Genomic DNA, 72089 nt, shown 5'->3' on the forward strand with positions numbered 1-72089 from the left:
ATGATGTCTGTCATTATTCTTCTCACTGCAAGTATCAGAAACTCTGGCTCAATGTAGTTTAGACAAAATGAACATCTATTATCTCACTTAAAAGGAAGTCCAGAGGTTGGGCAGGCCTGAGGGTTAGTGATACTGTGTCTCAAGCATGGCACTGAGAATGTGGAGCCTTCCTGGTGGACTTTATCCTCAGGCTAAAAGTGGCTGCAGAAGCTTCAGTTTGCAACCCGAGAACACCCAAGGGGAAGAGACAATAGATCTTCCTGTGTCTCTGAAAAGTGAGGGCCTCTTTCCTATAGGTCTCCCATGGACTTCTCTCAATGGAGAACAGGTCACAATTCTGTTCCTACAGCCAGTCCTGGCAAAGGGTATAGAGCCCCACAAGTGGATGGGATCATGCAGGTGACTGCCCTGAGCTGGTGATGGGAGGGTGGATACTGGGTCAAAAGGGTTCTGCCCATGGGTTAAATGACAGACTGGGAGAGATGCTTGCAAGGTCTAAAATTGACTAATACCTACAACACACAAGGAACACCTCCAAATAGGAAAAAGACATCAACCCCAAGGACGAAATGGGTAAAAGATATGAACATGCCATTAAAAGAAGAATTAACTCTAAATTCTAACAAACGGCTGGATGCGGTGGTGTGTGCCTGTAATCCCAGTGATTCAGGAGGCTCAGGCAGAAAGATAGACTTTTTTGGGCCAACCTGGGCAACTTAGGAACACCCTGTTTCAATATAAAAATAAAAAAATCCTGGAGATGTAGCTCGGTTGTAGAGAGTCTCTGGGTTCATTCCTTAATACTGCAAAAAAATAAAATAAAATAAAATAAAAAAAACTAGCAGACATGACAAAATACTCAAATCATTGTAAATCACCAAAGAAATACGAATTTCAATAGAAATCTACATCCACCAGGTTGACAACAACTAGAAAGCTGGGTACTTCAAGTGTTTGGCAGTATATGGGGACTTAGGAACCCTGGTGCAGCCATGCTGAAGGGCAGTCTGGTCCTTTGGGTCAGGTTATGTACAGGCATGTTCCATGTGACCCACCATTCTGCCTCCAGGGAAGTTCCCACCGAGCCACGAGGAGCCATGTGTGAGGGTGTTCGCTCAGCTTTCCTGGCAGTGGAGGGGAACAGCTCGCCACCTGGGTGGCCATGACTTAGAAGAGGTCAAATGTGGTGGATGCACTCAGTCAGGAGTACTCAGCAGTTAGAAGCAGTGGATGAGGAGTGCCCAGAGCAACCCAGATGGATCTTAAGAACAAGATGTTTCTTTTAAGAAAAGTGGCGGAGGTGGAGGAAGAATCTACTTGATGGTTATGAGTTTTTTAAAAGTCATTTTCTGTGGGAGATGGAAGGGTTATAGGTGAAATGACGTGTGGGATAGGTCTTAAAATATTCCACAGCAAGCAGTGGGGATGGAAGGCAGTGAAGAGATGGGACAAAACTGACGAAATGTTGGCACTGTTCAAGTTGGGCGATGGCTACACACAGGTTTGCTACATTATCATCTCTACTTTTGGGTCCCCTTCATGTCCCTTTTTAACTTTCATGTTAAAAGTTAAAAAGCATGTGTGCAAGCATACACGCGTGTGCGCACAGACACACACACACACACACACACACACACACACACACAATTCCCAGATTATAAAAACACATTGAAATTAAAAGATGAACACTAAAATGGTTACCTGTGAGGCAGAAGAAAGTCATGGAGGTTGGGCATAGCTGAGAAAAGGGAAAAGAAAGTAGAGATAAGATTCGGTGTTCCATCAGGAAGGCCCAGAAAAATCAGAATACCCCCAGTGGAGCACAGGAAGGTCTGCCCAGCACACACTTTCAATTTCTCAAGGAGCCTCCTCCCAATCCCCAAGCCTCCTCCTGTGAGTGTTACAATACTGGAACATTTTTCCTTTTCAGGCACTTACCACACTTCTTCTTAAGCCCTAATCATTGCACTGTCTTCCAGACTGTGAGTAGCAGGGACTGAGCCTTTGTGTTGTGTTTGCTTAACACAAAGCAAAGCTAATACAAAGCAAAGACAGAGCCAGACTCTGTCCCCAGCTTGTGGTGCAGAGTCCATCACACCGATTGTACCCTGTAAAATCTGTTTAGTGAAAAACAATAGCCAATATTTGTTGAGTATTTTCTCATTTTATTTTCAACTCTTCAAAATATAAAATGGTGCTTTCTCCATTTGGTCAACAAGGACATGGAGGCTCAGAGGTCTAGATATTGGCTTAAACCAGACCTGTGGCGCATGCCTATAATCCCAGCAGCTCAGGAGGCTGAGGTAGGAGAATTGAAAGTTCAAAGCCAGACTCAGCAACTGAGTGAGGCCCTAAGAAACTTAGAGAGACCCTGTCTCTGAGTAAAATGTTTAAAAAGGTCAGGGATGTTGTTCAGTGGTTAAGTACCCCTGGTTTAAAAAATAAAATTGCTTAATGTCACACAACTGAAGTGTGGTAGAGCCAGGATCCATCAGACAAGACAGCATTTGAACAGTTTTCTTAGTAATTGCATCATACTTTCTTGAAGGAGGAATGAAGGCCAGTAGTGTCGAAGGAGAAGCCTACACACCTGGAGCATTTGGGAGCACCACTGGATATTTCCAATCTAAAAACTAAATGCAGTGATATAATCTCTAGGAACTGTGTGGTAAGAAAGGGAATGGAGTGATCAGACAGGGAACAAAGGAGACAAGATTGATTGAGGTCTGCAAGAGACTTTGGTTGAACCCAAGAATCTTCTTCCCTAAATTGTAATGGGTCTGGCTCTCTCGCATGAGGCTGTCTCTTCCTATCTACATAATACTTTGAGGGGAGGTACTAGAAATTGAATCCAGGGGTACTTTATAACTGAGCTGCATCCCAATTCTTTTTATTTTTTTATTTTGAGACACGGTCTCTCTGAGTAGCCGAGACCAACCTTGAACTTACTATCCTCCTGCCTCAGCCTTCTGAGTGGCTAGGATTACAGGTGTGTACCAGGATCCCTGGCTCCATCTAAATTGTTCTTTTTAAAAAATTTTTTTTATTTGTTCTTTTTAGATATACATGACAATAGAACTTATTTTGACATATTATACAAACATGGAGTATAACTTATTCTAATCAGGATCCCATTCTTGTGGTTGTACATGGTGTGGAGTTACACAGGTCGTGTATTCATATATGAACATAGGAAGGTTCTGTCCCATTCATTCCACTGTCTTTCCAGTTCCCATTCCCCTCCCTTCCCTTCATTCCCCTTTGTCTAATCCTATGAGCTTCTATTCCTACCCCCTTATTGTGTGTTAGCATCCATATATCAGCTCCATCTAAATAGTTCTTAACCAGTGGCTCTCAACTAGGGGTGATTTTGCCCTCCTACAGACATTTAGAAATGCCCAAAGATACTTTTTTGTGTCACAGCTTGGAGGAAAAAGATGGCTAGGGGCATCTCGCGGGTAAAGGGCAGGGATACTGCTAAACATGCTACAGTATGCAAGAGGATCACCCACGACAAAGAGTTATCTGACTCAGGGTGTTTACAGCCCCAAGGTTAAGAAACCCACCTAAAGCTGCTCATGATTCTTAACCTGCAAGGTTCTTCTAAGGGTTTAACCACTCTGCTTCCAATAGTCTTCCTCTCTCAGCTTCCAGAAGCTCTAAATACAAGGACTTGGCACCCACAGGGTGTGGTTGAGAGCCGCCCAAGAGCTGGCTGGGGCTCAGAGCCTCACGTCATGGCGTTTCCGTTGATAGTTCATTTCCGTGCAGGGCCCTTGCGCCATTCTGCCATTCTGACGCTTACTCTAGTGGTGTGCTGGTTAATGTTCAACACCCAGCTCCCAGGAAAGAAGCCCTGGTTTTTGGCATTTGACGATTTCCATGGTGTGCCTATTCCAGCCTTGGTCAACTTTGTGTTGCCAATGTGCTTAGCAGGCTCGCTACATTCCTGAACATTGAACCTGAGCGTGTCAGAGCCGCTGCACACCACCGCTTGCTCCCCACCTCCTGATCTTCATATTCTCTCTGAAGCCACAGGGCTGCTTTACCTATCGAATCACAATGAGTTTATTTCCCACCCACACGATAGTCCAACATGAGTGTTGGTGATATGGTGGCCGTCCCACGGGGCCTTACTCCAAGCAGCAGTGCAGGATCCAGGCCCCTTCCTCCAGGGCAGTGATCAGTGCACATCAAAATCACCTGGAGAGTTTAACGCAACTCCCCAGATTCTGTAGGCCTGGAATGGGGCCTAAGAATGTCCATTTTTCTAGCAAGTTCCTAGGCGTTGCTTCTATTGCTGGACTGGGCATACACTTTGGTTGCTCTCAGCAGTGGTTCTTAATCTTGGATGCACTTCAGAGTCACCTGGAGAGTTTTAATAGATCCTCACACCTGGGTTCTGCTTCCAGAGATTCAGACTTCGTTGGTCTAGAATGCAGCTTGGGTATGGAGAGGTTTAAAATTCCCCGTGTGATTCTAGCGTGCAGCCAAGGAGGGCCTTACTATTTCTTCCACCATTCAGCTGGTGGATGTATAAAGAGAATGATCTTCTCTGCAAGGGTTTATGGATCAGCCCTGGAAGTGATGCATATATCAGGTCAGCTTGCATTCCATTGTCTAGAATGGTCAGGTGTTCACAACTCCCACAAGGGAGGTTGGAAAATGTGGCCGAGAAGAAAAGGTACAGGGCTTATTGAACAGTCAGGGAGCTCCTGCCCTCACTGCTACTTTGGGATAAGCATACCTAGCTAGATGCATGCCCAAGTGTGTGGACCCACAGATATTTGCGAGCGCACATTTATATGTGTGAGATTATGTCAGGTCTCAGCTTTAGGGTGAGAATGTCAAAGTAAAAACTACCAATGGCAACATGGGGGACTTTTATACCTACTAGAGGGAGGCTGCTTAGTGTGGTAGAAAGACCCCAGACTTACCGATCTGTGCTTAAACGCTTTCTCAATCACTCTGTACAAGTTTCTAAACTCTCTGCATTTCCCTCTCTGCACAGTGGCAATACTGTCTGTCTACTGTCTGTGTCATAGGATTAAATAACAAAGTGCCAAAGACAGTGCTGCAGGCAGTAGTACATGTTCAGTCAATGTGGTTCCCCTCTCCTTAGAAAACATTGCCTCTTGGTCCCAGTGACAAGGGCCCTAGAATGGGTGGCCTGCAGGGACTCTGGGCTTCTCTCCTGGCACAAACATATGGGAGGAAGAGGTGGCTTGGAGTACTTTTGCTGTCTGTTTTTCTGAGAGAGAACACACATGGAAGACTCTCATTATAGTAAAGGGAGAGAGTACATCTCTGGGACAAATTAGTTGGCATCAATGCCCTTGTATGTCTGTCATTTTAGGAAAAATGTAAAAGCTTGCAACTAGTTTCAAGTGGAGCAATTATTCATACTACAAAAGGATTCTTCGCATTACTGAACTACGTCTTTAAAGAGTTCTGCTTTCCTACGCACAGATGAACTGTTCTGAGTCAGAGCTTGATGCGTGAAGGGAAGGGAGAGGAAGGGGAGAGGAGGAAGAGCAGGGAAAGGGAGGGAAGGGACCCTGCTTTTTATAGAAGGCGGATCCGGGAAAGAGGGTGTTAAAAACTCTGAGTACTGGAAAACAATCATTAACACAGAGGGGCGTTTCTGCAGCCTGTGGGAGGTAAGGGACCTGCCACCCTTCAGCTGGAAGCTCTGTCCCTAGGTGGCCACAGCCTGGGAAGCAGGTCGCCCATTAGCCTGATGGGCGAGGCAGGCTGAAGCTGCCCAGGATTAGCGCCACTGCCCTCTCACCTTCCCCTTGCGCAAGTTGCAGCTTGATCACCGGCAGCTCCTGGGGGCAAATTCATTTGAGTAACTGTTCAACAGCGTGTGTTTCATTTCCAAGAAAGTTTCCATGATCTTGTGTTTTCACACCAACTCTAGCCTTCCCTGTTCTTTATTTTTCATTAAAACACTGCCCTTCTCAGCTTCTTGGCCCCGGCTGAAGCTCTTTACCACCACAGTCCACTCCCGCAGCATGCACAGGTTCAGGTACAAAGTATTAGGATCCCAGATTCCATGCCTGACTGTCTGGGTTGGAGGCAGACTTGCCCACCTCTGCCACTTATTAGCTGTGTGACTTCTGACAAGTTACTTCACCTCTCTGAGCTTCAGTTTTCTCATTTGTAAAATGGTTAAAATGCGAGACATGGCTCGGCACATGACGATCGCTATATAGTTAAGTAGCTAGTTCCATTACATGGGAAATCAAACTTCTCCCCTAGGTTTATCTTCCGGGGACTCCTGGAGCACAGTCAGAGTGGAGATGTGCTGGGGGTTGGGGTAATGTTTTCTGAAACTTTATGGAGGATCAGGCACTGTGCCAAGCTCTTTCCACATTGTACTTCATTTAATCTCCACAGCAGCCTGGTGAGGTAGGCTGTGGAAGTCTCCACTTCATAGACAGAGAGGCTTGGAGGCTGTAAGTGACGTGCTCACCTTGCCCACCTGAAAAGCTGAGTGAGCCTTCTGGAACCACGGCAGAGACCACTTCTCTCCAGGCACGCAGGTGACAGGAAGCAGGTGACAAAGAGACCCAGTGCTCAAGACTGTGCACCCACATCCCATATGGACCCCAGCCAGCCTGAACCCCCCTGGGAGACCCCACACCTGTGAGAACTCAACACCTGCATGGCAGGTTTGCATCAGAGGTGGCCCACGGTCACCGTGGGACAGGTTCCATGTGGGCCGTCAGTCTCAATCTTTCCTTCGCCGCTGGACTATGTGGTGACAGACAAGCTCTTTGCCCCTTGGCCCTTCTCTTTGAGTCCAGAATGTGGGCCACTGTCCTAATGTGGTGTTTTCTGTGTGACGCACTGACCTGAGCATTAGGGCTAAAATAGAAAAGAACAGTCAGGTTCTCTGACCTCACGGACCCTAGAGGTTAGAGGGGAAAAAAGAATGGTTACATACCTGAGAAATGCAGTTAGAATGCGGTGCAGGGGACTCGTCAACACTCTAAAGAGCAGACCAGCTGAGGCCCAGGAGGAGAATTGAGAAGCTCTAGGGCTCAGGCAAGTCCAGGGACCAGTGTCCCCGTGGTGTCCCTGTGTCTCTTTTTGAGCTCACATTTTTACTGAACACCTTTGTTGGCCATGGTCCCCCACTCAACTCCGCAACTGCCAGTTCCATGCATGACTCCTTCTTAAACTCTCTGTTTTCAAACTGCAGCCTCAAGAGAGAAGAGGCCCTAACTTACAGCAGACTGGTGGCAAGCCTGGGCACGGATTTCCCTTGGGCGAAGTGTCAGCTCTGAGCCAAGAAACAGACTCCAGGTGAGAGGACAATGTTCGAATTATGGCTGCTTGGGCAACAGCCAAACAAGAAAAAAAAAAAAAAATTCTGGGAATAAACATTCATTCACTCAGCAAACACTGATTGTGCTTGATGTTGGGGAGGGTACAATCTGGTCTATGGCATTATGGAACTCACAGTCCATCTGGGAACACAAACAGGGGTGTAGTGGCACAGCAAGGTATTCGAAAACTAGGACCCACTGAGGGCTTCCCCGAGAGGAAAGACCTAAATGGTATCCAGGTGAGTGGAAGCAGGGTGTGGTGGCGCACACCTGTAATCTCAGGTACTCAGGAGACTGAGGCAGGTGGATCACAAGTTCAAGGCCAGCCTGAGCAACTTGATGAGACTGGGTCTCGAAATAAAAAATGAAAAGGGCTGGAGATGCAGCTTAGTGGTAAAGTGCCTCTGGGTTCAATCCTACTATTAAATAAAAAACAGTAACAACACAAAAAATCCTCCCAAAAAAATCTCCCCCCCAAAAAAGATAGGCCAGTGGATTAGCCAGGGGAGTGAAGGTTGGTGAAGGAGGATGGGAGGGGAGGCTGCCAAGGGGACATGCAGGATGGCAGAGGAAAGGGGGTGCAGCACATTAAGACAGTGTGCAGAAGTTCCACGGAGCAGAGAGGATTTATGTGCTGGGCTCCAGGGTGAGGACACACAGGTGCCAGAGAGGAGCAACCCACTGGAGGGCCGGTCAGAACAATGGCTCTCGGAGTCTGGTGTGCATCAGAATCTCCTGGAAGGCTTATGAAAACATATTCCTGGGGTTCCTGCCCCAGTGTCTGATTCAGTGGGTCTGCATGAGAACTCGCAGTTCTAACAAGTTCCCCGGCGATGGGACTGCAGCTGCTAGTCCAGAGACACCTCTTGGAGAACTACTGATTTAGAGGAAGGGAGAAAGTAAGGGGACCCACCAGGAGGCTGATGCAGAGGTACAGATGCAAAGAGCAGTGGCAATGGAGAAAATGACCTGGGGTGTGCCAGCCACAGTCGGAATCCCTTCACGTATCGTCTCAATCCGACAACTCTGAAGCATCATCCTTACTCTAGAGTAAATGAAGCACGGAGGCTAAGTCACACGCCCACCATCATTTAGTAAGCCAGAGGGCGGATACCTGTGTCAAGGCTGCCAAGACCCAAAGCCTGTGCTCCCCAGTGTTTGGGGTTGACTGGGTGGTGGGGGGTGGTCTCAGCAACTTCCAGGATTTTGGCTTGAGTAACAGAACCAGGGATGGCACCTCTTCACTGTTCAAAGCACGCTCGTGTTTTCAGGCCCTCACACAGGGTTGTCATTAGGGGTTAAGACTCAAGTGCGCAGACAGCCAGGACATTGCTGGGTCATGAGTCGGGGCCTCAGGAGAGAGGACCAGATGAGAGCCAGAAAGCATCATCCCAGGAAGGATATGAAGCAGGGAGAGGAAGGGTATCCTCCATGAAGAACCCGAAAGGTCGAGGAGGAGGTGGAGGAGGCTGAGAGTGAAGCTGAGCAGAGACGATGACAGAGGACAGTCATTTCAGGAAGAATACGATGGATGGTACAGGTGCTGCAGAGGCCAAAAAGGACCAAGAAGTCCCTATGGGTCAACAACAGGAGGTCAGCTGGACAATTTTGGTGGACTGGTATTGGGGGAGATGAAGAGGTGGAGGGGTGATGGAGGTGAGCAGGTAAAGGGAGGATGCGCTGACTTCCTGGCATCTTGTCTGCGAAGGGAGGTAGGTGATAGCTAGAGGTAGAGGTGCAGGTCAGGGATGTAAGAGACGGAGGGGAGCCAATGTCGATGCTGAGGAAGGACCGGGAGGGAGGACAAGGGCTTGTTTGTGGAGTGGCCTAAGGGTTTGCAGTCCAAGGCCTGCCAAGAGCATTGCAAAGGCTTGGGTTCAGAGGCAGATCCTAGGTAGAGCATAGACAGTTGCTGAGGGTCATCCTCAGGACCCATTTCTGTACTGGAAATATTTCTGGATACCAGTGACAGGGCTAGCCCGGGAACTTGCATGTGAACAAGTAGAGAAGAGAACCATACACTCTCACTTAGAATGCTTGGAAAGTTCCAGACTGTTAGGAGGCCTGGTTTTGGTACCAGCTTTACTCCCAAATTACAGGTTATTTAATCTCCTTTTTCTAGATCAAACATTTGGGCCATAATCTTTTTCAAAGGATTGTCAAATAGAAAAGGGCAGAAATAAGGGATCAGGAGAAAAGAAGGGGTGTGAAGTAGAAATACTGGGGAACAATATTGAGAAAATTACATTATGTCACATGCATGTGTGAATATGTAACAAATCCCATTATTATGAATAATTGTAATGCAGCAAAATACACGGGGCAGAAAGGTCCTGGTGGAAAAGGGGGTAAGGGTACAGAGCCTCCCTTTCACCTCTGCACCCTCTCCTAGGTGTTTCCTAGACTAGGCTTCTTAGAGAAGTTGGAGGAGCACTGGTTTGGGGACTCCCTGGGGGCCTCTTCCTGGGACTGTTTCAATCCTTGAATCAGGAAATATCCAGGACTTTCATCAGGACAGTGTGTGCTCACTGGTGAACTCTCCAGGGGTGCCAGAGAGCAGACATATGGGGCCTGGGGTGGGGATAAGTCAGAGGCCAGTGCCAGTCTAGGCACACAGAATGGCCTCTCTCCTGCCTACACAGCTGAGTCCCTGCAGTACAAGACAACCTCAAGGAGAACCTAGTTACCACTGGTCTCCAGCCTTCTATTCCTGAGGTCTGTTTCCTCATGTTGGTCTGAACCATGGCTCATTAAGGATGACTTGCCTGCAAGCGTAGAGATGTCCCAGATGAAGGGACAGCCCTGCCCCTTCCCAGGTCCTGCAGCTGGAGTGGGAGCAGCAGCAGTGGGTAGGGGTCACCCTCATCCCTTCCCTCCCATCAGAGCTGCACAGAAGCCTGAGGAATGAACTAAACTTTTCAGAAGAAAAAAATACGATGATCTTCTGGCAGACCACCACTGTTTGGTGCCACAGGTGAGTACTTCCTGTTATACTTGCTCCTTGCTCAAAGGGGGCAACCGGTGATAACATCTACCGGAAGTGCTTGGCAGTTACCAGTCCTCAGAGAGACGAGAGACAGCCTGAGGAACCTTGCAGGACCCCTAAAAGCAGGTGTTTTCAGCTGCAACCCTGAAGCAGCTGAATCCCCTTCATCTTTTTATCAGGGTCTCTGGCACATGACCACTTCCTGCAGTGGTTCTGTTGGTGCCAACTTTGGAAGAGTCAGATGGGGAGAAGCACTTGATGATCACACAGGTCTGACATGGTACGTGAAGATTCCTGCTTCAGACAAACCTGAGCCTGGGGCACTGGAGGCTGTGGTGGTCTTCAGGGAGCCAGTGGGGAAGGCCTGAGGGGCTGTGACCAAGACTGCACATGAAGGCCTGAGCTAGGGCTTATTACACTGCAGGTCTGGAAGTCCCTCAGCTGAAGTTTCCTGTCAAGAAACCAGTAGCACAGGCAGCGGGTGGAGTCATAGCGCAGCACCCGAGGCAGTGCCCGGAAAAATGGGTCAGGGAGGCTCACCTACTACAAATAAGCACAGGCAGAGGGTTTCCTCTTAAGCCTGCGTCTCAAACTTGAACATGAACCAGGCACCTGGAAAGCACATTAAGCACACTGCTGATTGGACTCTGTGGGTCTGGGCTGGCCTTCCTAACAAGCCCCCAGGGGAAGCTGCTGGCCTGGGGACCCACAGATGATCTCTCTCTCTCTCTCTCTCACACACACACACACACAGACACACACACACACACACACGAAGTGACAAGGACACAAGACAAAGTCCATTATAATAGCCATCTTTATTTGTAAAAATCCAGATATAAAATGTATTCTTTCAGTCTTTCCAGGTTTTCCTTTTTTACAAAAACAAAAAGGCACATAAAAACCTTCCCCGATGTCATTCCGTAGATGGATGTTTTTCAGGCAGCCCTCCCCCCACCCCCCGTTATAGCTACATGCTTCATTCCAGGACGTCTGGCTTCCCCCACATGCTTCGGTGCTTTCCTACCAGGGTAGAGTTCCGAGTTCCAAGACTGAAGTACACAGAGAGGGGGTGGGTGATGGATGCAGAGTATGTGGCATGATGCTCCACGGCGTGCAGGACAGGGGACTAGTAGTAGGTTTCCTTCTCCACCCAGCCTGTGAGTGACAGAGAAAAAGATACTAAAGTGAGCCCTTGCTCCAGCATTCTAGAGGAATGAGAATTGACCTGAGGGTAACAGAGGTAGGGTGGGATGTTATAACCCCAATTCGACATGGGACCTCAACTGTATGTATATATGCATGTTAGGTATATATTTATTTATTGCAGTATCTGGAATTGAACCCAAGGTGCTTTACCACTAAGCTGCATCCCTAGACCTTTTTTATTTTGGGGACAGTGTCCCTAAGTTGCTGAGTCTGGCCTTGAATTCATGATCCTCCTGCCTCAGCTGGGATTACAGATGTGTGCTACCATGCCTGGCTAAGTGTATTTATTGAACTCTTGAGAAATACTGTTATCTGGAAAGGTTGTTTGGGCTTCTGACAAGTATTATCTGCATTATATGTGTTTTGCAGTTTCATGATCTATTCTCAAACCCTAAGAAGATTCAGGGGCTGCAGACGTGAATGCAGTCAGTTCAGTCTGCTGGTGTAAAGGCCTCAGCAATCAGGATGCAAACTGACCAAAGCCAAGAAAATCACAGGCCAGCCTCCTCCCCCTCCAACCAAAGTTAAAAAGCTGAAATTACCGCCAGGGCGTCGCCGGATGATGAGCTTCCTGACTTCATCATACACAAAGATGAGAAGGGAGTAGGGGAAGGCACAGAACCACCAGGTAGGCCTGGAAGTAGAACCAGGTTCCAGTTACACGCACGCAAACCCAGTTCGAAGGTAGAGACTCTCACCACCACGATGACCAGGCAACGGTCAGTCAAAGAGCAGTCGCAGGTAATTACTGAGTCATCACAGAACAAACAGAACTCCTCAAGAGCAGATTGCTGCTGCATGTGCCCAGGGCCTAGAGATGCAGAAGCCAGCCTGTGGGCTTCCTAAAGGAAGCCCTGTCCATCTTCAGTTTAGTTTCCATAAGAACTGGTTGACTGGGTAAGTCAAATACATTTTCTGTTGATGATCTGGAGCAACTGGATATCTTCTTTCTTCTTTTTCTAAAGTGCTTAAGCTTAAGCTTTTGAACACATTTGTCTCAAGTCTTGGCATCTAAAGACAAAAGACCTGCCACTGTGGATCAAACCCAGTTTATTCATCCCCTAAATTAGGTCCCTGACAATGGAATTTGAGATAGCCAGTTGTGTGTTCTGAGTCCTATTCCTGGGGATCAAGAAAAGCTGAGCCTTAACAGATGACAAAGGCCTTCAAGGGCCCTGGAGGCTGCTACCACATGGTCTCCAACCTGGAGACAGGTTCCAGGCAGCCTCCGGTTGCTCTCTTGAGCTCCCATGTGAGGAAGGCTGGCTCTGGCAGAGCCCTGGCCGTCACCTCCTCTTCCTGTGTGTCCTCCACAGCAGGGAAAAGGTGACCACACTTGACTCAACTACCAGAGGAACCAAACCATTTTCCACAACTGGACAGAGCCTGTCAGGAACAAGTTCTCTAGGGGGTCACAAAGGATTGAAGGGCCTAGAAAATGTCCTGAGGCATGGCTATCTTTTAGTGTGATTTTCCATTTCATTCTTTTAGAAAGCTCGGTGACCTTTCCTGGCTCCTCCTGATAAAACATTGGCCCAAGCTGACAGAATTCAACTTAGGCAAGTCTTGCCTCTCTGTGCGCCAACTCTATTCAGGGCACTGGGGAAGCAAAGACAAAACAGACACTGCAGGTAATGCCTTCAAGATTATGCCAAAGAAAGGGGTATACTGTCCAGGACCAAGAGGGCAATCAGCCCTGAAGGACTATCATGGTTGATGGGGTGAGAGGGAACAGAAGGGAGCAATCTTATCAAACACAGGTGGAGGAGAGGGGAATATTGAACTCACCCCCCCACAGGCTTGTATAGGTACAAGATAAGGCTAAAGAACAGGTTGGGATGGCAAGACATTCCCTGGATGCCTGTCTCACCTTGCACCATAGACGGGTGCCTCCTGGACACACGCAACAGGCAACAAATGAGCCCAGTGGGTTTTGATTAGTTTAAGGATGAGATTGGTGAATGGTAGTGCTGGCAATAGGCTGGCTGAGAGATGGTCCGGATGAGTCTGAGCAAAAATGGGGTAAGTGGGAACTCCTAGGAGACTGATGCTTTCAATCAAAGGCTTTCTCAAAGGTTCATCATTCTATGGCTTAACATATTTTAATCAAGTTGTAGCTGCTTACCCTTGACCAGCTACCAAACACACTCAATGTTTCAAACAGCTACCAGAATTGATGGTCAACTCTGAGTGTGAAAATTTAAGTTTAAACAGAAGTGCAAAATCAATGTGTTTTAAGGCCAGCCTGGTTCTGACCAAAGACTTGGAGTCAGACTGATTGCTCTAATCAGATCTACTATGATAGATCAAAAACTTAAAAGGGGCCTCAGATCTGCTTCTTCAACCATCTTCCTTTGGGAGCGGAGACCCAGAAAGGAGGAGGGCGTGTGAGGGATGACACAGCAACTAGGGTAAGCAAATCAGGATTTGAGCCTGGGTCCCCAAACTCCAGGACAGCTCTGGGTGGTCTTTAAAGACAGCTGGACTAGAGCTGTGCAGGACCTGAAGGCCTAACAGTTAGCTACTGAGCAACTGCAAGGAACCAGAGCCTGTCTATTCTCACTTCGTGCCAAATCCTAAGCACGAGCTGCAGTCATACATGTCGAGGTTAGCTAGCCTGATGTACTGCTCAGTCAAGCTTTCCTAACTTTTCAATCCATAGGAATTCTCATACACACCATCTAAAGTCTGAGAAGAATAGGTACTATGCACATCACTCATGCTATTTCCACACTTTTAGGAATGTGAGAGGCTCAACTTACTTGAGGGGATACATCCTAAGGGCGACACCCATTCCAGGGCAGTAGGAAAGGAAAGCAGCCAGGGCTGTCTCTTCGAAGAGGCCAAATATTAAGATCTTGTTCCTAAATTCAAGGGGAGAAAACAAAAGCTTGAAAGAGGGGAACAAAGAGGTTAATCTTCTAATGCCATGCATTAAGTGGTCTTTATATGTGTTAGCTGTAATTAGCACTGAGAGGTCAGATGAAAACAACTAGAAAATTCCATTTTGCTTCCTAAATTTGCTCCAAAGGCTAGAGGTTCCGGAAATTTGGTCATGTGTGCCAGATGATGGACTTTTTGCTGAGGGCTGAAAAATCACCAGAGCCCTTCTTTGAGCCGACCCCTTGATGTGCCCTTTATCACTCACTTCATCCCCTGCTGGAACACGGAATTCCTCCTAGTCTTACAGATGACCAAGTCGGCCCACTGCACCACCACAATACTGACGAAGAAGGCTGTGTGGCAGGTGAACTCCACTATCTTCCTCTGCTCGTATGTCTGAAATGCAAAGGGCAGAAGCGTAAGCCTTGGCACTTCATCAGCATGGCTGGTGGTGGTGTGGGCTTGAGGAGCGACGACGCTGGTCAGGTAAGAGGCCCTCACTCACCCACTGTTGCCCGTAGCTGTCTTCCACATCATTGATCCAGCGGTCATCCCAGTCCACTCGGATGCCCAGCAGGTGAATCGGGAGGAAGCCATTCTCAGCCAGAATCACGAAGTAAGTGAAGAAGCCCCCCAGGGCCTGGATCATACCTAAGGAGTTGGGAAAACCACCTTTAGGCCAGAAGCTCATCTCCACAACCTTCATCTAATCATGGTGGTTGCCTGAGGGAGCACACAGGGAGGTCCTTGTTGCTGGCTGATGAAGGCTTAGGAGAGAGATGCCTCGTCACTTGTGGGCTAGGAGTGATGGACTTGAGAACTCCAGGGTGCATGGAGCTGCAGCCCTCTCTGCTTTATGAGTCTCTTTTTAGAGTTTAAAAGAGTTATGGATGGTCCTTGCTCTTAAATCAGCCACTTCCCTTACTTGATTATCTTCCTGTATCAGGGCATAACTCCAAGGGGAAATTGACTTCCCCCTTTTTAATCTGAAAAACGATGACTTCTTTTCTACCTCAAGACTTTTACACATTGTCATTTTGCCTGCCACTGTAGTACCTTCTGACACAACTCTTACCTTCACAGTGTCAGGACCCTTCTTCCTGTCATCCAATTCAACCACCACCACACCCCAAGTTCCTCAGGACAGGACTCATGCTATGCATCCAGAGGCCTGGCCATCTGCCTCTCAAATTTAAGTCGTCCTGGAGGTTGGCATGGGCTATCAGCCAATTACGCTACTGCCAGCAGCTGTCTAATGAGATTCTGTCATAATTTGCATAAAGTGCTAATCTGTTCTACTTCACCTTAGTTTTCACAGCAAGGTAACCCATTAATCTAGACTAAGATGCTCATGGTATCTTCACTAGGTTTCCTTGAAGGAAACCAAACAAAGGATTTAAAAATGAAAGCATCTAACTGCACACTACCTAGACTACCTGTCAGTTGGTTACACTCAAATGGTGGTGTCTACTGGCCACACTGTTAAACCCATAAATTCCTAAAGTGCTTAACTCTCCATCCAAATTAGTGACAGTTAAGTGTGCATCCATCCCCAGGGAAGGCTATCTTTGAGTTCATGACACACGTAGTTCCTTAGCATGTAGCCTGGTGTTCTGCAGGGCTCAGTGAGGAAGGACATCCTCCGTTCTCAGGCAGAGTCAAGCCCAATTACAGGGTGCTCAGACTAAAGAACCAGAGTTTCCACAAAAGTCACTGGGCAGACAGCCAGAGATTTCTCTTCACATAGAAGAAAATGTTTAAAAACTCCAGTCTAAACCCTAAATTATGTGGCTCAACCTGGATTTAAAATCTCAGAAATCCACCTTGATCTGAGGCAGATAGACCACTACAGATCCTTTCCATGTGTCAGCTTCCTGCTCAGTGATGTGGCTCACCAATCTGTCCGTAGGCCATGCTGATCAGCCGCTCATTCACAAGTTTGTCGGTTTTGGGGTTTCTGGGCTGTCTCTTCATGATGTCACTCTCAGCTTGCTCATATGCCAAGGAGATGGCAGGAACCTGCAGAGGGTGAGAAAGGACTTACAGTTACCAAAAACAGGGAAGATGGTTTTATGAGTTCTTGTTATAAAATTCTTACTTTCCCTTTTTAAAAATCTTTTTTTGAATCCCATGAAATAATATTATAGAATACCTCTATTTAAAAAAGGGCAAAACCATACAAAAGGGAAGATTCCTATCTGATAAGTGTGACTGAAGAATGCTCGTGCTGATTTTTTGATGCTGAGGTTGGGACACAACCTGGCTAATGCTCCTAAGAACTCTTTCACTAACAACAGTCTCGTGGGTCCCAGGGACAAGGAATGAATGCTACTTCTGGTGTTGGAGGAGCTATTACTACTATCCGATGTGTTGTCGTGACATTCACTTACCATGTCAGTGCCCAAGTCAATGCAGAGGATGGTGACGGTCCCCAGTGGGAGTGGAATGTTTGCAATAATAAATATCAGGAAGGGGGTGATCTCTGGAATGTTACTGGTTAGGGTATAAGCAATGGATTTCTTCAAGTTGTCAAAGATCAGACGACCTAGGAAAGCAAGACTTTTTTACTGTATGTGTAAAGAGGCAGGCAGACTAGAAACTGAACATATCCACTAAGGGCAGAAATGGATGTCAATCGCAGAATCTGGTTCATGAACATCCTTAAGTATGACCCTCACCTTCCTCTACTCCAGTCACAATTGAGGCAAAGTTATCATCCAAAAGAATCATGTCAGCAGCTTGCTTAGACACGTCTGAGCCGGCGATCCCCATAGCAACCCCAATGTCTGCTTTCTTCAGAGCTGGAGAGTCATTAACACCATCACCAGTGACAGCCACAATAGCACCCTACCCAGAACAAGAAGGGAGTTGGGTTAATAAAACTCACCTCTTCCAGGGATGGAAAGAAAGGTGATGCGGGCCTCCACTCAGCACTTACCGTCACTGCTCCCCTCCCACCGAGACTGGACAAGACCAGTCCAGAAGTGACCACAAACTATTGTCCCCATATTAACTAGGGTTACTCAGGAATGGCTTTGGTGAATGGAACTCTTGGAAGTCTCATTCCTATAGGGACATATACCCTCTAGACTTTTCCAGGTTGGAAACCAGAGCCTCCTAGCCGTCCCCATGTATACTAAGACTAGTTTCTAAGGCTTCATACTGCTAATGTAGATGACTCCAGAGATCAGATTCTCAGCCATAGTGGGGACCTGTACTGCTACACTGGCAAGTACTTCTGTCACCACTTAACAGTTAATACCCGCCCCCCAACCCTTATCTGGGAGCTGCTGACAGGCAGGAATACACTGAGTCTGGTGAAGCTTGCAGGCTCCCACCACCATTGCTCGGCTATCACTGGATCTACTCACTGAGTCCAACAGAGCCTGATGCAGCCCCACCTTTGCAGCCCACTGACCTGTCTCTGGCAGCCTTCCACAATGATAAGCTTCTGCTGAGGGGAAGTCCTGGCAAACACAATCTCAGTGTGGTACTTCAAAATGTCATCCAGCTGCTCAGCAGTCATGTCCTTCAAATCACTGCCATGCACTACACAGGCCTTGGCATCTCTAGAATCAGAACCAAAAAGAAATAAAAATGGTCACCCATCACTTCACCAGCACGCTGCCTAGCACCTCCAGAGGGGATGTGTTAAACTATGCGGAACACTTTATGCACAGAAGGAACTTTCCTCATGATCTACGAGCATTTCTTATGCAGTACTTTACAGGTTACAGGGCATTTTCATATATATTATCACATTCAAAGCTCACAAGCACCAATGCGGAGGTCTGTCTACCATATTTCTTTCCCCATTTCCCAATTCCCTTTTACAATAAAGTAACACGTCCAAGTTTTAGAAAGTGGAAGAGCTGATGAAAGACCAAACCTTACTCTAACCCCCAAATTCAGTAAGGACTCCTTAAACCTTACTAAAACAAAACATATTTGTCCCATTATCTATTTTACTTTGTTACCAACTATTTCCCCCTTTTTGGCCTTAATTACTTAGGCAATTGGCCCTTTCTCATTTTTTTGTGTTGGTATGGATCTGGAAATTGACAAGGTACCAGATTTGAGACAGTACTGCTCTGTCGTTAAGTGAATGAAATTGGGACTATAGAGATTTACTGTATGACTACCAGTTTTGAGGTGCTATGAATCTTCCTAAGCTTTAGCTTCCCAGTGGGAATCATACCTATCTCAATGTCACTAAAAACAGCACTCAGAACAGGAAGCAGTACCTCACTGTTGGCTATTGTGATGAGCTCTCTGGCAGTGCAAGTGGGTTCCCAACCAGGGCCAGCCCAAGGGCAAACCATTACAGAACCAGGCTTCCCACCTTACCTGGGGTTCACCTGGTTCACTGGGATATTGAGGCGGGCAGCAATGTCTTCCACAGTCTCATTACCTTCAGAGATGATGCCCACACCTTTGGCAATGGCTTTGGCTGTGATTGGATGGTCACCTGTGACCATGATGACCTGTGATAAGAGACAGGATAATTTACTGAATGCAGCTGCCAAGCAAATGACCTTAAAAAAGTCTTACATGTAGGTAGGCAAGAGGAAATTAGGATAATTCAGTCTGGAATACCAAAAGGAAAAGAATGCAAACATGGAGCTGATAAACATCAACTTGCTGAAACACAGTATTCACAGAAACAAAAAGCCAATGCCCAGATTTTATCTTGGTACATGATCACATCACAATGCACACACAGTATCTATATTTCCTTTTATACAGTCACATAAAAATATCAAACTTACCTAACCCAGCAAGAAAAAGATAAAAATCAGATGCTGGTAGGACTGTAAAGGTACTATATATTGCTAGTTGGCTTCCAGGAACTTGCCCAATTTTGAAGGAGAACAACTTGTAACAAGGATTCAAAACTGTTGTTATTCTGAGGTGATAATGCTTAGACTATTGATGTAGAGTAATTCAAATATTTCCAAATTCAAAGCTCCACATCTTTTGTTTTTTACTTAGCTCATATTTATTTTATTTAAAAGCAGGTCCCCCTTTTAATCTTTCATCTGCATTTACACCAACATTTTATAATATGTGACCTTTCTGGTTCCAACTAAAGCTTTGGAGGTGGGAAATTAATAGTACAGGTGGGAGAAGCAGCTGACTGCCTGCACCAGAGGTGACATTCACAAGGTGGGCATCCTGAAGTCCCAACAGATGAGGCCAAGGAAGTGGCTGGGCACTACCTTAATTCCAGCACTTCGACATTTGCCCACAGCATCAGGAACAGCAGCCCGTGGAGGGTCAATCATGGAGATGAGCCCAACAAAGCAGAGATTATCCACAGGGAAATTCACTTCATCAGTGTCGAACTGGAAGCCTTCGGGAAACTGTTCATCTGGCAGGAGGAGGTGGCAGAAACCTGCGAGGAAGGTCGGGACCCCATGAGGACTTGCGGTACTGTACGAAGGACAACTATAGCCTGTTGTCCACTAGGCCCATCTCCTGCTGTGTTTAGTTTGGAATGCTTCTTAAAACTCAAGTTTTATAACAGAGTAATGATTTTACTTGACATTAGGAATAAGAATTGTTGAAAAAAGAAACACCACCCAAAAGACAGAACCCATTACCAAGCATTATCTGAAATAGTATCTGTTTAATGTGGAAAAGACTGAATTGCTAACACTAATTTTGAGCACCAGCCTATCTGAGTTCTAGACCTGCCACCCCACCAATAGTAAAATGTTTAGATTTGGTAAACCATTTAATTATCTCTCTCAGCTGCTTCCTGTGGGAGTCACATCTCTGCTCACTTGTTCACTTATCCAAAATATTATTACTGAGCACAAAAGTGGGGACTCATGCTAGCTACTTAGAGATTAAATGCAGATCAGAGATGTTCTGCCAAGGGGTTTACTGCTAATATTGTCATTACTTCAACAACCAAGATGTCCAAGACCTTCCTTTGAATACCATAAGAAGGTCACAATGGTCTTTCAAGGGGTATAAAAGGTGGCATGTGGACGCAAGGCAGAGAGGCTGCTGCTACTTTGGGGTGAGGAAGGAGGGGAAGCACAACAATGACTTCAGAGAAAACCGTGATCTTTGGATTGGACAGCAGGAAGGCATATGCACCAGAGAATGAGACCAGCTAATCAGTTCTAAGTTAGCCACGCTCAGGAGAATGGGAAGAATCACATAATGAACTTCCAAGCCCCAGCAGCTGTCAGGGTAGAAAGCACAGGGCGTGGCCTCGCCTGAATGGTCACTGCTAGTCCAGTTTACGAGCGGGTGCACCAGCTCCCCTGGAGCTGCACAACTGTCCTACAGCAGTCAGGAAAGGCTTCACCCTAGGTGCACTAAGAATTAATTAATTTTAATTTAATTAAACTTGCAGACCATGGCCATAGCAACAAGGGTTAGATAATAAAGTTCCCTCTCCTATCTTCAGTAGAACTGACCAGCATGAGCCCACAGGTCTAAGTACAAGTCAGAAGCAAACCATCAGGACTCCTCTTCCCACAGCCCAATACACTGATCCTTTCTCCAGCACTTACTGTTTTCAAAGCAAGAGGGAGCAAATCAAGAAGTAGGACTGCTCCAGAATGACTCGAAGGAAGGTCAACAGAACACCAAGGCTGAGGTGAATATGGTCATCTGTGACTGTCTGAGACTAGAGCACTGGACAGAGTCCTGCCTGGGTGCTTCGGGCAGCCTAGCTGCTTACCTAGCACACGCTCCCCGAGGCCTCCTAGCTCCAGGTAGGCATTCTGAAAGGCATCTTTCAGCTCCTCGTCCAGGGGTTGCTCCTTGCCATGGAGGAGGATAGAGCTGCAGCGGTCCAGGATCCTTTCTGGAGCGCCCTTCATCACCAAAAGGTGTCGGGGCTCACCGGTGTTGAGGTTCTTGTGAATGGACAACTGTGAAGGAATATTCAGATGGAAACATGGGTGCTGCGTGTGGCCATCCGTGAGGAAAACAGGCTTCACTCACAACTTAGTATTTGTTAGAAAATGAACCAAGACTTCTCTTCTGTACTCTGAAGTACATGCATTGTGACATACTTTGAATGCTATAGAAAAACTAACACTATAGGTGTATTCACAAGTTTATACGTGAACAAGTGCAACTTTGTGTGTGTATGTTAATAAAATTTACCTGAAGGAAATCTGGGAACGAGGGGACTGGCACAGGCACTCAGATCCCTCCCTTCACCACCAACCCACAAACAAGTATTTTGCAAGAGATGTCATTTATCCTACTGATACTCAATAAATGTCTTCTGGCTCATGTTCCTCCCTTGCTTTTCTCCAGCCTGCCCTTGCCCACTGCATGCTCCCCTGGATCTCCAGACCTGGTACTTGTTGGTGGAGTTGAAGGGTATCTCGACGATTTTGGCGTATCTCTCTCTCATCTCCTTCACAGAGCCGCAGCAGAGCTCGATACATTTTAAGAGTGCCGACTCAGAGGCGTCTCCTGCAACTGCCCGCTGCCAACAGAAACATCATTAATTAACCCCCAAAGCCTTGCTTCACTGAGCCATCACTGGAAAATAGGAAAGAGAATTGTGGGCATATTCTAATCCTGTCAGGTAAGACCAGACAGGTGAGGAGGAAGCAGCATCACTGGAAGTGATAGGAACCCAGACTCCTGGGTTCCCAGCCTGCAGAGTCCAACTCCATCCTCCCTTCCCACCCCATACCAGCTCTGGCACCAGGCTATGTGAAGGTGTCACCTACCCTGAAGAAGCAAAACACCCTCCCAACCTGCTTCACCTATTTTTATCTTCCCCTGGTCTGCTGAAGAGTCACAAAGCCAATGCTATTTCCTAACTACATATTTCTGGTTATGAATCTGAAAATACCAAATAAGAAAGTAAATATTTGTAGCATCCCTCATTGCCCTAGAACTTTTAAAAAATGGAATGGGAGGGAGGGGGTAGTCTCAGAATTGGGAACAAACTGCTAAGGGCACAGCAAAGGAATTTATATTCTAAACATAATTCGACTATGCAAAATTACCTGGGCCTGAAGGTTGTAAACTGCAGGCTGTCGTTGGCAATGTAATCAGCCAGCACTTTTGTTATAGCCTCCACTTAAGTTTGTGTGATACGCTTATTGGTGAAACACTTGTACTGTGTCTTACTAACAATACTCCTAGTTAGCTGTAAATAACTTTTATACAGGTAAGCATTTTAGAACTCTGACCTTTAAGGCTGCACATGCAGATGAACAAATTAATGCTTACCAATACAGTAGCCCTGCAGAAGGAAGGTGGATGGGTTTGGTAAGAAACAAAATAAGTGGGGGTCATTCAGAAAAGTCAGTTATTAAGCAGAGTGAAGCCACTGCCCCTCCTCTACAAGTTTATGGTAATAACGCCACTAACATGGACCAATTCCACAAACGTTTAGAATATATCTCCTGTTATCTTTCTGGGGTTTTTAAATCAGGAAAGATTTGATACTTCAGCATCAATTCAATGCTGGGATTACAGGCATACACACCTGGCAGGAAAATATCTTTTAAAGAATAAGCAAGCACTATCTTCACAACAGAAGTCAGCTCAGTTACAGTTAGGCCATAGTTGTTTTGGCAACTCTGTTCATAAGGAGAATTAGCACAGTGGACAGAGGGGCCCAGGGAGCCTTGCATGGCACGCTGAACTCAAGGACTCTATGCAACTCATGGTTCTTCTGACCCTGTGTCTTTGCTTGGGCAACACAATAAAATCTCAGTCATTCCACACTGCATGAGAATTCCATGAGCTTATTTTTGTCTTGATCTTATTTTTGCATCATTAGTTAACAAGCTAAGAACAAATAAGATAAGAGAAATAGCTGAGCTATTTTAAGAAAATAAATGGCTTAAGGGATTTACTGGAATCTAGTGTATCCTAATATGAAAATACGATTATCCAGTCACTAAAGTAGCCCTTGCTGTCCTCTAGGTTAGGTGATATCATATGAAGTCAAGAAGAGTAAAACTGGATTATTATATCTTCACCAAGAAAGACTCTCTCCCACCTCCCCTTCATCCCATTTGGGTCAGATTTTTACTACATTTTCCCTTTTTTCCAAACAACATGGATCCTGGTGCATTAAAGTCCTTCAGACCTGTAGGCAACACACTCTGGGCTATACACTGTGAAGCCTCATACAGACAGCTGAAGCCCTCTACAGTGAAGTGATTGTGCACACACAAAGGTAGTATGCCATTTAACAGGACTGTTCTGAGGGTGGTTCTTGTGTGGTGTCCACAGCACCACACCAAAGCAACTGCAAGGCCAACCTGAACCTCCAGAGCATACCTTGAGAATAGGTAGGTTTTCCTGGTTAGCCTGAAACACTGCCCTGTTACAAAGACCTGCAATTCTGGACAGAGCAAGCCAGGTGGCAGAAGTCTTGTCAAAGGAGACACCTGACAAAGGCAAGAAAACACATGGGAAAATGACACATTAACTTTGAATGCTACATTCTCAGTGTCCCAGAAAAGACCCATAAAAGTCTGAAATGATGTGTCTCACTCCCTAATGAATGAAACCAGGTTTTAGGCATTTTTCAGGAGTGTGCAGGGTACATTAACTTTTCTATTGACATGCAAAAAAAAAAAAAAAAAAACCAAAAAACAAAAAAACAAAAAAAACCCTTCATTCTTTATAAATGATAAAAATCAAACAAACTGAAAAACTGTCATGAGCCCAAGAACCAGAAAAAAATCAAAAAACAAAAAGGAAGCTTAACACGGGCAGGTAGCTACAGCGCAAAGCAGCCTCGGTTCTTACCACTTTGATTCTCCGTCGTATCAGCTTCATGGATTTGATTGTCAAACCACATGTGGGCCACTGTCATCCGATTCTGAGTCAGAGTTCCAGTTTTATCAGAGCAAATAGTGGATGTGGACCCCAAGGTCTCCACAGCCTCCAGGTTCTTCACTAAGCAGTTTTTCCTTGCCATGCGCTTGGCAGTAAGTGTCAGACATACCTAGGGTGACATGAGGAAAAACATGACTTCACTGAACCAGGCTAGAATTCCACACACAAAGGTAGGATGCTATACCCTAATATGGAAGAAATTTGCCTAAAATACTTTCCAGCCTTCTTCTGAACTCTAAAGACTATATATTTATGGGGCTTCCTCCCCATCCCCCTCAAAAGGGCAATATAATAAGAAAAATAATAACGGCCAGAATTTACCACATTCTATGCCCCCAACCCCGCCACTAATTCCCAAGTTCTTCTTTCTCCATTATACTATTCTAGATCATATGATAATTTAAAAACAAAATGTATATTTTTGGGTTCTGAATAAACACATGCTGAGGTTTTCTCACTGTCAAAGCTTACTGTGTGACATGGTGCTGCAGAAAAACTACATACAAACATGAGGAATAAAACCTAAGTGGTAACCCCTTAGAAGAGGCCAGCACATGTATCTTGCACCCATGCAAGATGCTGAGTGAGGGTGACCACACCTTCCCCAAGCTTCTCACCGTGACAGTGGCGAGTAAACCTTCGGGCACGTTGGCTACAATGATACCGATGAGGAAGATGACAGCCTCAAGCCAGGTGTATTCAAGGATCAGAGAAAGGATGAAGAAAGACACACCCAGGAACACGGCCACACCCGTGATGAGGTGGATAAAATGTTCAATTTCTGCAGCAATGGGTGTCTGGCCCCCTTCTAGCCCAGAAGCAAGAGTGGCAATTCTTCCCATCACAGTGCGATCCCCGGTGTACACAACAATACCACGTGCAGTGCCTGAAAAAAGAAAGCAAGAGAGAGCTGAACCAATTTGTACAGAACAGGAACGACACCACGGAATTTGCACAATCACATAGGCTGGTTTCAAAAAGGGGCAAAACACACATTTTTAAAGGACCAGCTTTTTGGTTGTTTTTGCTGTGTGTTTTAAACATAAGTTTGGCAAAGGGATTTCTACCCACTGCCAGGACAGCAGTTTCAATATCCATACTGGGACTACTGCTGTCAATACGAGAGGTATGGAGGAGGCAGAGGGAAGAGGAAAACTGCCACCAGGCTGCCTAGGTTTCCCTGACAGCAAGGGACCACCACTGGTAGAAGAGAAATTGTACGCAGTGTTCTTCTGTTTTGTTAGTGCCCGTGATAAATGCCACGTCATGCCAAATAGTGCCTTAAAATAGTTTACCTTCCACACAGTTAGTTGAAAAAAAGGCAATGTTCCTCGTCTCCAGGGGGTTCTCATTTGTGAAATCTGGAGACCTAGTCTGGGGCTCTGATTCACCAGTAAGTGATGAGTTATCCACCTGTATGTGAAAACAATGAAGAGTCATGTGAATACACTGGCCTCATCAGGGGCTTCTGCTCCCCAATTTGATCTGCCCAAGCAACAGATCTGGCTATGAGAGGTTTTGCTTAGAAAAATCTACCTTGCAGCCATTGGCAGATATGATCCTGAGATCAGCAGGGATTCGGTCTCCTCCTTTTACTTCCACCAGATCCCCAACTACAACTTCTTCTGCATTTATGCTCATTTTCTCACCATTTCGAATCACGAGAGCTTGCTTTGGAAGGGGAAAACAGTTTATACTGTGAAATGAATACCGACCAGAAAAGGGTAGTGTCCAAAACAAGAAAATGAAATTACAAATGACCCATACTTCTAATTACCTAAGAGATATTACTCTTAGACACTATGCGTGATTTCAGTTTATGTTTGGATGGAGTCACTTAATAGTTGAAAAACCTTAACTTGACATTAGTTCACATTTTAGGGGCTATTTCACCCAAGGGAAAAGGACAAAGCATTAGGTACCTGAGGGACCATATTTTTGAAGGATTCCATGATCTTTGAACTTTTAGCTTCTTGATAATAGGAGAAACAACCAGTTATGATGACGACAGCTGACAGCACCACACCAAGGTAGAGCTGAGAAGGAACAGACAAGTTAGGACTGTGGCTCTTAGGAAAGAACCGGGGGCATTCAGGTTCTTTTTGGCTGAATAAAAAGCAAACACTTAACAGAGAGATCAAGGCTTCAGAAATACAGAACTCATTTCTTCTACTTCTCTCTCTAGATCCTACATACGGATGGTTCAGAATTTCACAGACACCTGTTCACTAATATTGGACTTTTGGAAATACTCTACATGAATTCACTTCTCCTGCTTTACTAAAATAGAGGTTTTCAAACAACTTGTGATTATCCAAGAACAGCTACCAAATATTTCTGGACAGGTGTCATGTGCCAACAAAAAAGTTGTTCTCTGTCATCTAATGAGTGACAGCCAGACCTGGGTCATGATCTGAGCAGAGACGCCTGCTCATAGCAGCTGCATAGGATGGACATCTTGTAGGAGTACCCAGAGTGCAAGGTGGAGGGAGAAAAATGAATGAACCAGGAAGAACGTATGCTTAAACCCATCAAGTAACTAGTGGCAACTTGAAAAAAAAAGGGGGTGGGGAGGGGAGATGGAGACTCTCTACCTACTAACCCACATGCACAATTAGAGAACTCACATTATCGTTTTGAGGTTCCTCTTCTGTGGCAGCTTGGATGCCATAAGCCAAGAAACAAAGAATTGCTCCAATCCACAGCAACATTGAGAATCCCCCAAAGAGTTGCCGACAGAACTTGACCCATTCAGGAGTCGTGGGAGGGGGTGTGAGCGCATTGGGACCATCTCGGGCCAGGATCTCAGCAGCTCGTGCAGTTGTCAAGCCCTGAGGAGAAGAGGAATATAAGACAAGGCAGGCACCAGCCCTGCAAACTAAGGTGCTCACCTGGTAGCTGGGAGGCTGCAACAAAAGATGTAGGGAGGAAACAGCTTCTCCAGCTGCTGAGCCAAGGTAGGACCTGGTCAATGCCCCTGTGACTAACTCTGATGCTGATTCCCCCTCAGGGTTTGGGAAAATGAATGAACCAAAGTTTCGTGACAAACCCAAAACACCTCAATTAAAACTTTTAAAAACGATTCAAGGATACGTGTGAATCCAACCTGTTTTTCCCCTAAGTTTTAGATCAAAGGTTTCATACTAAATTGCATTTTTACCAAAAAGATAAATATTTTAACTACTCAATTCAGTTCTGCAAATTAAAAACTTTAAGTTTTCTGTGGATTGATTCTGTCAGAAAAGGAGAAAAACCCTCTGCAAACTTCAGGATGTAAATTTTCTGTAGGAATCTAACCTCTTACTGGGTTAACAGTCAAGTTTTAAGTATAGAACTTTATTCTTGGGATGGCAATTAAGATAGTCATAAATGTGCATACTTTAGCAAACTCCCAGTAAACCTGTCAGTTGAGAAGTGTCAGTGGGAAAGTCCACTGTACAGATGCCCTGCTATCTGCTGATGGGTCTAAAGCCAGAGTTCACTGACAATACAGATATATGACTCCTATCAAGAGGGGAAAATAAGATTATTTGTTCTTATCAAAATACTAAAAAACAACAAAAAAATAATAAAACGGATATAAAACACATTTTTGCCTAAAGTGACTGATTTTATATTCTGGGTCAGAGTTATGTTTATTATTAGAATCCACTCAGGAGTTTGGGGAAAGCCGGAAGAAAAGTGCAGCAGTAAGAGAAAAAAAACAGGGAACTCTTCAAGAGCCTCTCTGCCTCTAGTCCATGCTGGATTAGTCCTTGGTAGAATAATCAAAACAGCAATCAAACATCTAAGCACTATCTACTCACCAGGTACTGAGTGTCATGCTTTAAATTAATCAACCTGTTCTTTTAATGACAGTTCTTTTTAAGCTATTATAAGCCCCTTTTAGAAGTAAGGGAATAGCTGGTTCTGGTGTGGTGGCTCACACCTATAATCCCAGCAACTTAGGAGGCTAAGGCAGGAAGATTGAGAGTTCAAAGCCAGCCACAGCAACTTAGCAAGATCCTGTCCCTAAATCAAATGTAAAAGGGGCTGGGGATGTGGCTCAGTGGTTAAGTGCCTCTGGGTTCAATCCGGGTACAAAAAAAAAAAAGTAAGGAAATAGAGCATTTCAGTAATTGACTCAGGTCACAGAACACTTCAGAAGACTGATTGAGACCCCTCTCAGAACTCGGGGTGGCCAGGGAGTCTACACTGAAACAGTGACTACTTATCTTTATCTGTTTGGCATTCAACACATTCTCTAACTTTTTACAAACCGTCTACAAAAAGAATTAAGGCTTTCTCCCATTCTCCTGAGAGCCCCCAAGGTCAGACCTATGACACGAGGCAAAATGTGACAGGGGAAACTAGGGTCCTGCACAAGTCTCAAACGAGAACATACTCGGCTCAAGTCTGTTCCGTATTTACGATGAAGTTCATCAAGGCTGAGTTTATGGTCATCCTAAGGGAAAACAAAAACAAAGAAAAGAATTAAATATGTAGCATAAGAGAACATCATGGCTCATTCCTATCATTAAGCTTATAAACGAGTTTCTCTTCTGTTGGTATACCCTCACCAGTGCCCAACAGCATGGTAACTACACAGCTATTGACAGAGTCTTCTTCACCAGAGCTGGTCAGTACCAGCTGACGGAGGCCCATTACTGACTGGTCCATTACAGACCCAGCAGCTCTGAGAGATGTAGTAAGACTTGTTTGACTTCTCTAGAGTCTAGACAGGGTATGTCTGTGGAAGTCTGTCCAAAATAAGCCAGAGAAAAGCAAAGACCCTGAGATCAGCCTCAGTCCCTTCTGTGGACTTTTGACTGTGCCTGAATGGGTGAATAAATATTTGGATACTCAAAAAGTTTTTAAAATGTAAATTTTAAGTATTGATCTCTATAACTGGGTAAGAGTTATACAGATGCTATGACCTCTTCCAAAATAAAACAATTCTCTGACTGAAGGATTGGGGCAGGGGTGTGTGTGCTTACAAGACAGAAAGCAAACTTCCTCCAGTACTTACCATAGAAACTTCTTTTTTCAGTTCATCCATATCCCTCTCCTTCTTGGCCTTTTTGCCCTTTTTGTCGCCATGTTCTGAAACGGCTGCAGGTTCATATTTATCACGTCCAACCTACAGGGCAATGTGGGAAAGGGGTGGTTGTGAACTAAGGACAGCACCTGGAGACTGAAGGTCTGCAGCAGGGCATGTTGGGAGTTTTAAGGTGGGCCTCATCATTTGGAATGGTCACTGGGATACCATTCATAAAAATGCATGCAGTGATACAGTATACTACACAAACCATCTACCACCATCATACAAGACACTCCTTCTCCACTCAAGGGCATGAGTAGTGGGGAAGTTACAGCAGGCCTCAGAATGGCCTTGCCAGAGCAACTTCCATTTGGGGTGAATAGGAAGAATAGTGCCACTGCCAAAATTCCTCTTCAGCAGCCTTCCATCTTCCCCTCAGAAAGAACGGAACCATTTTTACACTATTAATTTAAAGTGCATTCTAGGATTCCAGAGTTTGCTTCTGAACGGGACAGACCTGAGATCAAGTTCTGGGCTCTAGCAGTCCAGTTGTGTGTGTGCTTGGGTAAGTCACTAGTGCTCAAGTTTCAATTGCCTCCTCTACTGCATGGAGATAAGAATAGTGCCAGCCTCATTTAGGGTTTCTGAGAAGACTAAATGATATACCTAAATGCTGGCTACTTTTACATTGTGTTTAAATTCTTCGCATTGCAAAGACATTATGTGTTGACTTTAAATATCTTTACTACTCACATAAGACCTTTTCATATTAAAAAAGTCAGCCAAAAAGTCCCCAAAATTCTTCGAGACCCCCCCAAAAAGGAGTCCCCACCTCATTCTGTAACCTAAAAATAAAATCCCCCAAATCAAAGTCACTGGAAATGTTTTGACATAAGCAGGATGTAGGAAAAACGTGTGTATTATCACATAATTCACAGGATCCACCTACGCCTCTAGAAAACTGGAAGAATTTTTTTTTAAATGTTGATTCTATAGTTTAAATTTAGATTGTTCCACTCCCCCACCGATTTAAAACGCCTGAGCTTATCTACATGAAGCCGCAACTTCATGCTCTAAAGTCAGTTCCTGGGCCAAAAGAGGCCCCTCATTCCAGACACCCACCCCTCCACAAGACTGCCTCCCACAACTACAAATTAGGGGGCAAGGTAAGTATTAGCAATTTTCTTAAAATAGATCAGTGGAGTTACTACTATTATTTTATGGCTTACCCTTACTCATTTCTAACTTTCAGAAATATACCAAAGCAATACTTAGGAACTCATGTGTCTACAATTTTATTGTGCTGAAATGAAAGAAAGTATGTTTCAGTCATAATTCAACAAGCTGCAAATAAAATACAATATTCCCACTTGAATTTAAGACTCCAAAGAGAAATCCTGTTCTAAATTAGTGGGTGTGGGAGATATTTATATCAGTTACATTGTTCAACTTCTGTGGTCCTTGGCAGTGTGACTTGACAAATAACTTCTTCCAAGAGAGAGTGGGGTACTTTAGTTTTCATCTTATCTGTTCAGAATGGAGCAGGTCTAAAGATAGTCAACATTCTTGACATTCTCTCCACTGTGCAGCAACCACATTTGTGAGTGCCTCTTTGAGTATAGCTCTTGGTGCCAGAGTTAAAATGAAAAATAATCACACACATTGGAAGCAGAAAGGCAAATTAAACAAAAGGGAGGAAAAGAGAGGGCTTCTACTAGTGAGGAGTCCACAGTCTGAAGTGCCATTACCTTCACATACTTCATGGGAAAGCACAACACTTAAAAAATCATTTTAAAGACACTGACCAGGGATTTCTAAGATCTTTTATGTGGCCAGTCTGTACTGATTTTAAAAATCCAGTTCACAAATTTTTAAGCAAGCTGAGTACCATTAAAACGTATTTAAATAAATGGAAATAAGAGTTAAAACCCCTCAGCCTCACCAACTGTATGCTTTGATTACTCTCGGTCTTACAATATTTTCCATTCCAAAAGAAGGGAGAGAGAATTATTGGAGCAGCGAGGCCTTGGATAGATTCCAAAGTCTTATCACCGTTCACAAAATAGATGTCTTGCTTGCAGCTCCACAGCTATCAATGGTGAGCTAGATGGGAACCTCGATTCTCTAAAAACTCCCCTTTCTTCATCAATTCATGCCACATAAGGCATAGTTTTAAATGAAGTCATTTGTGAAAGGCACATGAAAAGTATCAACAGAAGAAATTGCATTTTCTTCAAAATTTTAATTTTTTTTCCACCAGGCAGTGTTTGTCCAAAACTAAGCAGCTTATTCAATTTAGTTCTTCTCCACAAGTAAAATAATTTAATACTAGCTTATCCTCCTAGAAAAAATACTTAAGTTCCTATCAGTTTTAATTTCTATAATTTCAAAACGGAAAGGCCTCGAGTGTGTGTATGTTTGGGGTGCTGGGTGAGACAGGGAACATTGGTAAAAATGGATAAAACAGGATTTTATTTATTATTTCTTTTAAAAGTATTTGGGGAAAACAAAGGTCAGTGTATGGGGGAAGGACAAATTGCATTTCTTCAATCAACTTCAGCAACCTCCCACTCATTTGGGTACTGGGCACGCAGATCCTCCTTTTCCAATTAGGAAGTCCAGATCACTTCCCCACTCTCACAGAGCATGGAAGTAATAAGTCCTCATTCCCATCATGCACCATGGTTATAAGGAAAAGTACAAGAGACACTCAACAGGCCACACCATTCTCATAAGGGCCACTGGTTAAACTACAGTTGGTTGTGGTTTTTTGCTGTTGTTGCTTTTCCATTCTAATTTAAGAACTGGGAAGTCACAGAAAGGGCAGGGGCTCACCCAGTGTGACACAGTTTCAGCCAGTGTCATTATTTCATTCTGTGCTTTCCATTATTTTATTCTGTCTTCTCAAAGATACACTAGGAAATTTGCTATTTGATTCATGTACAGGGAATGGTAGATAGACCTAGGAAGAGAAAATTCTTGACAAGAACCAAAGTTAAAACATGTAACAAGATTCAGTCATTTAAAAATATATGCTGAATCCTCACAATGAGTGAGGGAGATTGCCCCAAAACCTTTAGAGCGGAAGATGCTCCTTCCTCTTCTTCAGTAATTAATCACTTAAAGGGGGAAGGGTGGGGAACAGATATGACAGCTACAGAGAATATCCAAAAATAAGCAGTGTGGAGGTGGGGGAAAGGCCGCACACAGAAGTGCAACACAGTTAGGAAGAGATTCCATCCAGGAGCATATCCCTTAAGGTCTGCCTAAGCTTAGTGACCACCAATAGCACCCAGCCCCAGCCTCTAACAGGCAGCCTTCAACACCTCATCCACCATGCATTAAGGACAGTCCCACTATGTCAGCACAAGTCCTGTGGCCAGCAGGGATCCTGAAATTTTTAGATTTCTGAAATTTTTGCTGAAAATGATTAGAGGGAAATAGGAAGCCTGAGGTTCCCACTCCCTTTAGACAGCTCTGCTGATGGTGCTTCGAACTCAGCCTCCAGTCATTCTAGTGCTGCCTCCTGCCAGCTACCTGACCTTGAACAGTCAACCTCAATCTCCTCCTCCCCAAAATGAGAACAGCACTTGGCATAACTATTAGAACCTTCAGAAGGCATTTTGATAGTTTGATTAGTCAAGGAACTGCCATCAAATCTGAAAATGACACACTTAAAAACCTGAGACAAACATCATTACCCTATGTACATATATGATTATACAAATGGTGTGACTCTACTTCGCGTACAACCAGAGAAATGAAAAGTTGTACCCCATTTGTGTACAATGAATCAAAAGGAAAAAAAAAAAAAAAAAAAAAAACACAAAACAAACAAACAAAAAACCCAGTTTCCAAAATCTACAAACAGTAGCTTTTGACTAGCAAGAGAGGACACAAGAAGGGTAAAAGTAACTGCCCCACATGCAGCCCACTTCAAAGTTGGCTGAGTTATAGAAATGGCACCTTTGAACTCAATTTGGCAAATTCCACCTTGGCATAGAAGCCAGGGGATAGGCTCTGATCCTGCCAGTTCCCTAGCGGCACTGCCTATTTGGGGTTAATATAAAAGAAAGGTGTGTGTGTGTGTGGGGGGGGGTTTCCAAATTTTCCTGGGTAATATATTATTAAATCATCACCAAATGCACTTATGTATGTAAAGGCCCTCTGCACACTGTCACACACAGGTTATGATGTTAACTTGGTTCCAATTAACATATTACTGGTATTCCTCACTTTCTAAGAAAACTCTTTAAACCTTTAAAGAAAAACAACTTACTTTGGGCATTTTAAAATTTCATCTTGTCAATTAAAACTTTTAAAGAAAATATCAATCAATGAATATGAGTCCAGTTTATTTCATCTCCTTTTGCTCCGAAAACTAAGTGGTTTAGTTATACAAGATATATCCTAGCCAGGGACCTGAGGGCTGTGAGATGGCCTGGTCTTAGGGGGAAAGGGCATGCACTGTCATGGTACAGTGGCTGCTCTCCAGTCCCAGCAATGACACTTCACCGCAGGAGCTAGTACCAAGGGACTACCATGCCTTACTCTTCCTCCTCTCAAGTACCCAGACACACGTGCTGGAGAAACCAACTCCAGTATGGCCAAAGTTGCAGGTCCCTTTGTAAGACCAGCTCACTATCTATCTCTAAACCTGGACTGCAGCCCATCAATCAGCAGGGGACAAAAAAGAACAAGGGGGGGGGGGTGTTCCCTCATCTCAAAAGTAATATGACCTAACCTTTCTCCCCTTTCTCCACCTGCATGTACATTTTAATGAGCCTACCAGCCTACCTAACTGCAATAGCATATACCTATGATGGCTTAAAAAATGAAAATTCAAAAAATATTAAACAGTGTAGAGTTGCTATCTCCAAGAAACATGTTTTTCTATTTATTAAAAACAAATGAACAACAACAAAAAATGAATACGCACACATACCTCTTACGTTTCTCAATGGGATACTTACTCTAACTCTACATTAGGCACCTACGAGTTAAAACTTTCAGCTTATTTCTTAGCATCCTTTACTTGCTATCCTCTTTACATCTCACCCCACCTTTTTTTTTTTGCCAGATCAATCTGGTTCATAACTCACAGAAGTGTTACCATGGGGGCCAAATCAATTCCAAGTTATTTGGGGGGGGGGGCACAGGGGGATTCTGGGGATCAAACCCAGAGTCTTGTCCATGTTAGGAAAGTGGTCTACCACTGAGCTCCACCCTCCATTGTACCCTGCATCCTCGACTGATACCCTGAAGCCCAGACTAGGAAGTAAAGTGACTGCCAGGCTGAGGAGGGTGAAGGCATCCAAAGACTAAAGAAATAAAAGAAAAATGGTGTTATGAAAACATCACATGGAGAAGAAAAACATGAGAATAAGCCCCAAAGTGCCCTAGGGCCCCGGATAACATCATGATTACAGGCTAGAAAGATAAACACGGAGGTCCACTGATCACAAAACCTTAGGCTGATTATCAGGCCCCCAAACAATGCAAGTCCCAAAGATAAAGCAAAAGCCACTGGGAATCAACTTTTCAGATCACCAACAGAGAATATCAGATCATTGTTACTAAATAGGGTTTGAATAAAACCAGATAAAGAGATAAAGTCCAGATATATTTCATTGTAAACTCACAAAGAAACTAGGGAATGAGGCCTATTAGATAAAAATCCCTTGGCTCCAGATCCAAATGAAACCAGAGACAAAGTATAAGGTGGTGGGCACCTCTTTTCTCACCAACAGAACCTGCTCTTCCAAACATCAGTCAGATAAATGTGAGGAACTTCTTGTGGATTCCTAACAACGGATTTCAGCACAATTAATGAGGTGAGTCATATGCAAAGAACAGTCTCTCTCTGACTCCGGCCAAAGAACACACTTCCCCTTCATACACTCAATTCAAAGCAATGGGAGAAAGTTCGGACCTGACTTGGTTAACGTTTCCTTTCCCAAAAACACATTCACAAAGGAGAGTTTTAAAAAGGAGAAGACTTTAAAGTTCTCTTTATTCTGTGTTATCACTTACTGGACACCTTATTTTCAGAGCAATCTAGATTTGGACAGCGCTGGCAGTGATGGGGAAACATTTTGCCCAGTATTTTGCTGTCCAAACCCAGCCACTCTGATTACCATGAGCCCATCTGATCTGACACTCGTGTTTCTCCTTCTGGCCTGCTGGCTGGCAGAAGGCCCTGGGCAGCTAGAAGAAAGCAGTACAGACCTGTATCCAGGCTCCCTAGCATCACAAAGCTGACGAGTTCAATTCACTTTACAAGACTTAAAAAATGTAAAAATGATAACCAATTGTGAGGAAAGTCCTTTACTTGAAAAATGAAAGTAGATGAATACTCTAAGATGCTATTCAACAGATTTTCCTTCTGGGTAAAGATAACAGTTCTCAGCAGCATCAATGGACAATTCTACTTATTTTTCCTTTGAAGAGCAACTAACAGTTTTTCCCAACATTTTGAACTTTTAATGTTTTTCAGGGGAAAGGAAAACTGTTCTCTAGCTTTGAAAGGGCTCCCAACTAACTGAGGAACAGCAAACTCAGTTTAAGATCTGATGTCCTCTCAATTCCAATTACTTTGTAAGCCCCAGCAACAACAAACAGCGCACACTGGCCCTGCGCTCACCATACACACAACACAGATGACTCCACTTGATCCTTGGGGTGAGTACCCTGGGGCCAGATCAGAAACTGAAACTTCAGGACTTTTTCTTTCTTATTCTTAAACACCTATTTGTTTTCAAAGGAAGCAACTATTTCACTTATTCTTCCATACAGAATCTTTCAAAGCTATTTAAAGCCTCCTTTTCATTCAGTTTAGATTTATTTAAAAGAGCACAGCCTGATCTGAAGACAAAGTCACTTCTTGGTGGAGTTTTTGCTAAAATAATAAGCAGACAATGATTCTGAAGGGTTCTGGGATAGAACATAGGTGAGTGCCAGGTCTACTGTGCTTTAAGATGTTGAATTCACTTCTTATATTTAAATGTGATTTATGAATAACACTCCCAGCAGTCTATATTTTTAAAGTTCAGTCCTCACCTGGATAAACACCTTACTGGATTTTCTGAAGCAGCTTCTTAGTTTTTTATTTTTTAGGCTTGCTTTTTGGCTGCTTCCCATCTTTTCAGGTTTATGATGCAGGCCTCCCCCTTTCCTTCCCTCCCACCCAAAGGTGAGTCACCATAGTGCTACAAACTTACTGGCAGAGAACACTACAAATTAACAAACAGAAAGTTACCAAAAGAGGATACAACTTGATAAGAGGGTACAGAAAGAACCCAAGAGGCAAGGAACTGCTACACTTGCATATACTCAACAACTGACAGAAGGAGGGCGGTAGGTAACCTCAAAACTCCTCTCAACCCCTCAGGGCAGCTCCTCCTGTTACCCCTCCACCTGCTCCTGGACTGGCCAGCCAACTTTCCATTCAGAGGACTCTGTCTTACAATGTTTTGAGTCTAAAGTACTAGCTTTATAGCAGCCAAAGGATTTTAGTCACACTTTCAAGTTGAGCTTCAAAAGGGCAGCTGATAATGTCACCATGCAACCAGGATTTCTGCTGACATGTGTACCCCTGTGCAGCCTTCACCTGATCCTTTTCCTTGCCCCTCTTTAAATCACTACCCATAAACTATGATTTATTTTCCAGGTGACTAAGTTAATATTCAAACCAAATCTAGAACTACAGTGAAAGTATAGTGAGAACTCCCTCCCCCATCTTTAATAAACTTGAGAGAACAGAGTTCTTGCAGTTCTAAACAGTTATGGTGTGTACCTTTGGTGAGCTAAACAGTTGTGGGTGGTAGGCCTAGCTGAGGACTTAAGCCAGTCACTGGCAAAAACACCCAAAATCCTATTTCATCCAGGAATGATTCAGCAAGAGCCATTCTTTTGTTTTCTTACCAAATGCTTAGAAACTAGATTTTTAAGGACATAAAAATCACCTGAAATATCATCAAGACCTAAACTCTAAACGGCACTTGAGAAGAGGAGGGGAAGAAATTAACAATGACCTTAAAAATTAACTGCCGGCACAAGCTTCCTGGTTAACCAGTCATCCGCAGGGCTTTAGTCACCACTCCAGCCACATTCTAATCCCCATGTGGAAAAATCCCAACATTTCAGCATGAAATATCCTTCTGAACACCTAGATCATCACAATTCACCACTGGGACAAGCACACGCGTGGACAGGCGGGCAGGCATACAGATGGACGGATGCACACACCTACCCACCCCCAATGATCAGTTTCAGGGCACTTCAAATACTAAATACTACACAGCAGACAGGCAGCGTTCCATCCAATGTTAACCTGTTTGCTCACCAGCAGACAAGATCATGTCTACATTTGAATAGTGCCTTCATCATAAGACATGTAGATTGAACCTCCACTAACTACTAAGGTGTATCACTACTGTACCACTACTGTGCATGAGTGTGGATATATGGGCATTAACTTACTTACCTAAACATCTGCCTGGCCTAGAATTCAATATCACAAATACCTCAGTTTCATCTGAAGAATAACTTTAGAGGCATGCCTATAGGGCAAGGGTGAAGGTGTAAGTGTATGTTTAGGCTTGAGATCACTTGCTGTTCAGGAAACTCAGGACTTCTGTTCTTTCACTGACCAACCATTTGACCTTGAGCAAGTCACTTCACCTTCCTAGGCCTCAGTAAACATCCGTGATCTCCATACTCCTTAAAATCAGTAATGTCTCCACTTGGGAAAGAAACTTTTTTTAAGGGAAGAAAAAATTAAAGAATGAGCTTTAAAGCAGGAAATATTTACAGGAACGACAAAAGGTTTGCTGGTGTGGTACAACACAGGCCACTAACCAGTTTCCATTGCGGGGAGGGGGAAAAGAAGCCTGGCATTCAGCTGTTTGCTCTGATGCTACCTGACCAGGACCAGACCTCCACATTTTATGCTTTTAAAAACAACACATGTCGTGCATTCCCAATTAATTCTATTCTCCATCCCAGGCCCAAGCCTTTCAATTACCTTCTTCAAAATCCATTTAGAGTCACTGAAGAATGGGCCCTCCCTCTGCCCCCATCACTCTGTCCACACCCAGGCGCCTTAGAGCCAGCAAAGATCTACTGGGCATTGCGCGCTAAGCCCTGGAGACGACTGAGTGAATTCTCTCCCACCTGTATTCTCATGACCTGGTGCTTTCTCATCCCACAAATAATTTTCAGGGTCGCTTTGCGTAATTTTTTTCTCAATTAGACGTGGGCTCTTTTGGGGTCCTAAACTCAGCGTTCTGCAGTGGCTACAGCGCATTACAGAAAGCAATGTTTTTCCCGCTTGGTGTCACTTACTCTCCTGGACTCCTGATGCCTCTTGGGTGCTGGAAACCCGCAAGCCATTCCTACCCTCACGTACTGCCCAAGTCGTTTTTCGGGTTTATTGTACCCAGACGCCCTGGTTGGTTAGCCTGTCCTCCTTCAAGGCCCCTCCCTCGAATAAATTCGCACACCTCTCCCCACTGTCAAGGCAACTCCGATTACCACGGGCGCATCCTGTTATGGAAAGTGGCCCATTAAAGCTCTCAAAAGTATACCTTAAAGGCCATCTTAGGGCGGTGAAGACACACCCTTTCTGGCACCAGCACGCCCGACTGGCTCCGCAGTAAGGGGAAGCCAGTTTTTTCCTTTGGGGGAGGGCGGCCGCCTCTGCGGGGAGCTGGCTAAGCCCCAGCGCCTCCAGTAGAAGGAGCCTCGACCCGGAGGCTGCCCCCGCCGGCGCCGGGCCGCGGCGGGAACGGCAGCCGGGGAGGGGGCCCCGGCGGAGCGCCCCAGGGGAAGGGGAGGGGCGCGCCTTTCCTCCGGGCACGGAGGGAGGAGGGAGGGACGGGAGGTGCGGGCGGGGGGAGGGAGCCGGGCTTGGGGATGCCACCGGCGGCCCGCTCCGTCCCGGGGCGGCCTCGCTACCTCCGTCCCTCCTCCCGGCGCCACTTCCCGAGCGCGATCCCCAGTACCTCCCCCGCCGCCGCGCGCATGGCCTCGGAGGCCGGCAGCTTCTGCCCGCGGTTTGTGCACCGCCCTGCGCTGCCGCGCGTCCCCTCGGCGCTCCCTCCATTTCCAAAGTGCGTCGTCTTTTAAGCCGCGCCGCGCCGCGCCGCTTCCTCCTCCGCGGCCTCCCGCTGGCCGCGGTGGCCCTCCAGACTTCCTCCTCTTCCCCTCCAGGGATCCCCGCGCCCCTCCCCGGGATCACCAGACACTCACCCCCTTCCCCATGTTGGCGGTGCTCTGTGCCTGGCGCCCGGTCCTGTCGCTTGAGAATAGAGAGAAAAGAAGAGAGCAGCTCCCGGCCGAGCGAGCGGGGCCGGGGGAGCCCAGAGGGAGCTAGGGCTGCCGCGGGGCGGGAGGGAGGGAGGGCGGCAGGCGGCTCCGGCCGATGCCGCCGCCGCTGCTGCTGCCGCCGCCGCCGGGGCTGCTACCGCTGCTGCTGCCACGTGTCCGCCTCCTCCCGCCGTTGCTCTGCGCCCCAGACCCCGCCGCAGCTCAAGCCCGCGCCTCCTCCTCACTTCCTAAAATATGCAACCTGCGTGCTGGCCCCGCCCACGCCTCACACGTCACCGTTACCGGAGCAACCTGACACCGGCCTCGGGCCTGGCTCCGCCCCCGCCCCAAGTCCCACCCCCGGGCCGGGACCGCGCCGGCTGCGGCCAGTCCCGGCTCCCGGCAGGAGGGCGCCGGGGCCCTGGGTGCGCGTGCCCAAGTCCCGAGAGGGTTGTGGGGAGCGCTTCCTCGCTGGGCAGCAAAGACTTAGAGTCTGTGGTACTCCCGCGCCCTTCCTTCCGTGGCACTGCCCCAGCGTGACCTACCTGCTGTGTAGGGCACTGAAAGTTCACAGTGGATGCGGTATGGTCTCGGTACTGGCTCACCCTGTTGCCGGAGACTAGGTACAGAAGCTCGCACGGAATGACTTTTCCAGTTTGTCAGTCTGGGACTAAGGAATGTACCAGGGACCTCGGTTGTGACGGTAGCTGGCATGCGTCTGAGGTACTCTGCTTCTCTGTAGAATCCAGGACCCACGCCCACTGCGGTGGCATCCCTAGGTTCTAAGTGCCTTTCCGGATTCCTCCTCTGACCTGGGATCCTGGTATTCACTTCCTACTCCGCCACCAGAAAATGAGACTGCACTGGCCTCACCAGAGGTCCTGAGCACACCACCTCCCACAGCAACTCACATCTCACTCCATTCAAGACCCCAAAATGACAATTCAAAGGACATCCAGTGAATTCGTTTTCACTACTGTGTAAATGAAACCTAGTTGTCCATTTTGGAGACTCTCTTTTCAGGGAAAAAAACCTGAAACCCCAAGGAACACATTCTTTAGCAAAAAAGGGTGACTCAAAGGGGAAGTGTTTGAAGTCTTGTCTCCTTCTCCATGCTGCCCACCTGCACAGTATAACTTCTCCAAGGCGGTTTTGGATTTTCGAGGGGCCCAGACTGCACCCCACCTGCAACCCTGGGTGCTTCATAACAGAGGCCTTATTGACTGAAGTTCTCCAACATAAAAAAAAAGTATTATCAACAATTGTCAGGAAGTCAAGTACACTGGGGAACCACAGGATTCACAGGAGAAAGTCACTCCACATGTCTGGGAAATGTCTATGAAAAACAAGGAAAATGTTAACTTCCTAAGCAAATCAAAGCAACCCTATCAACTTCAAGAACTAATTCAACATGAACAAACAAGGATATGAAGTTTGAAAAAAATGGGGAAGGAAAATAGGAAAAACACCTAGCAACTGTGTTATCAGTTACATAGTTAGTAAAATCTCATCCCTTTATGAAAGAAACTGTTGCTTTATAAGAGTCCCCTTCCTCTTGCCCAAAGATACACGGTTAAGGGCTATTGTGTCCTCAGATTTTGATTTAATCATTCCAGGACGTGGAAAGCAGAATAGAAAACAATTCAAGTCATGACTGCAGAAGGAACAGCCCCCAAATTCATAACAGAGTTCCCAACACTGTTAATTCAACAAAAGGTTACAGTGTTATCAAAGTTCTAAAAAAAATCCTTCAGTTATCCTACATTTTTATGCCTGACTGCCCCCTTTACTGTTACTCTGTAGCAGACTTTTACTTGGTAAAGATCTCTTAGCTTGTATAAAATTAATTACCCCTTGGGCCCTGCTCTAAATGCAGCAACAACTCAATGTAGAAAGCAGTCTGAACAATGTAACTTTCTCCTGCCTGCTGATTCCTTATTCTCCCTCCGTAAGTTATCACTCATTTATTTAACAAAATAACACTGATAGATCAAGGTATTTCCCTTCCTACTTTTATTTGGTAGCTACAGGTTATTTAAGTCCTCTCAGGAGGACCCCAAAGATCTAGTGCTCTTTGGGTGGGTGGAGAAAAGGTGAAAATAGAGGGAATGTTAACTAAAGTATGGATTTTAATTTTGGTTTCATGTGGTAGTTTTATATATATGAGGTCCTTGAATTCTCCCAAATTTGCAAGGCAGAGTGGGAAACTAGAGGCTCAGGGGCTCTCATGAGGTCACTTGTTATTGAGGAAGTCTGGTCTACAAATTGCAAAATGGGGACCATCTTCCTACTTCTAATGTTAGTTATCTGAGCGTAGAACTAATTTTCAATGGGAAAGAATGATGGAAAGAAACCCTGCCTGGTTGAAATATGGATCTCTTGTCATGTCTATGGAACCAAGAAAAGGGAAGACCTGGTCAGAACTGAGTTGCAGAATCCTCAGTGTGAAAGGGACACTTTGAAACTTAAGTGGTCAAAGGTAGAAAAGTCATTTTCTTGGAAAAACCTTCTTTTCCACTCTTAGAATAAAACCTTTGAAATAAAACCTTCTGAATAAAACCTTAGAGATCCAAAATGTAATGCTCTCCTTATTTTATGATGAAGAAACAGACTCAGGGAGTGACTAACACTGGATATTCCAAGCACAGTGACAGGACTTTCAGGTACATTTTCTAACTCCCAGACAGTACAGGGGACAAATGTGGATTCTAGAAGAGACAGAGGGCGAGGAAAGTAAGGTTTCTCTATTCTATGGGCTTCTTATCCTATCAGCTCTTTTTATGCTCCTCGCTTGGGGTACAATTAAACAGATTGGCCCAGAGAACCAGCATTTATAGACCTAAAGGCTGCCAAGCCTGGATAGCTTTAAGGAGGATTTGATCACAACCGTGGAGGGTTGACCCAGTCATTGTGAATAGAGTCAGCAGATGTATGAAAAATATGATGCAAGTCGGTATTTTGAGCCAAGAATGTTAGCACTTTGGGTAAGTACTTGCTGGATTGAATAAACACACCACTGCAATTAAGGATTTTAGAATATGAGTTGGAGCCCACCCCAAGTTAGCATTTTCCACAGGGGGAAAAAAAAGTGGGAAATCAATGAGCTAGGAATCTGGAATGACAGGATTTTCTTTGGCTTAGCTTGCCCTACAGTTAGCATGAAAACAATCATTAATTAGCAGGCATCTACCCTTTACCCATTTCCCAGGTTCCCCCAGAAAACCACTCTCCCTGCTTTAAAGTTAGCTCTGCTCATCATTCCCAAATTCTTCCTAGCCCATTCTACACCTCCTGTGCAAATTTATTTCCCTTCTCCTGTTCAGAAGCAGATCTATTGCCTCTTGCTTTCAAAGCACAGTTCTAGGCACATTCCTAACCATTACAATCTGCCAGTTAAATAATTCTGACTCCCATTAACTTTCCTCCCAAACCCTATTTTCTGTACAGTTTTTAATTCCTTTCGGAAGACTTCACCACGTTTTGTCTCTGGAAATTTTAGAAGTGTCAGCATTTATTTGGCAACCATCATAACTTCTAGATACGATCAATCAGAATGGAATTAAGTTCCATTTCTTTTACTCAGTCTCCCCTTAACACAACTGTCACTTAAATAAAGTGCTCTTATGAACAGCAGTTCTTATGCATAAACAGTAATAAAGGATTCTTTAGTTGTTTCCCATGTGTTTTACATTGGATTTTGAAATTAAGAACTAGGATTCTGTGTTCTAGCACTTTTGCCCCAGACACAGGGACACACACACACACACACACACACACACACACAAACACACATACACACACACACACACCACTTTCCCTCATTTCAACTCAAAACACTATAAAATGTTATGATATTCTGGCATTTAAAAACTCACTAATTGTTTTCTACAAATCAGCAACTATGCAAACGAAAATCAAATAACAAAGAAGAGATTTGAACTGAAAAACTATTCTGCTACCAGTGTTCTATCTTTATTCATCCAGGGAGATGGCTTGGAACATGCTTACAACCTAGTATGGGCAAGCTGGAAACAGAGAAGTGGTGGCAGGAGGTGACTGTCATCCAACTCTGCCTGCTTCAGAAGATGTATAGACAAGGGCATTAAAGAAATAAGTGCCATCACTGGCGCATATGGATTTGCTATTCTTGGCCTTAAAATCTTCTATGGGAAAACAATGGAGAATGTTCTGTGGAAGTTGGTCCTTTTGAGAGCAATTCCCTTCCTATCGATGCCTTTGCACTAAAACGGGGTGTCAGAGAATGTTTCTTCTCAGTAAAGAACCACCATTAACAGCAGTGAATACTGAGGCCATCAAAAAGTGGTTTGGTTCATTTATAAAATTCTGGAGGTTTTTGTAACAGCTGTAGAAGTGACTAAAAAGTAGGTCAGGTACAAAAATAGTAACCAGCTCAATTCATTTTTAACAGCTTATGTTTTACTCAGGGTGCTGCCATTTAAGTGATGGATAACCTCCACATAGGAACTCTTACAAATAAACCTCTAGGAAGGACTCCCCCTTTTCTTCCCCTGTCATAAAGAACCTTCTCCAACCCATAACTCTGGTACTTTTACACTGTTTAACAAAATTAAGAGTTGATTCATGAAAAAAAAAAAAAAAAAAAAAAAAAAACAACCCTGGAAAAACCATTATTTGTTATCTACTTTGAGCCTAGCCCCGTGTTTGGTACTGGTGTATAAAGATGATTAAAATGTATTCTCTACCCTCATAAAGCTCACAGTCTGACATAAAAGAAAAGCATATAATGAGATGTTAGTAACATAGTGAGAGGAGCTGTATCTATACTGGTATCTCAGACATGTGAAGGAGGAAGTGGCCAGTTCTGCCTGCAATGGGAAGCCTTCCCTAGCTGGACCTTGAAAGATGGATTGGAGGCACTAAGTGGCTGTGTGTTTGCGGGGGCAGGGGGACACTGTCAAACACAGTACATGGGCAAAAGTTTTGGGATATAAGCAGTCTGTCAGAGGACTGGCCAGCAATTCAAAATGGCTCAGCCTATGTTGGAGAGGGAGAGCTGCAGGGCTGGGGAGACGAGCAGAGGACAGTCCGTGGGGGACTTAGAAGCCATAGTAAGACTTGGATTTTATCAAGTGGGCCACAGGGCCTCACAGCAGGGTTTTAAGCAGGGTTGTGGCATGATCAGATTTGTGCTTCAGAAAGATTTCTCTGGCAGTACCAGAACGCTGGGATAGGACTCCACAACCAACCCATTAATCAAAGCTCCTCTGATCATAGTATTGAATCCAGAATCTCGAGACATCTCTACCTTCTTGAATATTTTGGTGACAGCATACTCAATTTATTTTCCTCTTTTTTTTGTGTGTGGCACAAATGCAGCATGCCTTAATTCCCATTACTATCCCCTACATTACCCTAAACAGAGGCTTTCAAATAGCTGGATATGATGAGAAACTGTAATTGAGACATAATTTTAACCATCAGTTAACATACAATTCCCTAACCCTGAAAGATAGTTTGATTTTTTTGGGAAAGATTCAGGGATTTTATCTGGTTCCCTGTGTTTTGTTTTGTTTTTTTCTAAACAAAATTCCAAATAGACCAAGGACATTTATTGGCTTCTGTTTCTCTCAGAGACTAGAGCTTATTGCAATTCCACTGACTAAAGAAATTTTAAGCCACTTGGAAATGGATCTCATATATAAAGATTAGAATTATAGAGGATAAAGAAAAAGGAGGAAGAGGCCAAATTAATGAATAATTTAGCTTCAATTGTCCAAATAGCTCATGTTAAAGATGTCTGTGTGCCAATGAATCTCAGCTTTTTGCTTTTTTGATAAGTCCCTGCCCAACTTGACATTTGACACCAGATTATGAATGTGGTGGTAGAGGCCATGGTGAGTTGGTGATGGTGATGATGGTAGTGGTGATGGAGGTAATAGTAGAGCGTGGTGGTAATAGTGAAGATGATGCTGTTGGTGGTAGTAGTGGACCCCAAACTGTTGATCAAATAACAGTATCCCAACCGAATATTTTCTTCAAACAATACTATTTTCCTTACTCACATGAAACTTTTTATCTATAAAAACTATATAGTAACTATATCACTATGCTGCTATCAGGATCAGTTGATACGATGCACATGAAGAACTAGAACATTGTCCACCATGTAGTAACTGTTCAGAAAAAGTAAGGAATGATCTTTTCTTGATACCAAATCCCTACTAAGCCTGGGAAACACAAAGGCCAAGGAAGGATGTAGGCATTCACAAAAATCAGTCTAGAGGAGGGGTAAGAACAGAATCTACTTTATGCCAGTTCTCCTCTTTCCCCACAATCTCTAGTCCAACAAAGAAATCTGTCTACTGAAACGCAGCCTGCTGGGTCTACCCAGTTGGATGGTAGAGGTCAGTGAACACTCCACCTCTCTGAACTGGTTCTGTGATTACCAAACCCTTGGGGAGAACCAGGGAAATAAGATCACTGAAACATGGCAGCTCTGTGTTCAGAGGCTGTTGCTGAACAACCTCCTCAGGAAAAAGAAAGTATTGTCTCCAAATGCAATTTAAACCTTTTAAGATCTTTTCTCATTTTTCCTTTTCACTTAAAAAAAAAAAATACCATCTGCTAATGCAATCGCTAATTAGAGAGGGAGAGTTATTCTAGCTTCCGAAGAACAGACCCAAGAGGAGGCTGAATTTCAGGCCCGTCACTTCTGTTCCAGGAATAAGACAGGCATCCAGGCAGGCATTGTGCTTAGGACTGGAACTGCAGGGAGCTGGGGGAGGCCAGGGACATGCTTTCCTCCCATGGCTCTAATCTCATAAACCAGAAGTGCTCAAACTCAGTGTATTCTCTTCTCTCTCTCTCATTTTTCATAATAGAAAAAAAAAGTGCTGTTAAAGTTTTGAATTAAGAAACAGTTGCCATCTGGATAATTGAATTCTACTTGAAGCAGGCCACCTGGTTCACATCAGTGGCTCTTGGCAGGTATGGAAGTGTCAGCTAAGGTCCTGCATTGACTTCTAAACACAGGCTCACATTCCATGAGCAGAGGAGAAACCTTAATTTCTAAGTAGTGAAAACCACTTTGTATCAGGTTACCTCAATACATGCTAGATTTCTCAGGCTGTAGAAACTGAGAATTGCAGCAGGAATTGTTGGTCTTGTTCATTCCTAGTCACATGTCTTAAAAACACAAAATCTGAAAGGCCAATTCCCTTTGACTTCCTGTTTAGACATGCATGTCACAGAAATATGTGTGACTTAAATCACCTTGCTCTCTTAGAGGATGCAGGAGGCTGTTTCCAGTTACTCAAATAATGGAGACAGGGCTGGGCGGCCTGACCGGATTTTCTACTGCTATTGATACTGTCTGTCACTCCAGTTCCCCAAAGGGAATCATGCTCATGCAGCATAAACAGCATGTGAGGATTGCACCTCAGACCCCTGCATGCCAAGATAACAGGAATCAGGAGCTCTGCATGCAGCTCTCCAGCCAGACCTGTCTGGGCCAAGTGCATCTTTTACTTACCTTCACAGAGCTGATGTCAAGAGCTGATGTTCTATTGCCTAGGACATGATAGAGCAAGAAACAGCTGCTTTGAACTTGGGTGGTCTTGAACAAGTTCTCATGCTTCCCTTGAATCCATTTCTTTCATATCTGAAATATCTACAATACAACTGAGTGCAATTAGGAGATTTGTGCAGGCAGCATTTGATTCTTGAATTGGGAGGGCAGCTGAGCTTTGGATAAAACTCTAGCTTACAGGCAAGGCACTTTGGGTTTTAGAACGGACACTGAGCTTATGGAGTGAGAATTCTGCAACAGAAATAACCCGTCCCAACCTCTTCTTACAGGATGGGATTGAGACTGAGAGGATACAAGTGCTTTCTAAGGTCACAAGGCTGCTGCTTAACATCAAAGCAAGAGCCACAACTCCTTCTCTTTCCTCAGCACCATGATGTTTTCTTAGCTTTAGGCAACTAGAAAAGAGTCAACTTCAAGAATTGAAATGTTTTGCATCTTAAAAAGGGGCAGGAGGGGTAATCTAAAACATGTAATTTAAAGGACCAATTCTTTTAAAATATAATTTTGCATGATATCCTGAACTCTTATATAATTCCATAAAAATCCCACTTTACTCATTTCTCAAGAGAGCTATACCTCAAAACACACACACACACACACACACACACACACACACACACACTACTGTTTTCAACATAAGAGAATTCAAGGAAGCACCTTACTTTTTTCAAAATGATGTCAAGGTGAAATTAAGTTAAAAATATTTTTCAGGGTTCTTGAACTCTGGTGAATCCCCACTTTCTGGGAAGACTCTTTTCTCTCCAAGGACAGTTCCCTGGCACCCACATCACATCTGCATGGGGGCTCCTCAGGGTATTGGATGACATCACTTAGCTCCACTTCAAGGCCATCTTGGCTCCAAAAAGAGTCAGGGAGAACAAGAGGAACCAACAGGAAGAGAATTTTGAAGAGAAGACGGAGGGCAGTAGTTTAGACAGGGTCTGAATATGGAACTGGGGTAAGGCTTAGCACATGTAAGGAGCAGAAAGTAAGAAGTTAGATATAGTCAGCGATCCTCACGTGGCCCATACTAACTCCTAGCAGGTTCCCTTATGTTCCCTCTGCCTCATGATCTGTTTTATTAATCCAATAAAGGGGCACTTGCTTAAGTTTGAAAAGATGTCATATTATTTTACCCACAATATCCTGTCCTCAAACATTCAAGCTCATGAATTTGTTTCTCAAAACTAATTTCTGTCCAATAGAACTCTTTGGATATTGATCTAGAATCAGTCACATTTTAGGCCCATGAAACATTATTGCCTCTTTACTCTCCTCTCTCTTGCCAAATGGACAGTGTCTCAAAGTCTCCCTGTTCCTTTGCCTACTCCTGTTTCTCTCTCTGCTGCAGTATCTGGCTAACCACATCACTGCCTTTATTCAAAATGTTTTCTTCTCTGGGCTCTGATCAGATAGGACCTCATCTTCCCATACTGGAATTCATACTTAGTGTGCATAAAATCAGAAAATCAGGTCCTTATGCTTTGGAATAGGGTTGGGATCAAGGGCAGGTGGGGACAGAGTAGTGATTCTAGATCCAGTTCCTGGACAGGGATGCAGGAAGACTGAAGGGGCCAGTGTGTCCCATACCCTGGTGACAAGGGCTATTGACTTACCAGCAAAACATCCTTTTCCAACACAGGCATCAGAGATTCTCTGGTAGCCTCATTTGCTTTTTTAAGCCCTTCTCACAGAATCCCATGAAGAACAAAAGGTTGGGTTTTTGTAGAAGACCCATATTGTGATTTTCTGTGGGGGCTGTTCACAGCCTCTGCAGACATCTAGAAAACAGGTTTATCTTAGGTACTTCTTTTGAGGGCATTTGGACATTGGAAAAGTATAAAATATCCAACAATACTTGATTCTCACTGTAGTACATTTCTGGAAACCACATGGAAAATCCTAAAACTGATCTTACCCGTGGGATCTGTGTTATAATTGGATGTTGCATTCTTGACCAAAGACTTGGCATCGGATAAGTCACAGATACTAAATATGTCATAGAGGCAAAGATGCACAGTTTAAATCAGTAGTTCTCAAACCTAGCAGAGCATTAGAATTGTCAAAAGAGATTAAAAAAAATTACTGATGCCTGGGTTCTTCTTGGTACCAGTTAAAGTCAAATCTATATGTGTACAAACCAGGTAACCAAATTTTTGGTTGTCAAGAGTCAGGAACAAAAGAAAGAAATAGTTGTCATTTGAAAAAATTTAAACAATCACTTTCAAGTAAGTTACAATTTTTTTTTTTTATTCTCTAAATGAAAATTTAGAAATCCCCCATTTGATGAACAAGTCATTTTACCTGGTAGTGAAATGTTTCTTTTTGTATACACTGTGGACCAAGTCTGGATTTGAACTAGTAGCCTCAAAGCACAATGTTCTGAGGCTATTGATTAGTAAGTTAATGAGTGTTGATGAAGAGTCCATGACAAATATTAAGTCTTTGTACTGAGAATTTGTTTAAGAATCTTTGGAAAAGAATGGACATAGTCCTTGTTCTCAAGAAGTGCTCAAGGAGAGAATAGCATGCTGGTTCTGATGTTAGGCTTCTAGCAATTTAGAAACATGTTAATGGTGCTCTTTGAAACAACAGCATTTGTACCTGAAATGATCTCAACTACAAAGATTCAATTATTTGAAACTTGTAATAATCCAGAGATACATTTTGGGAATCTTAGCCTTAGACTCAGGCTCTGGGCCTCCTCCAGAAGCAGCAGTGCAAAGAGGAAAGCAATCATTAGGGAGAGCCAGTCATCAGGGGACCAGGGCAGAGATCAGCTCTGCAAGTCTCTCCCAGGTGCACCTAAGTGGGGTGAGGAAGAGGCCCTGTCAATCTAAGAGTTTGGTTTCTCTTTCAGATTCCAATTCTTTGCCATGAGTTATGTGATTATATTCAGGATCTCATTATTTTGACCTTAAAAGAGAAGAACAATGTTGATTCCCCTATCTACCTCAAGAAGATACCTTAAAGACAAATTAAATTCTATTGAACAGATAGCTGGACATTTTTATAAATTTTCCCCTGATTATAAGAGTAACATTTATTGAAAAGGATTCAGAAATTACAAAGGAACTTTTACAAGACATAAGGAAGGAAATAAAACTCACCCATTATTACACTCATAATTCCGTAATCATTATTTTAAACATAATGAAACAAATGGAGAACTTCCTCTTTGTGAAGCTTTATATCCTGTTTTTTATATAAGATTATATAATGAATATTTCTTCATATCATAAAATATTTTTTAAATATAGTATTTCATGACTGAATAGTATTCAATTTTTGCATAATTCATGTGTTTATTCATTGTGAGTTATACAATATGAATATTTAAAATACATTAGAAAGTTAATAATCCAAGAAATTTTACTTACTGTGATTTACAACAGGACATTTGGAGTTTTTAAAAATATATGGGCAACTGTTGGGAACAATCTCTGAAGCACAGATAATGAGATTTTAAAAACAATCAAGAGCAATTTTATTTTTAAAGGTCAATTCGCTTACAAGGGAAACAGAGAACACACAATAATTGCCAGTAACTACATTTCCATTGACTTCTGAGTGGGAATTTTATCTTTAACACCCCCTACTGGTTTGCCTTATGGTTTTAGTGTTATCACTTTCTTTCAAAAAAAGAAGTGATTTCATTAGAAGTCTGCCACCTTTCCAATCCTACCCTCTTATTCTTTCTTTCAAAAAATAAAACGAGAGGGGTAAGAGCAAAGAAAACCAGAACAATTGATTACTTCTTCATTCAAATCATTCCCCCACAAAATCACCCACTATGTGCAATGAACAGAGAATAGGGAAGCTCAGGAGAATGAGGACTCCTTAAACTTTCTTTTAAGAACTTTGTGACTTGCTGTATTACTCATTCATTCAAGGCCATTGCCATGGGCTCATATCTCATATTACTCCCTGACAATTATCTAAAGATAAACTAAGAAGGTGCAGATTCACGGGGACACAGGGGTTAAGTCAGAACAGGGACAATGTGCATTCATCTTTCCTATTGCTGGAGTTCAAGGTAGATTGACTCAGAGTACCCCTTGGGGTGGCACTTACCCAAGCAGTTACTTGTTCCGCCAAAGTGCTTTACAGCAACTTTGCATCCTAACTTTCCTCCCACCAGCAAGGTCAGTTAATGCCCACAGGTGATGTGAGGAAATTAAAAAAGCCACTGCACCCCTTTTGTTAGACCTGGACGCTCTTCATCCATTCCAGTGACATTTGTTGAGTGTCCACTCTTCCTGGCACTGATCGAGGTGCATGAACAAAACAGATCAGATCCCTGTTCCTGTGGGATTTTCAACCTAGTGTTTCGAACCTAGTGAATGAGATGAATAATAACAAAACAAAGAAACAAATCAAGCAAGATAATGATCAGCTCAAAGGAGAACCGTAAAGCAGGGTGGCATGACAGTGTCCTGGGGGGTGAGGAGATTATTGTTGCTAGGAAGGTCAGGAGGGCTGCTTTTGAAGAGGTGCCCAGTCATTGACCTTGAGTTTTCCACACAGGTATTGAGTGCTTGTTCTTCAAATTTTCTCTGCCCCTTTTCTTCCTGCTACATCCTCATGACTTGGTCTCAATGACTTCCCTCTTTCCTTTCAGCTGTGAACCACTGGGAAAAGTTTATAGGGGCTCCCACAGCATACTTGATGGTATCCTGCCTTTTCCAAATCCATCCTCACTCTGTAATTATCTTTCATTCCAGTATCTCCATTGTAGTTGGAAATAAGAGGGATTCTTACTTGTTTCAACCACAGCAGAGCTCCCATCATCTGAGGTTTCACTTTCTTAGATTTCAGTTTCCTGTGGTCAATCACAGTACAAAAATATTAGATGCAATATAAAAAATTCATAAATTTTAAATAAATTCTATTATAGTATATTGTTTTTATTATTAGTTATCATTAACATGCTTAATTTATAAATTGATCTGTATCATATATATATATATATATATATATGTGAAAATTTGCATATACGGGGTTCAATACTATCTGTGCTTCAGGCATTCTCTGAGGGTCTTGGAATGTATCTCCCTAAGATAGGGAGGGACTGCTTTAAAGGTACTTTTTAATATGCAGAAAATTTTCATTTTAATACAGCTAACTTGATTGTACTATTTGGGATTCTGCTGAAATTATCCCTTTGCAGAGGAAGAGTATCTCACCACCCACGGCAGTTTCCTCCTTCACCCAAAAGAACAGATTCCCAGAAAAAATGTTCCTTGGACTGCTTCAGGAAGCCTAGGGCCAGTGACAGTCTTCAAGTTGTGGGGCCTCTCCTTTGAGCGGAGACTGATGAATGTACATGGTATTTGGAGACGTAGTTATCAATTGTCTCTAATGTTCTTGGCTGGAGTAATTTTGATAATAATTATCAATCATTGGAAACAGGTCTTGGAGCTCATAATTCCTTTTGTCATTGTTCCTCTCTTGCTATAGCTGATTTAAGTATCCATTGCTTTTAGATTCCAATAGCAGGCATTGGTTCCACATGCCAAATTCTGTGCAAGACAAATCTATTTCCTCTTTGAATTGTTGTGACAACATCTTAGTCAATGTTAGTGAAAGATAAGGTGATACTCAGAGGGATTATGCACTGGTTCAAAGTCAGAAGTAGAGGAAGGACTACACTCCAGTTTAGCTAGGGGCCCTGCAGACAGCAGCTCTCTACTTCTGTCTGTGCACACAGCACAGAGCTACATCTCAAGAAAAGTAATGTAAAACATAATGTGTAGGTAGCCGTCTCAGTGAAGATGCTGATCTCTCTGAAGCCTGTGTTGGTCAGCATTTTTTTTGCTGTAACTCAAATACCTGACAAGAACAACTTAGGGAGGAAAGATTTATTTTGGTCCAAAGTTTCAGAGGTTTTAGTTCATGGTTGGTTGGTGCCATTGCTTTGGACCTGATGTGTGGAAGAAAATCATAGCAGAGGAAAGCTGTTCAGCTCTTGGCAACCGGCTGGGTGGGGGTGGGGTGGGTGGGAAACAGAGAAAGAAACCAAAGAAGGGGCTGGGGACGAAATAGAGTTCCCAAGGACACACTCCCTTTACCTACTTTCTCCAACCATGCCCCACTTGCCTACAGTTACCACTACTTTAGTAGTCCATCAAATTACTATGGACTAATCAATGGATTAATCCAATGATGAATGAAGTCTCAGCCCTCATGATTCAATCATTTTCTAAAGCCCCACCTCTGGTTATCACTACATTGGGGACCTAGCCTCAACATGTGAGAATTTGGGGGACATTCCAGATCCAAACCATAATAGGACCAGTGGTCACAAATAAAGCATAAGTTTAAAGATATTGAGCGTGATATAGGTATTAAATAGGTTGCAGACAATATGGTAAATTTCTGAGGTGTTGCCTACCTCTCTTCAAATGCACTCTAAAGAAACCACAGGAGTACAAATAGAAAATGTAACATTAATTTATAAAACCATACATATGGTTATATAAGATGTGTATGTGTTTTACATATAATTTTCAAAAGCAACAAAGTATCTGATATTATACTGATAGAGAATGTATCAACTTTATTGAAAAAAATAACTTCATTGATTTATTAAAGAAAAAAAATAAAAGACCAAAATAAATATCTGGAACAATTTAGCATTGTTCTGATGTCATTTTCATTATAATCTCAATGAAAATCAACAGGAATTTCTAGAATTATAATAAAATAATTTTAACTTTTATATGAAAGAGTAAAGGATTTTGAGTTATTAAGTAAGTGAACAAGGAGAACAAAAGAATGGAATCACTACTAGAAAATGACAAATTTGAGAAAACTATTAAGTTGCAAAGTTAGGTGCAGAAGAAGAGGTAAACCAGTGGAAAGAAAGGAAAGTCCCCAAATCAAACTCTATATCTATCAAAAGCAAGAATAAGCTAGGGATAGCTCAACGAGCCTGGAGTACATGAATAGACTATGTAGAAAATACTGCAGAGAAAAGACTTACGATATAGAGGAAAATACAGTGGAATCCCTATTTGACCCATTAAAAAAAATCAAAATGGATTAATGTCAACATATGAAAAGAAAACTATAAAGTCAGTAGAGGATAAAGTAGGGGATATCTGTCTGCCTTTTGGTGGTAAGAAAATTACTAAATAAAGCCCTAACCTTGTGCTGTCCAGAGGTAAATGGATTAATTTCACAATAATAAAAAATGAAAGACAGGGTTGGACACGGGACATCAGAGACAAGGTTAACAGTGACAAGTGACTGGCGGCAGTCTGAAAGACATTTGCAATGCTCGAAACCTTTAAGGTTTTAACAGCTAGAATGCACAGGGGATTAATGCCAGTCTGCAATAAAAAGATAGAAAAGGTAATTGGCAAAAAAAGGACACTGAACCTGTCCAGGCAGTTCACGTAATCATCTGAGGACACAGAGGAGCTGGCAGAGCACTGTGGGGATGGTGCTTTATCTCCATCAGATTGGCAAAACCATAAATTCACACAACACCACATGCCATGAAGAAAGTATAAGTTGAAAGAAAGTCTTGGCACTACTGCTGTGGGAAGGTAAACCTCTACTACTCTTCTAGGGAGCAATATAGCAATTTTTATAGAAATTGTGTATGCATGAGCCTATAACAGCCATCTCCTTAATATCTCAGAGAAACTATAAGTCAAATTTGCAAATTTCTCTTTATGGATATTTTCTCTGATCAGCACAGAGAACAGTGTAAATGTAGTGAATTTGTAAGGATGTTCACAAGAGTATTTTTCAGGATGAGTGTGCACCTTGAAGTATGTAAATAAGTACCTTTGGTGTGCATTTAATAGAATTGTATGCAGCAAATAGATATCAAATTAGGGGAAGGATTGGATTGGTCTCCAGGAGGAGGTTGGATGTGAATGGGTGGAGCAGTGTAATACATCACAGTGATATGTCATCCGAAATATCAAGAAAAAATTTCCACTAAGAATGAAATTACAAAGAATTAAAATGTAAAAGAAAACCCTACATCCGACCTGTCTGCATATCAGCGACATTTTACACACTTTATCTCCCTTTCAGTCTCTGTTAAAAGTGGCTATTACTGTGAAACAAAGGTGGACAGCAGAGCTCACTTGAAATTTCTTATATAGCAAAGATATGTCCCTATAATTACCATGAAAAATAAAAACATGGAGTTTCATGGGTCTCTTATATTTGTTCTTTATGTCTTTTATTCTTGTTTTTTCTTTCTTTCTTTCTTTTTTGGGGCAGTGCTGAGAATCAAACCTGGTGCCTTGCACTTGCCAGACAAGAGTTCTGCCACTGAGCTTCAGCTACATTCTAATTCCTTTATAGTTGCGTTTAATTTAAAAATTTTTCCCACTGCTGGGAATGGAACCCAGGGTGTCATATGTGTTAGACAAACTCCCTGCCCCAGAGCTGCATCCCATCCCTTTTTGCTTTTTATTTTGAGACAGGACCTCCATAAGTTGCCCTGACTGGTCTCAAACTTGTGATCCTCCTGCGTCATTTTCCTGAGTACCTGAGATTACGGACATGTGCCACTGAATCCAGTTTATTTTATTTTTGAGGTGCTTATTTTTAACAAAATTATTTATCATAATTGAGTGCTCGTGTTGCTTATTGAAAAGTATAAATTTATTTTGATTCAGAAAATGTAATGGTTAAAAATACACCTTTTTGGATATTTTTACATCCAAAAGTGGGTTGCCAGATAAGTAAAGAGAGATGACAGAGTTGAAATAAAATATTATTTTTATAGGTGACAATAGATGACAATATTGGATTTAAACTGACAATATAAAATTCAACAGGGATAAATATAAGCTTTGGTGTTGAGGTTCAATAAAATCATTTATCCAAAAGAGAATGAGGGAAACCAGCTTCACAACAGTCAGTGTGAACAGGATCTGGGGTATTGAGTTGACCGTAGGCTTCATTTGAGTCAATGGTATAATGTGAGACAGTTGGTCCAGCCTTCTGACTGCCTTTGCAGATGGGCAAATGCATATCACAGGCAACCTGACATACTGTACTCTGTGCTGGGCAGATGTCATCTGGGTGATGATGTCCAATGATCAATGTCAACTCTTTTTTAAAAATTAATAGTTTTGATTATTATAAAAATAATATATTTTGAAAAAGATATACAAATAGCCAATAAACACATGAAAAAATTCTCAATGTCATTAATCATTAGGAAATGCAAATCAAAACCATAATTACACCCAATAGAGTAACTATAATAAAGAAGGACCTTAACAGGTATTGGTAAGAAGGTGGAGAAATGGAGATGTTGACACATTGCTGACAGGAAATGCAGTCCCTTTGAAAAAACCTGTCCAGCAGTTTCTTTAAAATATTAGTTCAAACTTAACATATGACTAAGTTATTCTACTCCTAAAATTAGATTGTAGTGATAGTTACAAATTTTTGTGAATACACTTGAGTAAAGTTTATAGTCTATAAATTATACCTTGATAAAGCCACTGAGAGGGGAAAAAATCCCAAATATAATATAAAAAATCCAAGCAACATAAAAAGTTAGGAAGACAAAAAAAAAAAAAAAAAAATGGCAAAGAAAACATAAGTGCTCCAATTCACCACCCATTAATAACAATGATCAGCCCTGGGAAATACATTTTAGGTTTTTCTTTATACATATTGCTAGGCAGAAGGAGAGACAGATAAATCTTATTTTGCAAATTGGTACCATACTATACACACAATTTTTTTCTATTAAATTATTAAATGAGATTTTGCTTGAATTTAGTGAACTAGGTGTCTTAGTTTTAAGAGATGACTGAAAAAGGAGGCTCCTGAATCAGACCATTTGGGCTTGTATTGTGGCTCTGCCTCTTGTTAGCTGTGACCCTGTCAAGTTCTTTAACCTCCAACTCCTCATTTATACATCTGCAGATAATAACATCTATCTCCCAGTTTCTATTAAGGATTAATGAGATAATTCATGTAGAGAGGTTAGCAATAGTGCTGGCACAGAGTAGCATAAGATAATTATTTATTACTGATTTACAGTGATTCCAGAATCTTTAAGTCATGCAGAGGAGGAAGTCCAGGATAATGAAGACTCCAAAACAATGTGTTTTAGTCAGGTTTTTCAATGCTGTGACCAAAAGACCTGGCAAGAACAAAATAGAGGAGAAAAAGTTTATTTGGGGCTCACGGATAGAGAGGTCTCAGAGGTCTCAGTTCATAGAGCAGACATCATTCCTTGGGGCTCCAGGTGAGGCTGAACATCATGGCAGAAGGGTGTGGTGAAGGAAAGAGGCTTAAGACATTACACCAGGAAGCAGAGCGAGTGAGAGAGAGAAAGAGAGAGAGAGAGAGAGAGAGAGAGAGAGAGAGAGAGAGAGAGAGAGAGAGAGAAAGAGAGAAGGAGGGAGGTGGAGAGGAGAGTCTCTGCTCACTACATACAAAATAGTTACCTTAAAGGAGTGCCCCCAATGATCCACCTCCTCTAGTCACACCCTACCTGGCTATAGTTACAATTCAGTTAATCTCCTTCAGTTAATCTCTATCAGGGGAATGATGCACTGGTTGAGTTAAGGTTCTCACATCCCAATCATTTCACCTGTAAACTTTCTTGCATTGTCTTGCACATGAGCTTTTGGGGGACACCTCATATCTAAACCATAACAATATAATTCAGAGAATAGCTAATGGTCACTGGAATGTTTTGCTTCTTTTAGATATATACCCAGAGGTGGAATTGCTGAATACTGTAGAAATTCTATTTTTAGATTTTTGAGGAACTGCTACATCATCTCTCACAGTACACTTTGGTTCAATTCCCAGTATGGAAAAAAAAAAAATCATTGGGACTTTGATGGAGATTTCACTGAATGTGTACATTAATTTGTGTAGTGTTGACATTTTAAGAATATTAAATCTTTCAATCTGTGAACATTAGCTGTGTTTTCATTTATATATGTCTTCTTTAAAATTTTCAGCAAAGTTTTGAAGTTTTCATTGTACCAGTCTTTTATCTCCTTGCTTAAGTGAATTCCTAAGTATTTTATTCTTTGTGGTGTCATTATAAATGGAATTGTTTTTGTAAATTTCCTTTTCACACTGTTCATTGTGTACAGAAAGGCAACTGCTTTTTTGTGCATTAATTTTGCATCTTGCTACTTTGTTGAATTTGCTTATTACCTCTAACATTATTTACATCTTTTGGGTTTTCTACATGTGAGATCATGTAATTTGTGAAAAGAGATAATTTTATTTCTTCCTTCTCTATTTTTATGCCTTCAATTGTTTTTTCCTTCCCTAATTGCTCTGACTAGAACTTTAAGTACTATATTGAAAAGAAATGGCAAAAATTAATAACTTTGTCTTGTTCCTGATCTTGGAGGGGAAAGTTTTCAGTCTTTGATTGAGCGTGATTTTCACTGAGTGGTGTTTTCATGTATGGTTTTTTATGTTCAGGTCTCTCCTCCAATTCCAAAGTTGTTGAGTATTTTTTTCAGAGAGGGTGTTGAATTTTGTCTAATGCTTTTTCTGCCTCAATCAAAATCATCTTTCCCCTTTCTTTCTGTCACTGTGGTATATTACATTGATTGGCTTTCATATGCTGAACCATCCTTGCATTCCAGAAATAAATTCCACTTGGTCATGGTGTATAATATGTTTTTTTTTTTTCACAGTAGGAATTCATTTATTGAGGAAGTCACACAGCTTTTACGTAGGGTGGAGGCTAGGCAGGAACCAATCAGCTTAACGGTCAGCAGGGCATGGGGGGTTCACGCAGGTGAGAGTCCCATAGGACTATATGGCAAGCACGAGCTGATGACATTCTCAGAACTGTTAACCAATCCCCGTCAGTGGTCTGATTTATCGTCATTAACTATTGAAACCACCTTTGAGGACTTGATCTTGCTCACTCACCAGGGAGTAAGGAGTCAGCCTAAGTTAGTTAACGTGTCATTAGTCCCAACATATCCCCCTTTTTTGTTTTATATTAAGAGTGTGTCTGTCTTAGGTTGCCCCTGGGAGGGTCTTACCCGTCATGGAACATCACCCTAGCAGTTTGGGGGTCTACCTTACTCGAAGGTGTGCCTGTCTTAGGTTGTCCTCCTCTGAGGCTCTTACCCGTCATTGACTACCACCTTAGCACTTCATGCGGGCCCCTCAGGAGGAGTAGGGCTTAAGGGAGAGACTCGTATCCAGTGTCCTGATACGAGTGATCCATGATCCTATAGGGCTCCCAATCATCATTTTGAAGGGCGGTATAATGCTGTCGGACCACCATGAGCTGCACAGACTTAGCCTAGCTTTTCAAGAATTGGATAAACTTGTTGATTATGCAAGGCCCAAAGGTGAACACAAGGATAATGGTGATTAGTGGTCCCCTAAGCAGGAGGAGGTAGGGGAGCCACCCAAATAACCCAGTCCAGAGGAAATTAGAGTGGAGCTCGCTCCTACGACGTTCCAGATCTTCTTGTAGGTTTTTGATTTTACTTTGTACAATGCCAGAGCGGTTGGCATAGAAACAGCACTTTTCACCAAGGAGCAGGCAAAGTCCTCCTTCCTTCACTGTTAGCAGATTTAAACCACGACGATTTTGCAGGACAACAGCGGCCAAGGAGTCAAGTTGAGCCTGTAGATCTAAGATGGTAGAGCTGCAAAGTGCAATGTTAGGAGCTCTGTGTAGCTCTCAAGGAAGTCCACTGTCCAAAGTCATGAGGTCAGAGACCCCAATCTCAATCACTGTTGTCCCATTTTTGCTACTGTGCATTACACTCTTTCTTAAATGTCATTTTAAGCAGTTTACATATATTGACTCCTGAGTCTTTATGAACATTAGTTAACACAATTTAACATTATATCTAAAATATGAATTAAAGAAAGTCTGAGAGAGCTTTTAAGTTTCCTTTTGTGTGGCAAAGTGATAAAATGCTTTCATGCTTAACTTTTAAACAAATCAGACTCTCAATAACTTTTAGAAATACATTTAACAAATTTTACATATACCCTATTGATGACAGGTCCTATATAGAATATTAAATGATAGGTTTACCATTATAGACAAGTTTAATTTGGAGACTAGCAGCTTGATAAATTTTCTGCTTTAAAGGCTTGTATACCTGGAAAATATGAACACATTTAATATACAAAGAATAATGTATGGGCTGGGGAGATAGCTCAGCTGTTAGAGTGCTTGCCTTGCAAGCATAAGGCCCTGAATTCGATCCCCAGTACTGCCAAAAAAAAAAAAAAAAAAAAAAAAGAATAATGTTTTCAAGTATGTTACTCCATGGAGTAAATTTGTAAATTGATCAGATGTCTCTAACAAACACGTTTGAGTAATCCCATACATGTCAACTCTAATTCACTCATCTTATTGTAAAAAAACCAAAATATCAGACAAGTGTAAAAAAACAAGATGTCAGACAAGTGTAAACAGTATTTGCCATCTCTTTCCTATTGAAGAAAAGTCCTAGAAAAATTGATGTTAGACATTTTATAAACATCAACATTTTATTAGTTTGACCACCTAGAGACTTGTGAGTTAATATTAAAGACATTTTACTTCTATTAGTTTACCCAATTTAAATTGAACCTTTTTAAATCACATGAATTAAAAATATTTGGATCCATTTTTAAATTTTAATTTTAGGAGTACTCAATTTTGATACAGACAAAACATGACATCAGACAGCACGACATACAAATAACACAAAATCAAAGGCCTTGTAACTTTATAGGTGAATCTCCATTGCAATGTAACAGATGTTCAAGAACTCTAGTTGAATAAAAAAATAGAACTGATCAAAAAGTCATGAGCTCAAAAAAAATGTAGAATTCAAAATAAAAACACAAGAGTCCTGGAAAAATGATACGGTGGCCTTTAATTACTTTAGTAAAGCACCATAAAATTTACTTTTGCTGGAGTTCAGGAAAGACTCTTTTTGCTCTTTTTTTTTTTTTTCCTCCTTGGGTTTCAGACAGGTCTCCTATTCTGGCTTCCTCCATTTACATTTCAATGTAAGCCTTGACTGAGATCTGGAAGGAGCTGACAGGTTTTAGCAGAAACTTTGTGCCTAGGGCATTTTAACCCTTTTTACTGGTTCAATTCAGGTTTGGGTGCAGAAAATTGTAAAACAATTATCTCCCACTACTTGTGGGGAATGAGGCTACTATATCATACTCCTTACTAGGACATGCCACTGATGGTTGGGCTGGTTACTTCCTCCACGCCGGTGTATGTGGGGCCTCGTGGCAGGAGGACTAGGTGGGCTGGGCCGGGGAATAGAAGCAGAAACAGCTGAGTGGAAGTTGGAAGAGGAGGAGGGATTAAGAGGGGGAGAAGAAGGAGGCGTTGAGTTTGCAGGAAGAGCATAGAAGCGCAAGAAAGAAGAGACTTGAAGATAAGGAATCCCTTTCCATCTGCCCGCTTGCTCACAGAAGCTGTGTGCCAACATCTTTGGTAGCCACAATCCACCTTCCCATGGATCAATCTTTCATCCCTACACAGGCCAATTTGTTATCGGTAGTCATTCCTTCCCAAACTAACATTTGAGCCTTTACCGGGAAGGCCATACAGGGAGGGGGGAGGTTAGAGTCAGTGAGTTCTCTCCCAGTATCATAATATGGTCGCCGGGAAGATTTCCCGTCATCTGGACAAGATGGTGGCAATAAGCCTCCCTGGGGCAGAAGTGGGCCCTCGCTGTGTGTAGAGGTGGCTGCCCTCGTGGTTCCTCAACCTTGGGAGGAGCGGAAGGAGGTGGACTGGGCTCCTCATTAAAGGTCTCCCAACGTTGTTTACTATGTGGCAAGTTTCTGGAAGGAGATGCAACGGGAGGAGCCGGCGGTTCTTTAGGCGACGGCTCTTTGGGGAGAAACTTGGAGCCCCCCTTGGGAGGTCCTGGAGAGAAGCAGGCCTTAAGGGTGGATAATGCAGGGTAGACTCCCAATGGGGGACCCTCCCCTAAACTGATTTCCCTCTTCCTAACAAGTTGTTCTACACGATCCCATGTGGACCAGTCAAAAAGATTAGCAGCAGTAAGCCAAGGGGCTACCTGAGTAAAGGTGTCCCAGGCTTTTTCCGCCTGTGTATCAGACAACTCAAGGCCCCTACTCTTCAGTATGAGTCTAGGAGCTGAGAGCGAAGGGTCACCATGTGTGGTGTGTGTTTGCCCCATCTTTTCAGGGATGCCCTTACCTTGGAACTTGCTTGGCCTGATCTGCCGGTACTTTCGGTTTCGAAGCTGCCTCTTTGCTTTGGCTGCGGATCAGCCTTGAGGGGCCCCACATTGGGCGCCAGTTGTTGGGGTCTTTAGCCCCCTTGCTTTCTCAACCAGCAGCAAGGGAGGGGACACTCCCCAACAAGGTCAGACCGGAATAGGTAGGGCCGACTGACCACCTGCACCCAGCCCTCCGGGCGAAGGCCAATCAGATGTGTCAGGGAGACCAGTCACAGCAGGAACTCATAATATGGTTTTAATATGCTCATAAATTCAGTTTTGTTGAGAGTTTTTGAATCAATGTTCATCAGAGACATTGGTCTACAGTTTTCTTTTCTTGTGTTGTCTGTCAGGTTTTCATATAAGGGTAATGCTGGCCTCATAAGAATGAGTTAAGAAACAGTCTTTCTGGGGGTTTCAAGATGGCGGACTAGAGGGCGGCTGCATTTCATGTTGCTCCAGGACACAGGATTCAAAAGAGGAGATAGTGAGAGACTTGGGACCAACTCAAAGTCGCCGGGTGAGTCTCTCCCGTTGGGGAGGCGTCCCGGATGGGGCAGTAGCCCCAGAACACAGGGAACTTTGTGAAGTGGAGTTCCTTGGCGAGACGCCCCTTCCCCCACTAGAGTGGTAAACAGGGACAACTGGGATCATCGTAGAGGAGGCGGCTCAGCACAGCGCTTGGACTCAGAGCAACCACTGGGGCTCCGGGCGGCTGCCTGAGGAGGAGCTGCGTGGCGAGCTGTTTGGACTCAGAACGAGCGCTTCTGAACACTGGGGGGCTGCCTGGAGGAAGAGGAGAAGCGCGGCGGGTCGCTTGGTCTAGGAGTGACTGCATCAGAGCCACAGGCGGTTGCCAGAGGAGGAGGCGAGTGGTGAGTTGTTTGGACTCAGAAAGACCACACCTGAACACCCGGGGGGCAACCCCGAGGAGGAGGAGGAGGAACAGGGTGGGTCACTTGGACTCGGAGTGACTGCCTAGGGCTATGGGTGGTTGGCGGGAGGAGGTCTCTGGGTCTCAGAGCTATTGTACGGGGCTCCAGGTGGCGGCTGAGAGGAGGGGCCGCATAGCCAGGCGATTAGGTGCAGAGCAGGGTCCTAGGACCGGCTTCTTGCTGGAAGAGCTGCACAGAGACACGCCTAGGGGCGGAGCAAAGTTTCCAGGACTGCGGGCAGATTCTCTGAGGAGGGGCAACCTAAGGAGACTCATCTGCGAAGGGTGAGGCTCCCAGGCCCAGGAGGTAGGTCCGGGCCCCTGGGAACATTGCAGAGGAAGACAGCCCAGCCCAGGCGGTAGTTGTAGATTGAGGGGAACCTATAGGAGGGGAACTGACCAGCGAGACCTCCCCACTGGGTGAGACTTCCCTGCCGGGTGAGGTTTTCCAACAAGGACGGTAAAACCAGAGACACAGGCACAAACAGGCCTTGCCTCAGCCTGCAGCCTAGTTCCCCTTTGGATGACCATTGGTCAACAAGTGGAGGCACTTCTGCCCACTATCAGGGAATATACCCCACCTGAGGGTCACCATCCCTAGAGAGGCAGCTTCCTTGTGGAGCACTGCATTATCAACTTCCTCCAAGACTGCAGGCTACTGAAGGATAAGAGGGGATATACTAGCAATCTTCAGGGACATTATAAGTCAATAGAGGAAATCTGCAATATCTTAATGACCCACTGATTCCTGAACAATATGAGAAAACAAGGGAAGAAAATGCCCCAAACAAATTTAGATGTTACATCAATAAAATCCAATGACAGCATGGCAGAAGAAATGACAGAAAGGGAGTTCAGAATGTACATAATTAAAATGATCAGAGAAGCAAATGATGAGATGAAAGAGCAAATGCAGGCATTGAATGATGAGATGAAAGAGCAAATGCAGGCATTGAATGATCGCACCAATTGACAGTTAAAAGAGCAAATACAGGAAGCAAAAGATCATTTCAATAAAGAGTTAGAGATATTGAAAAAAAACCAAACAGAATCCTTGAAATGAAGGAAACAATAAACCAAATTAAGAACTCCATAGAAAGCATAACCAATAGGATAGAACACCTGGAAGACAGAACCTCAGATATTGAAGACAAAATATTTAACCTTGAAAACAAAGTTGAACAAACAGAGAAGATGGTAAGAAATCATGAACAGAATCTCCAAGAACTATGGGATATCATGAAAAGGCCAAATTTGAGAATTATTGGGATTGAGGAAGGCTTAGAGAAACAAACCAAAGGAATGAACAATCTATTCAATGAAATAATATCAGAAAATTTCCCAAATCTGAAGAATGAAATGGAAAATCAAGTTCAAGAGGCTTATAGGACTCCAAATACACAAAATTACAACAGGCCCACACCAAGGCACATTATAATGAAAATACCGAACATACAAAATAAAGACAGAATTTTAAAGGCTGTGAGAGAAAAGAACCAAATTACATTCAGGGGGAAACCAATACGGATATCAGCAGATTTTTCAATCCAGACCCTAAAAGCTAGAAGGGCCTAAAGCAACTTTTTTCAAGCTCTGAAAGAAAATGGATGCCAACCAAGAATCTTATACCCAGCAAAACTTACCTTCAAATTTGATGATGAAATAAAATCATTCCATGATGAACAAAAGCTAAAAGAATTTACAAAAAGAAAGCCAGCATTACAGAACATTCTCAGCAAAATATTCCATGAGAAAGAGATAAAAAACAAAGAAGCAAATCAGTAAAGGGAGGAATTATCCTAAAGGAACTGTCAAATAAAGGAGGAACCAAGTTGTGTCAAAAAAATAAATAAATTAATAAAATTTAAAAAATGGACCAAATGACCGGGAATACAAATCATATCTCAATAATAACCCTGATTGTTAATGGCCTGAATTCATCAATCAAAAGACATAGACTGGCAGATTGGATTAAAAAGAAAGATCCAACAATATGTTGCCTGCAAGAGACTCACCTCATAGAAAGAGATACCCATAGACTAAAGGTGAAAGGATGGGGAAAAACATACCATGCACATGGACTCAGCAAAAAAGCTGGAGTATCCATCCTCATTTCAGATAATGTGGACTTCAAGCCAAAGTTAGTCAGAAGGGATAAAGAAGGACATTTCATACTGCTTAAGGGAAGCATAAATCAGCAAGATATAACAATCATAAACATCTATGCCCCAAACAGTGCCTCATCCATGTATGTCAAACAAATCCTTCTCAATTTTAGAAACCAAATAGACCATAACACAATAATACTAGGTGATTTTAACACGCCTCTCTCACCACTGGACAGATCTTCCAAACAAAAATTGAACAAAGAAACCATAGATCTCAATAACACAATCAATAATTTAGACTTAACAGACATTTATAGAATATACCATCCAACCAAGAGCGAATACACTTTCTTCTCAGCAGCACATGGATCCTTCTCTAAAATAGACCATATATTATGCCACAAAGCTAATGTTAGCAAATACAAGAAGATAGAGACACTACCTTGTATTCTATCAGATCATAATGGATTGAAGTTAGAAATAAATGAAAGAGTAAAAAACAGAAACTTCTCCAATACCTGGAGATTAAATGATACACTATTATATGATGAATGGATAACAGAAGATATTAGGAAGGAAATTTAAAAATTCTTAGAGGTAAATGAGAACAAAGAAACATCATATCAAAATCTCTGGGACACTATGAAAGCAGTACTTAGAGGAAAATTTATTTCATGGAGCGCATTTAATAAAGAAGTAAAACTCAACAAATAAACAACCTAACACTACAGCTCAAAGCCTTAGAAAAAGAAGAACAGACCAAGACCAAAAGTAGTAGAAGACAGGAAATAGTTAAACTCAGAGCTGAAATCAACGAAATTGAAACAAAAGAAACAATACAAAAAATTGACAAAATAAATAGTTGGTTCTTCGAAAAAATAAACAAAATTGATAAACCTTTAGCCACACTAACAAAGAGAAGACGAGAGAAAACCCAAATTACTAAAATTCAGAATGAACAAGGAAATATCACAACAGACACGATTGAAATACAAAACATAATTAGAAGCTATTTTGAAAATCTATACTGCAACAAAACAGAAAATTTCGAAGATATCAACAGGTTTCTAGAGACATATGAATTGCCTAAACTGAACAAGGAGGACATACACAATTTAAATAGACCAATTTCAAGTAATGAAATAGATGAAGTCATCAAAAGCCTACCAACAAAGAAAAGTCCAGGACCAGATGGGTTTTCAGCCGAGCTCTACAAAACCTTTAAAGAAGAGCTCATTCCAATACTTCTCAAAGTATTCCATAAAATAGAAGAGGAGGGAACCCTCCCAAACTCATTCTATGAAGCCAATATCACCCTGATACCTAAACCAGACAGAGACACATCGAGGAAAGAAAATTTCAGACCAATATCCTTAATGAACATCGACGCAAAAATTCTCAACAAAATTTTAGCAAATTGCATATAAAAACATATTAAAAAGATAGTGCACCATGATCAAGTGGGTTTCATCCCAGGGATGCAAGGTTGGTTCAACATCAGGAAATCAATAAATGTCATTCACCATATCAATAGACTTAAAGTCAAGAATCACATGATTATTTCAATATATGCAGAGAAAGCATTTGATAAAATACAGCACCCCTTCATGCTCAAAACACTAGAAAAAATAGGGATAGTGGGAACATTCCTTAACATTGTAAAGGCCATCTATGCTAAGCCCATGGCTAATATCATTCTAAATAGTGAAAAACTGAAAGCATTCCCCCTTAAAACTGGAACAAGGCAGGGATGTCCTCTTTCACCACTTCTTTTCAATATTGTCCTTGAAACTCTAGCCAGAGCAATTAGACAGACCAAAGAAATTAAAGGGATACGAATAGGAAAAGAAGAACTCAAACTATCCCTGTTTGCTGATGATATGATTATATACTTAGAGGAACCAGGAAATTCCACCAGAAAACTTTTAGATCTCATAAGTGAATTCAGTAAAGTAGCGGGATATAAGATTAATGCACATAAATCTAAGGCATTTTTATACATAAGTGATGAATCTTCAGAAAGAGAAATTAGGAAAACTACCCCATTCACAATAGCATCGAAAAAAATAAAATACTTGGGAATCAATCTCACAAAAGAGGTGAAAGACCTCTACAGTGAGAACTACAGAACACTAAAGAAAGAGATTAAAGAAAACCTCAGAAGATGGAAAGATCTCCCATGTTCTTGGATAGGAAGAATTAATATTGTCAAAATGGCCATACTACCAAAAGTGCTATACAGATTCAATGCAATTCCAATTAAAATCCCAATGATGTACCTTACAGAAATAGAGCAAGAAATTATGAAATTCATATGGAAGAATAAGAAACCCAGAATAGCTAATGCAATCCTCAGTAGAAAGAGTGAAGCAGGGGGTATCGCAATACCAGATCTTCAACTCTACTACAAAGCAATAGTAACAAAAACGGCATGGTATTGGTACCAAAATAGAAAGGTGGATCAATGGTACATAATAGAGGACACGGACACAAACCCAAATAAATACAATTTTCTCACACTAGACAAAGGGGCCAAAAGTATGCAATGGAGAAAAGATAGCCTCTTCAACAAATGGTGCTGGGAGAATTGGAAATCCATATGCAACAGAATGAAACTAAACCCATATCTCTCACCATGCACGAAACTAAACTCAAATGGATTAAGGACCTTGGAATCAGACCAGAGACCGTGCATCTTATAGAAGAAAAAGTAGGTCCAGAGCTTCAACATATCGGCTTAGGACCAGACTTCCTCAACAGGACTCCCATAGCACAAGAAATAAAAGCAAGAATCAATAACTGGGATAGATTCAAACTAAAAAGCTTTCTCTCAGCAAAGGAAACTATCAGCAATGCGAAGAAAGAGCCTACAGAGTGGGAGAAAATCTTTGCCAATCATACTTCAGATAGAGCACTAATCTCCAGAATCTATAAAGATTTCAAAAAACTCTACACCAAGAATGCAAATAATCCAATCGACAAATGGGCTAAGGAAATGAATAGACACTTCACAGAAGAAGATCTACAAGCAATCAACAAACATATGGAAAAATGTTCAACACCTCTAGTAATAAGAGAAATGCAAATCAAAACCACCCTAAGATTCCATCTCACCCCAATTAGAATGGCGATTATCAAGAATACAAGCAACAACAGGTGTTGGCGAGGATGTGGGGAGAAAGGTACACTTATACATTGCTGGTGGGGCTGCAAATTAGTGCAGCCCCTCTGGAAAGCAGTGTGGAGACTCCTTAGAAAAGTTGGAATGGAACCACCATTTGATCCAGCTATCCCACTCCTTGGCCTATACCCAAAGGACTTAAAATCAGCTTATTACAGAGATACAGCCACATCAATGTTCATAGCTGCTCAGTTCACAATAGCCAGATTGTGGAACCAACCTAGATGTCCTTCAATTGATGAATGGATAAAGAAACTGTGGTATATATATACAATGGACTATTACTCAGGCATAAAGAATGATAAAATTGTGGCATTTGCAGGCAAATGGATGAAATTGGAGAATATCATGCTAAGTGAGATAAGCCAATCTCAAAAAAACAAAGGACCAATGATATTGCTGATAAGTGGATGATGACACATAATGGGGAGTGGGAGGGGTTAGTGTTAGGGTTAGAGTTAGGGTTAGGGAGGGGGGCAAGAATGGAGGAAGGAAGGACTGTATAGAGGGAAAAGAGGGGTGGGAGGGGTGGGGGGAAGGGAAAAATAACAAAATGAATCAAACAGCATTACTCTATGTAAATTTATGATTACACAAATGGTATGCCTTTACGCCATGTACAAACAGAGAAACAACATGTATCCCATTTGTTTACAATAAAAAAAAAGAAAAAAAAGAAACAGTCTTTCTTCTTCCATTTTGTGGAAAAGTTTGAGGATTGATACTAGTTCTTTAAAAGTTTGGTAGAATTAACATTCAGTCCAGGGCTTTTCTTTGACCATAAAATTTTGACTATGAATTGAATCGCATTGTTAGTAATAGATCTGTTCTGACTGGCTCTTTATTTTGTGATATAGTCTTGGTAGGTGCTGTCATTGAATGTTTGTGTCCCCTCTAAAACTTAATACTCAATGCACTAGTACTAAGAGGGGAATTTAGGAGATGATTAGTTCATGAGGGCTGTGCTGTCTTGGGTGGATTAGCATTTTATAAAAGAGCTTGAAGGAGAGAGTTTGTCTCTTTTGTCCCCTTTGCTCTTCTCTTCTGCCATGTGAGAACTGTGTTCATTCCTTCTTGGTCCTTTTGTAACTTCTACCATGGGAAGATGATGTTCATGGTGACATTACAGAAGCAAAGCACCAGTAGTCTCAACAGACACTGAACCTGCTACTGCTTTTAATTTTGAACTCTCCAGTCTTTAGAATGGTGAGGAATTAAAGTTCTGTACTTCTTAAATTTCCTGGTCTCAGATGTTTGGTTATAGCGGCACACATGAACTGAGACAGTAGGTTTTGTATCTAGGAATTTGTCCGTTTCATCAAAGTTAACCAGTTTGTTAGGACACATTTACTCATAAAAACTTTTCTTTCTTTTTTTATAACTTTTTGTTTCTGTGTAATTTGTAGTAATTTCCCTGTTTTCATTTTTTATTTTAGTAATTGTAGTCTTTTCTCTTTTCTTCTTGGTCCATTTAGTTAAGAGTTTGTCAATTTTGTTGACTCTTTCAAAGAAACAATTTTCATTTTCATTAGTTTTATCTCTTGCTTTTCTAGACTCTATTTTGTTATTTTCTGCTTTAATCTTAATTATTTCCATTTCATTTTTTTCTGCTAGCTTTTGGGTTTTTTGTTTGCTTATTTCCTTAAATTGTAAAGTTAGGTTGTTGATTTGAGACGTTTCTTGTTTTTCATCGTAAGCTTTTGTAGCTATAAATATTTTCATTTGCACTGCGTTTGCTATGTCTTATAAGTTTTGGTATGCTATATTTTCAGTTTGGTTCATATCTAAGTGTTTTATAATTTCCTTTGTGATTAAAGAAGGACATTTTTAGATGAAAAAAAAAAAAGGTAAATCCAGCAGAAAGACATGTTTTAGTGAGCTTTTCTATAGCTCTGATCAAAAGACCTGACAAGAACAAAATTTTATAGGAGGAAAAGTTTATTTGGTGTTCACAATTTCAGAGACCTCAGTCTATAGACAGCTGACTCCATTGCTCTGGGTCTAAGATGAGGCAGAATCTCCTGGAAGAAGCGTGTGGAGGATGAAAGCAGTTCAGGACATGGAAATCAGGAAGCAGAGAGCGAGATCCGTTCACCAGGGACAAAATATAAAACCAACTCACACTCCCAGTGACCCACCTCCTCCAACCATACTCTACCTTTTTACAGTTACCACCTAGTTAACCCACAGATTAGGTTAAGGTTCCAAAATTCTTGTATTATCTAATATAAGACTTAAGGGGAATACCTGATATCTAAATCATAACAAAGTTTATAATCATCTATTAAGAATGTTAGCCTTAGCTGGGCATGGTGATGCATGCTCATAATCCCAGCTACTCAGGAGGCTGAGGCAGAAGGACTACAAATTTGAGACCAGACAGAAATTTAGCAAGACCCTGTTTCAATACCACTCAGTGGTAGAGCATTTGCCTAGCTTGTGGTAGGCTCTGAGTTCAATTCTTGGTACAAGACAAGACAAGAAAAGCAATATCAGCCCTCCCTTTAAGATGCATGTGGTCTTGGAGCTAGCTACATAGTCCCATCATCCAAAGCCTCTCATTCAAAGAAGTTATGTCCAGGATGATTATGATTATCTCTCCTGGGGCCAAAGAAAGTCAGTCTCACAGGGAAATTCTGCAAGATTTAATAGACCCTGCCTCAGAGTTATCCCAGATGAAGAATAAGGAAGCTGGGTTATTTATGTGTTATCTCCCTATCCATCACTGGTTGAGGATGCTTCTAGGGCATTAACTCTCTAAAAAAATCCCTGCTTGTCTTGATATAGGCTAAGCCTATTCTTGAGTCTGGAAAAAGCCAGGGAGTTGCAGGTGTTTTCATAAGGAGCCTTGGGCTAGAGAGTGAATGTCAGTATTTGCTACAGCATCCTAGTCCAGGCGTATTAATTGTCTTTATGTTACCACAGTAAATACCTGAGGCAGCTCACTTAGGTTTATTTAGCTTCACAGTTTTAGAGGCTCCAAGTCCAAATGACATGGCACAGGTTTGCCAAGGACTGCTTCTTGACCACATCACCTCATGATACCTGGTGGATGGCAATGATGGGGGCATAGGTTGGAAGCAAGCAAATGAGCACATCTTGAACAAGGAGCAGAGGGAGAGAGGACTGGTGGGGTCCCACAATCTCTTTGGAGGGCATGCCCCCAGTGACCCAAGGACCTCTCACTGAGCCTCATCTCTTAAAGGTCTCTGCATCTTCCAGTACTTCTACCCTAGGGACTAAGCATTTTACAATGGACCCTTGGGGGACATAATTAAACCATACCCAAATCATAGCTCTATATATAGCCCAGGTCTCTGTTCTGAGTATCAGGTCCATAAAGACAATTAGTAGTTAGATTTATTCACTTGTATCCACTTACACATATATTTACTTAATATAGATGAAATGTCAGTCTCAGTGTTGGGAGATAAGCCTAGTGTGGAGTAAAACAGACTTGGTCTCTGCCTTTTACTCTACAAAGGCATCTCAAACCAACCTGCACAA

The 72089-nt window shown here is 42.8% G+C and overlaps 1 protein-coding gene across 1 annotated transcript; it reads right to left on the minus strand.

Annotated features, from left to right (window-relative positions):
* Window positions 1-11122: 11122 nt before the first annotated feature.
* On the minus strand, window positions 11123-39837 carry Atp1a1 (ATPase Na+/K+ transporting subunit alpha 1). The gene is given in 24 exon segments (XM_047547373.1): window positions 11123-11481; window positions 12075-12166; window positions 14295-14355; window positions 14357-14396; window positions 14681-14811; window positions 14921-15066; window positions 16311-16434; window positions 16806-16960; window positions 17094-17262; window positions 17834-17984; window positions 18763-18899; window positions 19635-19810; window positions 21116-21308; window positions 21743-21877; window positions 23698-23807; window positions 24172-24370; window positions 24879-25147; window positions 25557-25674; window positions 25798-25932; window positions 26184-26297; window positions 26889-27092; window positions 28646-28705; window positions 29270-29380; window positions 39533-39837. Coding segments are annotated over 24 exon segments (3177 nt in total). The 5' UTR covers window positions 39545-39837; the 3' UTR covers window positions 11123-11346.
* Window positions 39838-72089: the final 32252 nt, after the last annotated feature.

Source organism: Sciurus carolinensis, chromosome 1 (assembly GCF_902686445.1).
Source record: "Sciurus carolinensis chromosome 1, mSciCar1.2, whole genome shotgun sequence".
In the NCBI taxonomy this organism is placed as follows: Eukaryota; Metazoa; Chordata; class Mammalia; order Rodentia; family Sciuridae; genus Sciurus; species Sciurus carolinensis.